At 37.7% G+C, this 72089-nt stretch overlaps 3 protein-coding genes, 1 long non-coding RNA gene, 1 other non-coding gene and 1 pseudogene across 9 annotated transcripts; 3 read left to right on the top strand and 3 right to left on the bottom strand.

The window, feature by feature from the left end:
* Positions 1–13907: 13907 nt before the first annotated feature.
* On the top strand, positions 13908–14014 carry LOC145071870 (small nucleolar RNA R71). Its single transcript, XR_013690832.1, has one exon. It is a non-coding gene; the product is annotated as a small nucleolar RNA R71 (small nucleolar RNA).
* A 7570-nt stretch (positions 14015–21584) lies between these two features.
* LOC145071456 (pectinesterase inhibitor 11 pseudogene) lies at positions 21585–22331 on the top strand (annotated as a pseudogene).
* A 793-nt stretch (positions 22332–23124) lies between these two features.
* Positions 23125–23601, top strand: LOC145066643 (uncharacterized). The gene has a single exon (XM_079013928.1). The coding sequence runs from the start codon at positions 23125–23127 to the stop codon at positions 23599–23601; it is 477 nt and encodes a 158-aa protein (XP_078870054.1).
* A 5615-nt stretch (positions 23602–29216) lies between these two features.
* On the bottom strand, positions 29217–31941 carry LOC145068536 (uncharacterized). Of its 5 annotated transcripts, none has more exons than XR_013688996.1 (4): positions 30491–31941; positions 30065–30418; positions 29772–29960; positions 29217–29573 (listed from the first exon to the last, which is right to left on the bottom strand). It is a non-coding gene; the product is annotated as an uncharacterized LOC145068536 (long non-coding RNA). The 5 variants fall into 5 exon arrangements; XR_013688995.1 differs by having other exon boundaries at positions 30065–30532; positions 31250–31938; XR_013688993.1 differs by having other exon boundaries at positions 30065–30444; positions 31250–31931.
* Positions 31942–33558: 1617 nt separating this feature from the next.
* On the bottom strand, positions 33559–34242 carry LOC145066642 (uncharacterized). Its single transcript, XM_079013927.1, has 2 exons — positions 33828–34242; positions 33559–33710 (listed from the first exon to the last, which is right to left on the bottom strand). Exons 1-2 carry the CDS (start codon positions 34240–34242, stop codon positions 33559–33561), a joined length of 567 nt encoding a protein of 188 aa, XP_078870053.1.
* Positions 34243–63610: 29368 nt separating this feature from the next.
* LOC145070323 (uncharacterized) lies at positions 63611–64209 on the bottom strand. The gene is made up of 2 exons (XM_079017263.1): positions 64051–64209; positions 63611–63980 (listed from the first exon to the last, which is right to left on the bottom strand). The coding sequence occupies exons 1-2, from the start codon at positions 64152–64154 to the stop codon at positions 63737–63739; spliced, it is 348 nt and encodes a 115-aa protein (XP_078873389.1). The 5' UTR covers positions 64155–64209; the 3' UTR covers positions 63611–63736.
* Between the last annotated feature and the right edge of the window lie 7880 nt (positions 64210–72089).

Here is a 72089-nt window from a genome sequence, read left to right as displayed (position 1 = left end):
TGTTCAACAACTTTTGTGACTTGGGAAGCAGTAGTGGATTGGATTCCCCTTGCCCTAACCATGCATGAACATTTTTTATCAAACAAACAACATCGAACCTTTATTTGCTCGATCTGGTAGTCTTATACTGCTTACCTTGTTCCATGCATTGTCTTCCAATTGCAAGCTTGAGCAACTCTTTGTCATAAAAAAATGTCTAGAACCTTAATTTCTTCACTTATATCCACCCTCTGACATGGAATGTTCACATCAGCGTTTATAGGACACGAAGGCAAAGGGGGCATACCATGAAACATGGTATCTGAATAAATAAGCTTAGGTTTGTCATCAAATTCTTTTCCATTAGAATCACTCTCTAAGCCAGATATATCCAACTTTTCACAATCCGCAAACTCGCCATATCCTTTTAGTTCACCATCATGCAAAAACGGAACTTCCTGTTTTCCAGATTCATTACCAACCTTATTCACCACGGCTACTGTTTTTTTGTCATAGTAATGATTTACACCAACATCATTAACATATGTACCAACATCATTATCATCGATATACTTATAATTCTCTGGTGTAACATACATAATCGGTTCTGGCACTACATTTACATTTCCAGCGACACTATGATATTGACTTTTACTTGGACTTTTCAAGTTACATATTGGGTTGCTTCTCCCTTTTCCACTTGATAAATTAGATACAGATGCCTTTCCTCTATCATCCACTTCGTTATGCAAACGCCTTCTTCAACCACCACATACACAGACACAGATTTATCTCCAACGACATTTATTACCTTGATCAGCTTTCTAATATCACGATCATCAACAATACCACAATAATAGAGTTGTTATGGATGTTGATAAGCCAGACTAACTTTTGATTATTCGGGAAGACCCATCTTGCACTTCACCAAATGAACAAATTCGGTGAACGTCGTGGTTTAGTAAAATTCAACATCTAAATAAAACATTCTCGGATTGTATCCCGGTGGCCAAACATATGATAATTGAGAATTAACAAACTCTCATCTTCCATCTGTAATGAGCAATACAAAATACTCGTTATAACTCATTATCTTAATTTTGAGAATAAATAAGCTACAGAGAAGAAAATTTCCCAAATATGAAATATTTCCAAAAATATAAAATACATTATATATATATATATATATATATATATATATATATATATATATATATATATATATATAAAAGCTAGGTTCAAAAAAGTAGTCAAGTTTAACAAAAAAGTAGTCAAATTTAAACAAAATAATTGTTAAAATTATTCTACATATTATAAACACTCTTTTTTATACTCTATGTTACAAAAAAAATTAAAACCGTAGTTTTTTTTGACAAAATAGTAGATTAAAAAAAACAGTATTTTTTCCCCAAAACCGTAGGCTACGGTTCAGGAAACCGTATGTTTTAAAAAACCTACAGTTTTGTATGTTGAAAATGAAAAAAAAAATTATACAAAACACGAATCAGTAGACGAATCTCGAATCCTATGGTTTCGTTGGCTATATTTGGACATTTACTAATTTTAGGCTTAAAATTGCTAATGACTTCCTTAATTTTGCTAGATAAGTAATTGCCCCGAAAATCAAATCTAAAACTTAATCAAGCACCTAATCAAAATCAAGATATCCTACTAGGAGAATCGAAATCGAAAACCTTATCAAACACCTAATCAAAATTAAGAGAACGTACCAGGTGTTATGTTTTTTTTTTACAATTTTAAAACTAATCAATCTATGTTAAACTGTAAAAGCCTCATTAATCAAATAGAAAATTAAAACAGAACGAGATTGAACTAGAAGCATTGCTTTAAGTAGCAACCACAAGATCACTAGAGAAGGGAATAAGGAAAGGGACGAGGCGTTGTTGTTGGAGAAGGGGAGAAGATTGCACTAATGATTGAATGAGATGAGAAGTGAGAAGATCGCGGAAGGAGAGGAGGTGTGATCGAGGGTGGAGCACCAGAGAAAGACAACGCCTGAGAAAGGGAGTATTTCCAGAGGAAAGGAGGCGCATTGGTGGGGTCTTCGAAGAAGGAGATGTCGATGATGTTCCTTACTTTTTGAATATTTTGATGCCCATAATATATTATCAATGTTTTAATGTGATAACCTGAAATTTCTATCTTATACAACCGTTCAATTCAATCAAAGTCAGACTCGTTTCTGCTATCTTTTGGCATTGTTTAGAGTTTGTTTGAAGTCTGTTTGAGTCTTCTAATCCTAGTACCTTCAAGGTTAGGGTTTAGAAATGAGTTCCTTAAGTTCATCACATTTCAAAAGGGCCAAACACTCCTTCATGAGGAGTGTACAGCTGTACACATGGGTGTACGGCCGTACACCCCCCTTCTGGCCGTACACTCTCACATATATATGTGGGACTTAGCCATTTTTATTCACTTTTCACTCCTTCAAGCCAAGAAATCAATTCTCTCTCAACTATCATCAGGTTTTTCACCTAGATCTTCAAAATGTAAGTGTTACTTCCTTTGATTAGTTGATTCATTACACTATCTAGTGAAGATCCACGATTTCATCCTTCAAATTACTTCTTTTGGTTAGATCTTCAAGAAACACCAAGAACACACACTAGTTCTTGGACCTTAAACACCCTTAAAGGCTTCTAATTCGTAAGTACCTCTTCCATCTTCTTGTTAGTCTTGTAAATCACTCCTTTTCTAGCCTTAAAACATCATATTATGCATGAACACAAAGAGTGTATGGCCGTACACCCTTCATATGGTCGTACACCCCTTGTTTAGTGCATATTTGGCGTCCAACTCATGATATACTCCAACAAAAGATCAAGAACACTTATGGGATGCTAGATATAGCCTTAGACCACCCTTTTTGGCATGTTCTTCAAGGAGTGTACGGCCATACACTCTATGGCTATACACACTTGGTCGTACACACAAGTGGTCATACACCACTTGGCCGTACACACACTAGTGTGGCCATAAACCCATTTTATGCAATCATTTGTACTTCTAACACTTCAATCCAAGTGTTTCCTAGTTCCTAGGGTGCTTTCCTTGCATGATTAGTTGTATAAACACTAGTTGTATCCATATATGTATCTTTATATACTCAATAGGATCTGTGTGTGCTCAAGTCTTCACTTGACACTTAGCATCCTATACCGATTTTACATTCGCATCACTCACTACAGGTGAGTTCATACCCCTTAACTTATCTTTTAAATGATTTTAAATGCTTTTATGGAGAGGGGGGAATACAATTTGATAACATAATGGTTGTTATATCAATCATATGTGATTAATAACTATCAACAAGTGGATTTTCTTATACTTCAACTGTTTATCAAACAAACTCTAAAAAACATTTTATAAATTGACATCAAGTCATCTGTTACCATTCAAATGGTTAAAACTCTTTTATATGTTAAACTCTTTTAAACTTATATATTGTCAAAATCATGTCTATATAGATATAGTTATATAAGTAAGGTTGAAAGGACTTACGACTGAAAACTCACTTTATTTCCTGTTCCTTGTTTGGTTGTGGACTTAAGGTATCTGGTTATTTGTCTGAGTGTCGTTTGAATCGGAGTTATGTATTATGTATAAATGTATAGATATAAAAGTGCTTACATCAGTTCAACACCTTTGGGTAGCAAAGGTGTACAAACATACTCAGTCATTCAAACAACAATACTAGTAAACTATAATAGGTATAGTTTAGAGGTTTACTACTCACTATTTCTAGTACAATGAAACATACAAGAGTCAGTTCATTCATGAGTCAATACAAACTTACTATTATGAGAAACAGAAAGAACATACTATGATGAGAAACTAAGAGAACATACACTACACTATACTAAAGAACATACTATGATGAGAAACTAAGAGAACATATACTACACTATACTAGAGAACATACTATACACTAGAACAAAGAGAACATACAATACACTAGAGCATACTATACAAACACTAGAATAATATAACATTAATGTGAGCCTGATGTGTGTAAATTCAACTAGTTTTATCCCTACTTTTTATTAATAATTTGAGCACACAAAGGCAGTGAACCTGTCTTTAAGTGGTATAGATTGATAAGTAAGATATCGAACTCAGGGAACGGAAATTAAACTAATAGCTAATTTTAACTAAAACAAATAATAAAAGTAAATTGTTTTTTTCTCTAGTTTTGCAAGACTAGAAACTTAAACAAACTAAATTTAACTAATTAACTAAAGCAACAACTATTCACCAAATTTGATAAAGATGTTTCTATTTAGGTTCAACCAATTCACTCCTATGGTTATTTAAGTTAAGGTAGATTAATTGCTATTGGTTACCAATGATAGTAGTTAGGTTCATGTTCATTACTCCTAACCCTTAGACAATTAACTAATTTAAGCGTTGATCAAGTGTTTAAACTAATTAATTCCCTAGATTAATTATTTGGATTAAATAAGATTTGTAATGGTCAATTAAGTTATTAATTCAATTAACCTCTTGTTGATGGTTTCTCAAACAAGCTCACACATTAATCTTCCTATTTTCTTATTAATCTTAGTTTCATAATCATTACTTCTAAGCATATATTTTAGCATTCACATAGACATATGAGGTTAACAATTAAGTGATGTTCATGCAACCTAATTGCCTTCCAATTAACAGAAAATAGTAGTGATTAATACATAAGGTTCTTTAACAAACTTAATTTAATAAATCACCAATAGACAATTAAACAAGAATCAATAATTAAACCATAGGAGTTCTTTGGTATTCCCCAAACAGAAACAAAAACGAGTTTAGCTCATAGTTGCAGTAGAAACAAGCATAAAAACAAAGTTTATGAAAGCAAACATGTTTAATTCCTAAGTCTAAGTGGTAGAATTAACCTAATTGCTTGAATTCTTCCAACTCTTGAAGCCTAGGGTTCCTTAGCGCCTTCTGAACCTTTTAGTCGCAACTCTCTCTTCAAAACTCGCCAGGAATGCCTTCTTATGGAATAAGGATTCGTCTTTTATAGATATCCTCAAACAGAGGGTACTCGGCGAGTAGCAGAATAAACTCGCCGAGTAGGTCAATACTTATCCGTCTCTAGATCAGCAGTCGTACATATCTCCTGGCATCTCATCGCGTACTCGCCGAGTAATGCCGACCTACTCGCCGAGTAAGTCTCTCTTTCCATTCTTTAACCTTCACTTGCTTTCCCTTTTCTCCTTTTTGCCTCCAAGCATATCTTTTGGACTGAAAACACAATTCAAAGCATTTTAAGTACCTTTTTTCCATATTATTCTCATAACTAACCAAAAATAACCAAGAATATATGTTAAATAATTAGCTAATTATGCACATATCAAAATACCCCACACTTGACTTTTGCTTGCCCCCAAGCAAAACTAAATTTTAAACACATTAAAATCACATTAATAACTCCAATCCTTCCCAGCCATTATGCCAAGACCGCAACGCATGCATTTGTGTCTAAAATTCCTAACAACCCCCATACTTCAAATACTCACAATCCTCATAAACATTCGCCCACTCACCCCGAACTATGCTCATTTTATGCAACCCTCCGAATCCATCCTCAGAAAATCTCTTTACCCTCAAGGTATTTTTAATTGAGCAACCCAAGCATACATATTCTAAAATTACAACTTTTGATACCACATTGGAGCTCTTTGGAATTCTTCACTTCTTTGACATTAGATCTTTAATTTCTTCGAATTCACCACCTTGTTGTTTGATTTTTGGTATCTTCAACTTTTCTGGATTTCTTGGAATATTTGATCTTCATTTGCTCCAAAATTCTTACAACTTTTTTTTTTTTTTTTTTTTTAATTTTCCTTCTAAAATCCCTACATGCTTAAGCAGGGGCGCTCAATCTCAACCTTTATTGGCTAATGATAAAAACTTTCCTGGATACATTTCAGGTTTAGGCTGCTAAACATATTGCATCCCTCAGGCCGAGCAAGGTCGTGTTTTTGTCTCATGATTTCACTGAAATAAGGAAGCCACAAATGCACTAGAACGTGTATAGGCTCAACTAAACATTTGGGTTCTCATGCAATTATTAACATAATTCTAATATGGAATCCTAATTTTTACCAAAATTTTCTAATTTAAGCCCTAAGCATTAAAAATTAGCCTAAATTAAGATTCTAAGTGTTCTAAGATGTGACTAACCCCCTACCCCACACTTATTTTATGCAATGCCCTCATTGCATATTATAACAACTAAAAAAAATGCAAATAGAGAGAAAGTTGGAACAAACTCCCCTGGGGTAGCAGTCGCTAGGTTGACACCCTCGTCTTCAACTCCTTCTTCTAATGACTTTAACCATGGGAACAGCTCATCCATGGCACGGGTGTCATAAGTCTCGTGTGGTTGATAGCTCGAAAACTCCAAGGAAAAAGGGTTGTTGCACAATTTTCAGTAGTAACTCATAAAGAATGTATGAATGGCGCAGAAAAACTATCCAGAACAAATCAGAAATTCTTCTCGCAGCAGGATACTCGGCGAGTAGGCGATTAAACTCGCCGAGTAGAAGGTGTCGGACAAGCAGATCGTGCAGAAGCAGACGTACTCGCCGAGTAGTATTAGTGCACTCGGCGAGTAGAGCATATAATTCCAAAAATTTTCTAAACGCTGGCTCTCTTTATTCTAGTGTTGACATGCAAATATAAATGCACTCTCCAAGAAACTTTCTAAACAGCAACACTTTAATAAACTCTTGATTCGTACGGACTCGATCCTAGGAACAAAACTCCATAAGCACTCCTAAAGGCCCTCATTCCTCGCTTGACCATTCCTAAATAGCATGCATCCTAGCTTCAACACCTGAAAAGAAAACTAAAAGTAACACTAAAATTCAAACCACTTAACCAAGGTTACATGTCCACAATTGTCCTTAAAACAAACATCATAATCAAACAAAATAAAATCTTCATTCTTCCTCGTCCATCCCTGCTCCTCCAGCTCCACTACCTCCTTCTCCACCCCTTCTTTGCATCCTTTCGTCCCAATTCATGATGTAAGGATAGCCGGGTCCCGATCGCGGGGCAATATGCCTTTGTTGGAAAAGATAGTCGAAGGATTGATTGGTGTAATTAACCCCTCGCCCTATATCATCCAAGTATCGTCGATACTCCACTTGATTCCATCCCTCGTTATCCTCCACCGGAATCACCGGTGGGTCTTCTCGTACCCGCTCGTTTCTCGGCCTAACCCGCCTTCCCGGCTCCTCGGGGACCGCCGGCTCGTCCTCATTCGGAATAGTAAAAGAATCACCAAATTTTTCCACTATCCGAGCCCTCCTATAAAGTGCAGTGTTGAATGGAGGAGGGTGGATAATCGTCAGCATTTGAGCTTGCGGTAATCCCAAGATTCCAAATGATCGTGCAAGCCGAGTAATGAACATACCCCCATTGATTTTCGAGTTGATTTTTTTTCCTTAACTGCTCCCTCCGCAAGAAATTTAGCAATGCAATATGGGAGGTTGCAGAAAACATCGGGGGTGATGATACTCCACATATAAAAGATATCAAGGGTGGGAACTTTATCCCCATCCTTTCTCATGTTGATCGTGCTTGCAACGAATCGGTGAATGAGTCGATGGATTGGAGAACGAATATGCCCTTCTTGAGCAGTGGAAGGTATATAGACCCGGTTAGCAATTGTACTCCACCATGTTGATGCCACCACCCCCTCGGGAAGTTCTTTGTAGGTATTTTCCAAGAAGGCTTCAAAGTAGTCCGTCATCGCCATATCTTGATCGTAGATGCCCAACCGCCAAGAGAACTCAACCATGCTGCATTGTCGCGTCTCTCCTCCCAAAGAAAACGAGATCGTGTTTGGATTGTAATATTCACTCCCACCTCGGAATGAAATAGTAGCAAAGAATTCCCAGCACAACTCCGCATATACTGGCTCTTGTATTTTAAATAATTGCAGCCAACCATCACAAGTGATGTTGGCATAACCCAAGTTACAATCTTTTACCAAATATGGAGTAAGTTCCTCTTCCAAGCCGACATTACCCATCCATCCCCAATCCACTGCAGTGGGCAAGTGAATTTCTTTCTGTCGCAGCGCTTCCAACCTGTTTAGGGCTCGAGTTTTGGAGGATTTAGAGGTAATTTGTTGAAAGGCTAACCATGGCATATCACCATGGCCTCCTCCACGTGATGACTGTCCTCTCCTTGCCATGATATCTGCATAAACATACAAAAACACAGCAACAAATATCACCCAGCAATTAAAACAGGAAAATTTATAGTCTGGTTGTGACCAACTCGCCGAGTACGCGAGCATACTCGCCGAGTACGATGAACACTCGGACAGATCGAAACCGGATCTGTGGAATTAGTGTAATAGTCCAATTTGTTCATAGGGTTTTGTGGTAATTGTGTATCTAACCGTATATCTTGAAGAATTTTTTTACCAAATAACATCTAATTCATGATTAAATCAAAGCCCTAAAAATTGGGGAAAAGTCTCCAAATCCGAAAATATATACCAAATATGGAGAGATATGTGATGAAGATTGGACCTTTCATAAAATTAAAGAGCAAAGATGTTACCTTGGTGGTTGAATTAAGAGAAAGAGAAAGGAAATTGACTAGATCTTGAAGAACTCTTGAGAGATGGCTGAGAGAAGATGCTCGGCGAGTGTGGGGGTTGAAATGTTGAATAAAAGTAGTTTTTACAGATTTGAATTTACTGAGTTTTAACCGTCTACTCGCCGAGTATAATGGATCTACTCGCCGAGTAGACACGCGTGTCATGCATTTTTGGCTGTACACGAACATTTACTTGCCGAGTATATCCGATGTACTCGCCGAGTAGATGTCTCAGGTTGAAAATTTTTAAGTTTTTGCCAATGCTACTTTGTGAATTTCTTTATTTTAGCCTTTCCACCCCACACTTTCAGTAGAGCTTGTCCTCAAGCACTTAGAGAAGTAGAATGAATGAAGAGAAATGAAAAAAAAACAATACGAAAAATAAACAAAGGGAAAGAAAATGCAAACGTGAAACTCGGGTTGCCTCCCGAGAAGCGCTTCTTTTGATGGAGTCATTAGCTGGACTCCGCCCCTTCTATGTTTTTGCAATTCCGCACAGCAGGAGCTCCTCCATTCCTTCATTGCGGGGGACTCCTTCTTCATATTTCTTCACTCGATGGCCATTGACTTTAAATGGCATGCCATCTCTTGAGATCAATTCAATAGCCCCATGAGGAAACACCGTCTTAACCACAAATGGACCATCCCACCTTGATTTGAGTTTGCCCGAGAAAAGTTTTAGACGGGAATTGAAGAGTAGTACTTTTTGGCCTTCATGGATGTCTTTGCTTTTGATTCTTTGGTCATGCCATCTCTTGGTCTTTTCTTTATAGAGCCACGAACTAGAATAGGCCTCATTTCGGAGTTCTTCAAGGGCATTCATTTGCATTAAACGGTTGGTCTTCAATTCTTCCATGTCAAAGTTGCATCTTTTTAGCGCCCAATATGCCTTGTGCTCGATTTCAACCGGTAAATGACATTGCTTTCCATAAACTAACCTATATGGTGTAGTACCAATAGGTGTTTTGAAAGCGGTACGAAACGCCCATAGCGCGTCATCTAATTTATCCGACCATTCCTTGCGATTCCTTCCCACCGACTTCTCCAAGATACGCTTCAAAGCTCGATTGGTAACTTCCGTTTGCCCACTCGTTTGCGGGTGGTATGATGTGGAGAACTTATGGGTCACCCCATATTTCTTGAGCACCTTGTCCAATTGATCATTGGCAAAGTGTGTGCCACGGTCACTAATTAGGGCCTTTGGAACACCAAACCGGGAGAATAGTCTTTTCAAGAACCGTACCACTACCCGTCCGTCATTTGTAGGTAAAGCCTGTGCCTCCGCCCATTTTGACACATAATCCACCGCCACGAGGATGTACTTGTTTCCTTTGGATGTGGGGAATGGCCCCATGAAGTCTATGCCCCACACGTCGAACACCTCGCACACTTGAATGCTATGTTGAGGCATTTCATTACGGGAGGAAATGTTTCCCACCCTTTGGCAAGCATCGCATTCTTTGACATATTGGGCTGCATCTTTGAAGATTGTAGGCCAATAGAACCCAATGTCAAAGATCTTCTTCGCGGTATAGTGTGGTCCATGATGTCCTCCCGTGGGCCCGCTATGGCAGTGCTTTAGTATTTTTCGACTCTCCTTTCCGAACACACATCTTCGTATAATTCCATCCGCGCAGCTTCGGAAGAGGTATGGATCGTCCCAAAAGTAATATTTGATCTCCGAAAAGAATTTCTTCTTTTGCTGACTACTATAATCCTTCGGGACGTACTTGGTAGCTAAATAGTTAGCTATATCCGCGAACCATGGCTCCTCTCCTACGGACACCATAATGTATTCATCCGGAAAGTCGTCTCCATCCTTATCTTCTTGCAATGCCGGGTTCTCGAGCCTAGATAAATGATCGGCCGCTACGTTCTCCATTCCTTTCTTATCTCGTATCTCTATATCGAATTCTTGAAGAAGCAGCACCCATCGTATTAGTCTTGGCTTGGCATCCTGTTTGGAAAACAAATACTTGATAGCCGAGTGGTCAGTAAAAACAGTGGTTTTAGATAAAACCAAATAAGGGCGAAATTTATCAAAAGCGTAAACTACGGCTAACAGTTCTTTTTCAGTAGTGGTATAATTCTCTTGGGCAGGATTCAAGGTCTTGCTTGCATAATAAATGGGTTGAAAATGCTTATCAACCCTTTGTCCAAGGACCGCTCCTAGTGCATAGTCACTAGCATCACACATGATTTCGAAGGGTAAATTCCAATTTGGGGCTATAATGATTGGGGCATTAGTTAATTTTTCTTTTAAAAGGTCGAATGCCTCTAAACACTCTTTAGTGAAATTAAAGGGTGCATCTTTTAATAATAATTGTGTTAGAGGTTTCGTAATTTTGGAAAAATCTTTAATAAAACGCCGGTAAAAACCTGCGTGTCCCAAAAAACTTCTAATGCCCTTTACATTAGTTGGTGGGGGTAATTTAGCAATGGTGTCTATCTTTGCCCGATCCACCTCAATTCCTTTTTTAGAGACTTTATGTCCCAATACTATACCCTCTTTGACCATGAAATGACACTTTTCCCAATTTAGGACCAAGTCGGTTTTCTCACATCTAGCAAGCATCGAGTCAAGATTTGTGAGGCAGTCATTGAAAGAAGATCCGAATACAGAAAAGTCATCCATAAAGACCTCCATGAATTTTTCCACCATATCATGGAATATGGCGGTCATGCACCTTTGAAATGTCGCAGGTGCATTGCATAGTCCAAATGGCATGCGTCTATAGGCGAAGGTCCCACTGGGGCATGTAAAGGTGGTCTTTTCTTGGTCCATTGGGTCTATGGGTATTTGGAAATACCCGGAAAACCCATCTAAGAAGCAATAGTAGCTATGGCCCGATAGTCTTTCTAACATTTGGTCTATGAAAGGAAGGGGAAAATGGTCTTTGCGAGTGGCATCGTTTAGCTTGCGATAATCGATGCACACTCGCCAACCGGTTACCGTTCGCGTTGGAATTAACTCGTTCTTGTCGTTGGTAATGACCGTCATTCCTCCTTTTTTGGGCACCACCTGGACCGGACTCACCCATGGGCTATCGGAGATGGAATAGATGATTCATGCATCCAAAAGCTTGACCACCTCCTTTTTGACGACTTCTTGCATGTTCGGGTTTAATCTTCTTTGATGTTGCACCACCGGCCTGGCTCCTTCTTCTAATTTGATTTTGTGAGAGCAGTAGGATGGACTTATTCCCTTTATGTCGGAGATGCTCCATGCGATGGCTCTTTTCCTCGTCTTTAACACCCGTACAAGCTCTTCCTTTTCCGTCTTGGAGAGATCTGAGGCTATAATCACTAGCTTCTGATTTCCTTCTTCCAGGAAGGCGTATTCCAGATGGTCCGGCAGTGTTTTGAGCTCCAATTTATTCTGCATAGTGGCGGACTCGCGGAGTGCAGGTGTGGTACTCGGCGAGTTCATGGCGGTATTCGCGACTGCTGACATTTCTTCAGGTGAACTCGGCGAGTAGATCGGGTCTACTCGGCGAGTAGGGCTTTCAGCTTGGTTTTTTAGTTCTTCATACTCTGCTTCCTCCAACGGTCTTTCAATCTCTATTAAATCTTTTTCTGGATCAAATACTTCTTCCAAAGCTGCAAACTTGCTGGAATTTTCAGGTATGTCTTCTTCCCATAACTCGTCAAGCATGTCGATTGAGAACGCCGTGTCGTCACTAGTCCTTGAGTACTTCATGGCTTGGTCTACCCCGAATGTTACTGAGTCGTCCCCAACTCGCAATGTGATCTTTGAATCTCTCATATCTACGATGGCGCTAGCGGTGTTGAGGAAGGGTCTTCCAAGGATGATTGGTACTTGCGGATCCGCCTCCATGTCGAGAATGATGAAGTCAGCTGGGAAGACAAATTTGTCTACTTTCACTAATAAATCTTCACATATGCCTCTTGGGAAAGTAACCGTCTTGTTTGCCAAATGAATTGCCATTCGAATTGGCCTTGGCTCCGGAAGGTCCAGCTTTTTGAAGAACGAGTACGGCATAAGGTTCACACTCGCTCCAGAATCAGCTAAAGCATGAATTGCTGCCAAGTTGCCAAATTGGCAAGGTAGAGTTAAGCTCCCCGGATCACCCTTCTTCTTTGGTAATTTGTTTAGCATGGCGGCGGAGCAATTCTCATTCAATACTACTTTCTGCACTTCTTCCATCTTTCTTCTATTAGTAAGGAGTTCCTTAAGGAATTTTGCATACTTGGGCATTTGCATAACGGCTTCAATGAAAGGAATGTTTATTTGAAGAGTTTTAATATGATCAAGGAACTTCTGATATTCCTCTTCCTGCTTCTCCTTCTTGGCTCGGGCTGGGTATGGCATTGGAGGCTGGTATGGTTTCAAGGGTGGTTGATCATTAGTTTTTTTAGATGTACTCGCCGAGTCCATCGGTCCTACTCGGCGAGTAGGGCTCTCAGATTGTGAATGTTGGTTTTCAACTTGTACTTCCGTTTCTTCCTTCTGTGAGTCCTTGTTCGCTTCAGTTCGAATGGGGGCCAAGGGAGTAATAATCTTCCCACTTCTTGTGGTAACAATATTCACTTGTGCGCCTCGTGGGTTGTTCTCAGTTTTGCTAGGAAGCTCTCCCGGTGACCTTTGGTTTAGTTGTTGAGCGAGTTGCCCAAGCTGAGTTTCTATATTATGGATGGATGCTTGCTGGTTCTTGAGCATTGTTCTTGTTTCTTGGATAGCAGCATCGTGGTCACTGTGTCTTTTCTCGGAAGCAGCCACAAATTTAGTTAGCATATCTTCCAAGCTTGGCTTCTTTTCTTGCACCGGCTCCTCCTTTTGGTAAAAGCCTCTTCCTTTTTGTCTATACTTCTCCTCCTTGGCCTTCTTGTACTCTTCGTAAGGCAGCCACTCCTTCTTTTGTTTTCGCCAGTCTTCATCATACCGGTCACCGCTCGAATAGCATACTTGTGCCTTTTTGTTGCCGTGCTCATCTAAATCACAATCCCTAGTGAGGTGAGGTCCATTTCAGTTTTCACAACCCACCCGTATGTCATGGATAGTTTGATCCATTTTGTCCATTCTCCTATCCATGGTTTTTAACATGGCCATGACCGCGGATAAATCTTTAGTAGCAGCGTATGCGGCTCCCCTCGTGAAATCATTCCTAGGGTTGTGGTATTCTCTAGAGTGTTTAGAGAATTCTTCAATTAATTCTTTAATCACCGGGGGTGGCTTCTTTGTAAGTGGGCCTTGTGAGTCTAGCAACTGCCGGGTTGTGACATTAACTCCATCATAAAAGATGGAAACTTCTTGCTGGCTGTTTAGATCATGGTGTGGGCAATTTTGTAGTAAACTTTTGTACCTCTCCCATGCTTCATATAAAGATTCTCCAGCTTGTTGTTCAAAGTTTGCAATGGCCTTCTTGAGTTTGGCTATTTTGGATGGTGGACAAAAGTGATCTATAAATTCTTCCTTCATTTTGGCCCAAGTAGTGACTGACCCGGGAGGAAGTGATTTGAGCCAGTCTTTAGCAACACCCTTGAAGGTTACCGGAAGCATCCGAAGTAGTTGAGTTTCGCGGGTTACATTTGGAATGTTGAAATAGTCAGCAACATCATTTACTTCATCCAAATGTTTGTAGGCATCTTCATGATCTTTCCCATAGAAAGGTATTTCCTTAAGCGCAGCTAGGATATGACCTTTTAGTTCGAAGGTAGCAATTGCGGGAATTGCGGGTTGCACAAGTCCCGGGCCATGGTCGTCGCGCATCCTCTTCTTCCATTCCCCCATGGGAATTTCATCAATGTTAGCCATAGTGAATGCTAACTCTTCCTCCGATTCGGTTTCTTGTTCGTACGTTGCCTCCTCTTCTTCCTCGGTCTCGTATCCAATATCTTCTTGGATTGGCTCCTCAATTGTCAAGGAAGCGCTAGAAGCTCCTGATTTACTGCTCTTCTTTTTCCCAAAAACAGTCTTCAAGTTGGACAATGGTGATTTCTTTGGTGTGCTTGAACTCTCCACGTCCTTCCCTTTGTTTCTTTTCAATTCGGATTCGGGATCTTCAAACGGAGGTACCAGTGGTGTGTTTGCTCCTCTGGTCATGAGAGTCCTGAAATTAATCAAATAAAAAAAAACAAAACGTAAAAAGAACAAAAAGATTGTAAAAAAAAAAAATTGCTGGTTAAACTGCTACTCGCCGAGTAGGTGCGAGTGCACTCGGCGAGTATCAGTGATATTTCAAAAAAAAATTTAAGTTTTAACTTAACTAAAACAGATACTAAAACCTAATTACTGGATACTAAATTGTAATAAATGAACTTTATGCAAGTAAACTCACACAAAGGATCGAAAAAAATTAGGAATTAGCTTAATTATTTAGAACCGTTCCCCGGCAACGGCGCCAAAAACTTGATGTGTGTAAATTCAACTAGTTTTATCCCTACTTTTTATTAATAATTTGAGCACACAAAGGCAGTGAACCTGTCTTTAAGTGGTATAGATTGATAAGTAAGGTATCGAACTCAGGGAACGGAAATTAAACTAATAGCTAATTTTAACTAAAACAAATAATAAAAGTAAATTGTTTTTTTCTCTAGTTTTGCAAGACTAGAAACTTAAACAAACTAAATTTAACTAATTAACTAAAGCAACAACTATTCACCAAATTTGATAAAGATGTTTCTATTTAAGTTCAACCAATTCACTCCTATGGTTATTTAAGTTAAGGTAGATTAATTGCTATTGGTTACCAATGATAGTAGTTAGGTTCATGTTCATTACTCCTAACCCTTAGACAATTAACTAATTTAAGCGTTGATCAAGTGTTTAAACTAATTAATTCCCTAGATTAATTATTTGGATTAAATAAGATTTGTAATGGTCAATTAAGTTATTAATTCAATTAACCTCTTGTTGATGGTTTCTCAAACAAGCTCACACATGAATCTTCCTATTTTCTTATTAATCTTAGTTTCATAATCATTACTTCTAAGCATATATTTTAGCATTCACATAGACATATGAGGTTAACAATTAAGTGATGTTCATGCAACCTAATTGCCTTCCAATTAACAGAAAATAGTAGTGATTAATACATAAGGTTCTTTAACAAACTTAATTTAATAAATCACCAATAGACAATTAAACAAGAATCAATAATTAAACCATAGGAGTTCTTTGGTATTCCCCAAACAGAAACAAAAACGAGTTTAGCTCATAGTTGCAGTAGAAACAAGCATAAAAACAAAGTTTATGAAAGCAAACATGTTTAATTCCTAAGTCTAAGTGGTAGAATTAACCTAATTGCTTGAATTCTTCCAACTCTTGAAGCCTAGGGTTCCTTAGCGCCTTCTGAACCTTTTAGTCGCAGCTCTCTCTTCAAAACTCGCCAGGAATGCCTTCTTATGGAATAAGGATTCGTCTTTTATAGATATCCTCAAACAGAGGGTACTCGGCGAGTAGCAGAATAAACTCGCCGAGTAGGTCAATACTTATCCGTCTCTAGATCAGCAGTCGTACATATCTCCTGGCATCTCATCGCGTACTCGCCGAGTAATGCCGACCTACTCGCCGAGTAAGTCTCTCTTTCCATTCTTTAACCTTCACTTGCTTTCCCTTTTCTCCTTTTTGCCTCCAAGCATATCTTTTGGACTGAAAACACAATTCAAAGCATTTTAAGTACCTTTTTTCCATATTATTCTCATAACTAACCAAAAATAACCAAGAATATATGTTAAATAATTAGCTAATTATGCACATATCAGAGCCACTACTTCGTGGCATGACAATATACTGCTGTGTCACGTTTTGTAACTAGAGTATCCTGGAGGGAGAGCGTGACTTTGTGTATAGATCTATACGGGACTGACCATCCTACACCTTGCTGCTAGCTATAGTGGGACCTGCAGGTCTACGGGTGACGAATGTCATACCATTTCGACGTCTTTGATCATTGTGTTTTACTAGTTAATCAAGTATGGTTACAACCTCATCATATTTTACCTTAATTAAACAAACTGGTTTAAGGTACTTAGTACATTGGTAGTTACTTATATACAATACTACAGTACATCGTTATTCTCCCATTGCATTCACATTGTGATCTTCTCACATAAACGGTAATGTAATCTATATTTTGGTAATGATAGTCATACTTGGGAAAGATACACACTTTTACAACAAACAACATACAGAACATTCGGGCCTTGGTAGAAGGCTACTTTTAATAGAAAATATAGGATTTTCTAGGATATACAAACATTTACTACAAACACTTACAAACATTTACATCAAACATTTACAAACACTTTCATACAAACAATGACACTAAAATACTTATGAACTCACCAGCTTTAATGATGATCTACCCTTTCAAAATAACTTGTATTCTCAGGTCACCAGTAGACAGGTACTGAACACTAGGTTTTGTGAAGACGGAGCTTTCAAGACTCGTCTTTATTTTGATTAATCATTTTTGGTGTCTTATAACTATACACAGAACACACTTGTATTAAATTATATTATTAATGCAATGAATGATGTTGTTGCTTCTTCACTATTATGCATTGTTGTGATACAGTACATGACGTCCTCCGCCCCAGAATATTTCCGTCGTTCCGGTTTTGGGGGTGTGACATTTAAAAACCGGTTTTTTAGTTGAACCGGTATGGTGACTGGTTCCCGGTTCAACTGGTTTAACCGGTTTGACCGCCAACTGAACCGGTTTCTATATTTTTTATGTTTTTTCCTATTTTTCTACACACACACACACACACACACATATATATATATATATATATATATATATATATATATATATATATATATCATGAATATGATGTTTACAAGTTCAAACACTAAAAATACATATAAAAATAAGTTGTAGATAAATCCAAATACATTAAAATAACACATAACCATAAGTTTTAGTGTTTTACATCAATACATATATTTCAAAAAGAAAATAAAATATAATACCGAAACTAACAATGGTTTTAGATGAATAAAAACACATCAAAAAACTTTATAACATTATCATATGTTTTTATTTTAAGAAGACTAAATAGGTATGAAAAAAAATCACCAATGTTTATTATGTAAATGGTTCTTTTTCATGTTTTTTATTCGGTTTTGTAACGCCCTGGTTCTCAGGTATTGCTTAAATAAGATTTATTGGGTCGAGTTGGTTGACCTACTCGTCAAGTAGCAGCGGGATGGGACTGCATGTTAAGTGACCTACTCGACGAGTCCATTTTGTGACTCAGCGAGTAGGAGCTGGCAGAGGAAACCCTAAATCCCGAGGTTTGCACCCCTATTTAAAGGGACCTTAGCCTCCATTGGGTCTCTTTACAGATCTAGAGAGTCCTGAGAGTCCTTATACGTGTGTGAGTGCCTTTGTGTGGTGTTTGAAGCTTAGAAAGATAATCTTGGAGGAAGAAAGCTAGGAGTGCAAAGGAATTGAAGCAAGGAAGGCGTGGGAAGCAGGATTTACCTTAGTTAGCATCCTTTGGAGGTATCAAAGTGCCATCCTTACTTCCCTTTTTCCCTTTTGTTGAGTTTCTAGGGCTTTTTATGGATTTGCAAGTTGAAATGATGAGCTATGGGCTAGATCTGAAGTTGTAACTTCATATCTGGACCCTCCTTGTATTCTAGAAGCATAAAGTTATAGTTTTGGTCATGATTGAGGTCCCTCTTGGGCATGAAGCCCCATTAAGAACTTAGATTTGGCATTTGGAGCCTTTAAGGCCATGCATGCATGTAAAGTTTGCAACTTTACGTGATAAGCATGCCCTAGAAACTTGTATCTGTGATTTGGAGCTGCTACATGGCTCAAAACAAGTCTGTATGGAAATAGGACTGAATGGACTCAGCGAGTCGCAAGGTTGACTCGGCGAGTCACATGAAGATGGCCATGAACTCGACGAGTTGGATGAACAACTCGGCGATGCCGATGAAGATTACCATAAGACTCGACGAGTTGAAGAACAACTCGGCGAGTCATATGAGTTTTGTCTTGGATTTGTATGCGTGGGTATCCGTCGAGCTGCAAGGAGGGAACTCGACTGGTGGCCTTAAAGATTGAACGAGAATCGAAGGAACTCGACAAGTCACCGCGATGACTCGGCGAGTTGGATCGTACTTCAAGGAACTCGACGAGTAGCCGAGGGTACTCGACGAGTTGGGGTCAACATGGACTGTTGACATTGACTGAGGATTTTGACTTTGACCAGGGGTTGACTGGTGGGTTATGGAGTACCTTATAAGGCTAAGGACTTATGAGTATATTGTCTATGATCATAGGTGGTGGAGCCTATGTCGGGTGATCCGAGGGTTGGAGTGTATCTTCCGAGTCGACATTTGCAAGGTGAGTTATCCTCACTATATCGATAGGGTCTATGGCACCAAGGCCGACCCTTGGATTGTTATTGTTATGGTATGTTACATGTGGTTATGATTTGTTAGATCGGAGTCAGGGTAGACAATATGTTATGCTCTCATGATCCATAGGGATTGGTATGTTAGTGACCTGCTAGGTCGATACTCTAGTTACAGGAGAATTCTATGATTTATGATCAGTGAGATAGATGTGTTTGATGTTGTATATGCCAGTATATGATAGTTATGCGCACATGGTTATTTGCTTGTTGGTTGGGTTGAGACGGTCCTACTTTGTGTTGAAGGCCAACATACCCTATGAGCGGTCCGAGGAGACTATAGGCCCACGTGGCGGACCAGTCATGCCGAAGGCTCGGGATAGATCCAGACAAACTGTAGGCCCAGTAGGGCGGTCCAGTCAGGCCGATGGCCCAGTATGCATGATTGATTGATTGATTATTACTGATATGGTATTGTCAGTGTGGTATTGGTATTTTGGGGGTAGCTCACTAAGTCATCGGGCTTACAGTTTTCAATTTATTGTTTCAGGTACTTCAGGAGATCATGGAAAGGCGAAGGCGTGACCGTACCGCTCCTCATCCTTATGTTATGATTTTGGGACATTCCGATGGATTTGGATTTGAAAACATTTTTGTAAACAAACGTTGTTTGATTTTATTTATGATTGAAAAAGTTTAAATTTGGCGTAAAATTTATGGATGTTACAGGTTTAACTGGTTCAACCGGTTTATTTTGACCGGTTCAACCGGGTTTTTCTAAAAACCGGCCGGTTCAATCTGCTTTAGAAATCAATGTAAAATCGGTGATAGTTGAACCGCTCTCTCTCGTGTTCCCGGTCCAACCGGTTCGACCGGCCGGTTCAAACCGGTTTTTAAAACATTGTATATTATTCAAATGATTAATAAGTAACAAAATATTATTTATTTAAACATTACAAATTAAAATCAAAACACTTCAAATATTTATATTTTTTAAATCACCAACACAAACATTTCAAATTGTGTAAACATCACCTGGTAAGGGTAGTGCTTCCTCATATATGAAGGTATCAAGTTATAATCTTGCATGATTAAATCAAAATGGTCAATAGGGTAATACAACGACGCTTATAAAAACAAAAAAGACGTCTCTATGTCTTCAGTATACATAACTTAATCGATCCAATTCAAACCGGGTGATCCAATTACGAACCGGCCGACTTGATTGTATATCCAAATTGGACTTGTTTCAAATTTTCAAAAACCACTTTGATGGGATCGATTTTTGGATCACCTTGAAAATCCAATGGATAACCAAATTGAACCTATCCAATGTTCATCCAACTAGATATCCAATATTAATTCAATAAATCTAATTATATTATATATCCGTATAATATTAGAAAATTACAAACACATCCAATTTTCTTAACGATTTTGTATGTTTAAACCTTGATCGTTGAAATTGAAGACTTGAAATGTCATTTGTTAGTTTTATTTAGTGTAATTGTTTGCAATTTTAGTTTTAATTATTATAATTATATTTGGTTATTATTTGATAGAAAATGGATTAGAGATGGTTGAATAACGAATAATCAATCAACTGGGTAAAACCGATCCAATCTTATATCTAATCAGATCAGTCGATTGAGTTGCATTTATCGAAGTGGATTAGATCGGTTGACAAAATCCAACCTTCAAAGGATTATTAGATTGGATGGTTTCAATTACAATCGATTGGATTTAAACCAATGAACACCACTGTATTCAATATATAAGATGACATGGTTTATGCTTTAGGTCGGATTTGACTTTTCATAATCTTATAGTAAAAAGCCGAACAAGTTGTAAAGATTTGGGTTTTCAACAAAAAACCAGGTTTGATATTTCGCTTTTTAAGTTTTTCATTCATTTTGAGGTTATTAATATACGGTATTTATATTTATAAATGATTAGTTTGCAATGAGAATGTTAAAATTTAAAATTAAATTAACTGCAAGGAAAGGACTTCAAATTAATATGTTGACTTCTACTCGTTGATACATTTTTATTCTATAATTTTTCTTATGTTATATAAACTAGGTGTAAGACCCGTATATTATACGGGTTGATTTAAAAAATGATTAAACTTAAAGTATAAAAATGAAATATTTTTTAATGTACAAATTTAAAATAAGAAAGAAAGAAACGTATTTATTACAATTTAATATATATATATATATATATATATATATATATATATATATATATATATATATATATATATATATATATATATATATGATATTTAATACTTTACATTTATAAGTATATGACTTTAATTAAAAATTAAAACAAACCAAAAATTGACAAGTGGATAATATTTATTTCAAAATTACCATAAAATGACAAGTGTCAAAACTCATAAGAGATTGACAAGTGGCAAAAAAACCTTCATTTATTAAGGAGGATATATTTAATAGATATATAATTTAATAAAAAAAAAGTTATATTAAATATTTAATGATAATAAGTTTTTTATGTGAAGACAGATAGATAGTATTAAAATGTTTTTATCTAATTAATCTTGAAAAATATATTTATTCAAATCCCCTGGTAAAACTCCCTATAAATTAAGCAACAAATCTCTAAGAAGTCAACATCACCCGAACAATCAGCAATGGAACACGCCAACTTCTTCTCGCTTTTCTTTCTTACTTTCATGGCCACGGCAATGGCAATGTCAATGGCCGCGGATCCACAGTCATCCACCACCACCACCAGTACCACCACCCAAGCCTACAACAATTTTGTCAAAACCTCATGCAACGCCACTACTTACCCATCCGTCTGCTTGACCTCCCTCCTCCCTTATGCCAACTCCGTCAAATCAAACCCCGTTAGACTGGTGAAACAAGCCCTCACCGCCACCGTCAAATCCGCATCTGCCACCCGCTCCGTCGTCTCCAAATTAGCCAAGAGCAAGAACATCAGCAAGGGCGACGCCGCCATCCTCAAAGACTGCATCGAAGAGCTCAAGGACTCCATTGATGAAATTACCGACTCCCTGAAAGCAATTTCTAGCCTTGGTTCCTCCTCCTCTGTTAACAAGAGATTCGCGATTTCCAATGCACAGACCTGGACCAGTGCCGCAATCACCGACGTGTACACCTGCATTGATGAATTTTCCGACCAAAAAGTCAGTCCAGCGGTGAAGAAGAAGATCAGGAGCAGTATTGTGAGTATTGCAAGGCGGAGTAGCAATGCTTTGTATCTTATCAATCATCTCAACATTTGAATTTTAAAATCTTACAAGCGTTACGTTTTCTCGTTGTAAGAAATGTTTGTTTAGTATAATTATTATCTCATTAATAAACTATTATGAATTGCTAAAATATTTTGTGATATTAATGGAACCCCAGAAGATTGTTCCGACTCAATTGAATTTCGGCGGTGAAAATGAAGACCAGGCCGCTCTCCCAAACCTTTCGTTACCCATAATGCCTAATCAAAAACCCAATACTCAAATACCCTCCGACTCGGGATCAGGAGCACACCCGATCATTCAAGAAATTGAAATTACGACCACAATTCGGAACATAGTCGGTTTCGGAATTAAAGCCAAGGATCCTCTGTTGGCTGAAATTCTTGGCGTATCTAGAGAGCCTACCGGTTTGCAATGAATTTTTTATCCTTAAACATTAGAGGAATCGGAGAAGATTATAAGGTGAACTGGGTGAGAAAACTCACATCAAAACACAAGATGCAATTCAGGAAACACAGTTACTAGATGCGGAAAACATCCATGTAGAAGCATGTTGGGGTTCTACAGATGTGGGAGTAGAAAGAATGAACGCAACTGGAAGATCTGGAGGTTTGTTAAACCTGTGGGATAACAGATTATTCTCTTCTTCGTCTCGGAACTTTTTAATCAACATTAGAACATGGAATGGGATACAAGAGAAGGTGGTTTTCGCAAATATTTACGGTCCACAATCTGTGACAGAAAAGGCAGCCCTGTGGGAGAAACTAAAAGGCATAAAACAGGAGAAAGGTAGTTTGTGGATTATTCTAGGTGATTTCAATGTTGTCCGGGGTCTAGAAGAATGATTTAACTTTATATTTTGTGCCCGCTTAGCTAGAGATTTTAAATGCTTTATTCATGAGGCGGGTTTTATTGATGTGAAGATGGGAGGCCATAAATTCACATATTTTCGAAATGCTGAAGTAAAGATGAGCAAATTGGATAGGTTTCTGGTATGCCAAAATTTTCTAGACCTCATTCCCAACGTTACTGTCACGGCACTACCTAAAGAAATATCAGACCATTGCCCTATATTACTTACATCCTCATGGTGTGATTTTGGACCACCACCATTCAAATTCTTCAATTCATGGATGTTAAGGGAGGATTTTGAATCTATTTTCATTGCTTCATGGAATAGCTTCCGGGGATTTGGTACCCCAGACTTGTACCTGCTGGCAAAACTAAAATGGGTGAAAGACGGACTTAAAAAATGGAGAGCCACCACATTCCCAAAGGAAGAGGTAGGCCTTATGAATCTAAAAGATGTTGTCCACAAACTTGATATTGAAGCCGAATCCAGGATGCTATCTGATGAAGAAATTGAAATAAGATGCAGGGGGCTACAAAGAGATCATTGAAAAAGAGAAAATGTATGTATTAGATCTAAAACAAAAGTCAAGAATTAAGTGGGCGGTTGAAGGAGACGAAAATACTCGATTCTTCAATGGCTATGTCAATAAGAACAACCGGAAAAACAGAATCAACGGTCTTCTGATAAATGGTGAGTGGTGCACTGATCCTTTGAAAATCAAGACGGAGGCATACAATTTTTTTAAAGCAAAATTCCAGGAGGCCTACCCCGTGAGGCCTAAATTAATCAGCCCATTGTTCAAAAAGATTCCAGCATTTGAACTCCAAAATGTTGAATCTCCTATTACACTCGAAGAGATCAAACACGCCGTGTGGGCTTGTGGAAATGAAAAAGCATGTGGACCGGATGGTTTCTCATTTCAATTCATCAAAAAATATTGGGAGGTTCTTTTGGGCGATATAGCAGCGGTGGTCAAATACTTTGAAAGACACGGCACTTTGGATTCCTCATGTAATTCCTCATTTATCTCCCTAATCCCCAAAGTCAAAGACCCGCTTCTTCTCAGCGATTACAAACCGATAAGCCTAATCGGTTGTATGTACAAAATTATTGCAAAAATATTGGCGGTAAGAATCAAAAAAGTGATGGGTCATTGCATCGACGAGGTACAATCGGCATATGTTGAGGGCGGGAATATATTAGACGGACCGTTGGTGGTAAACGAAGTATGCGCATGGGCAAAGAAATCAAAATAAAAAATTCTCTTATTTAAAATAGATTTCGAAAAGGCGTTTGACACAATAAATTGGGACTTTTTAGACTCAAATTTACAACAAATGGGATTTGGGGAAAAATGGAGGATGTGGATCTGGGGATGCCTTAATTCAGCGAAAGCTTCAATCCTAGTTAATGGAAACCCAACAGATGAGTTTAATACCTCAAAAGGGGTCCGTCAAGGGGACCCGTTGTCACCGTTTCTATTTATTGCGGCAATGGAAGGTCTAAGTGTGCAATAAAAGCAGTTTGCATTAATGGGGCGTTCAAAGGCGTTCAGATGCCACACGATGGTCCGTTGATCACTCATTTATTGTATGCCGACAACGCGTTGCTCATCGGAGAGTAGTCCGAACAAAATATCAAGAACTTGGCTAGGGTATTACATTGCTTTCACGTATCGTCGGGCTTAAAGGTAAACTATAACAAATCAAAAGTTTATGGTATTGGTACACATACAACTGAAGTTGCGTGTTGGGCGAGGCCTCTCGGATGCGAACCATCCGCCCTACCGTTCAATTACCTAGGCGTACCTGTGGGAGCCAACATGAAATTGAAGAAGCATTGGAAACCGATGGTGGATAGATTTCGGGGAAAATTGTCAATTTGGAAAGCAAAATCACTTTCATTCGGGGGACGATTAACGCTCATTAAATCGGTAATGGGGAACCTCTCAACATACTTTCTATCACTATTTGTAGCACCTGAAGGAGTAATCAATACAGTAGAGAAAATTAGACGCCAATTCTTATGGGGGGGGGGGGGTTGGAGGAGCAAACAAAATTTCATTGGGTTCCATGGGAGAAGGTAATAGCGGATAAGAAGCTAGGTGGTTTGGGGGTGGGTTCCTTAAAAGCACTAAATACTTCCATTATTGTAAAATGGTTGTGGAGATTAAGAGTGGAACAAAGGGCATTATGGGAAAAAGTTATTAAAGGTATACATAATATTCAAAACAAACCGGATGAATATTATTCAAAAAAAACATTGACAAGAACTTGGAAAAACATTACTGGTGCAAAGAAAGACCTAGAGAAAAAAGGAGTTTCAATTTATCAGGTGATTAAAAAGAATGTGCAGCCACATGGTGTAACTTGGTCGTGTGGCCTCACGACTGATGGTGAGTTTAAAGTCAAAGCATTGAGAGTTAGATTGCAAACTCAGGAACCGGTAGGCATTGGAAAATTCTTATGGGTTAAACATGTGCCTTTAAAAGTAATGAGCTTCATATGGAGGGCTAGATTAGGGCGAATACCACCTGCAGTGGAACTTATCAAAAGATGGGTGATGGTGGACTCAAAATTTGTCAACAGTGCAGGAACGCAGAAGAGACGGTGGATCACATTTTAGTACAATGTCCTTTTGCAAAGTCAATCATGGAGTGGATTTTTAGTTGGTGTAATATCCCTTTGATCAGCTTGAATTCGGTGGTTGGTATTTTGGATTATGCCTCAAACTGGGGAAATTGTCCAAAAAGTAGGGTGAGAGTTGTTGGTATATGTTACGAAATGATGTGGAGTGTGTGGAAAGCAAGGAACAATTGACAGTTCAACAAAAACAAAATGGCAGCTACAAAAGTTGCAGATATTATCAAATCTATCACTTACGTCTGGTTCAAACACAAAAGTGGTAATGAGAGTCTTAAATGGACGGATTGGAGTATACAACCACTATTTAACCGGAGGTTTTTCCTTAAAATTGTTTGCTTACTTTATTTTCTCTTATTTCCATATTGTATCTGTTTTGGGTCTTTTCCTAGCTTCTTGCTAGGGGCTCCTTTTTATATCTATTCATTTGCCGGTTCAAATTTTTTTTTAAGTAATTACACACTATGTGTTCTCAAATTAATTTGTTTATTCTTATTTATGACACATTTCATAATTTTAAATAAAAGACTTTTTATAAAACTATGTACTGAAATTGCTAATATTTCCCATAAAAAAACGTATGAGTTACTGGAAAAGGGCCAAACATAAATGTGCCGACTATACACAATAAATACATACACATCCCTATTCTAATAAATGAATAGTTTTAATCTTCTTTTGCCAAGTGTCACTCTAATATAACTCCTCATTAATATTATGACATGTGTCATAGAGATATATTAGACATCTCATTTCAAAATTCAAATTTACATTTTCTAATTATATGTTAAATTTCAAGTTATAATAACTTTAAAATTTTGATATATCTCTTAATTAATAATTTTTTTAAATGAGTTATTTAAAATAATTAATTAATAATTATAAATTTTTATTATAAAAGTTTAACTAGTTTTATAACCGTGGTTCTCACGGGTTATAAACTAGTAATATTAATATAACGCTAACATATACCAAAGTCAATCTATTCTTGTATGTAGATGTATTATGGCATATATGTGTACGCAGCATACATATATCGTGATGATGCAATATTTTTTTATTTATATGTAATTATGTCATTATTCTATTATAGCAATATATACCAGTAGAGGTAGCAATAAACTGAATATTAACTGATGAATCACCTTATTTTGAATTACTCATAGTGAAATTTCTAAAAAAATCAAGGGTTATTAACCAAAGTAAGTATATTATAATAAGATTGTTACTAAAAGAAAGTGACCAAGTTTTTTGTGTTTTATATGATGTGTATTTTTTTTATTATTAATTTGTATAAAAAAAATCAAAAAAACTTTCTATTTATTTGAAATGGTTAGTTTGAAGTCTCTAATATCATTTTTTTCAATCAAACGTTACATTTTAAATTAGATTACCTATCTACTTCTCATTAACTACGTTTCTTTACAATTTTGTTAGGTTTGAGTAAAATACAAAACATTTGCTTGAAAATTAAAAAAAAAATTCATCTGATTTCGGGTTTGTTTTGAAATCTACTCTAATAAATAAAAATATTTTTTTTGTTAGATGTTATACTCTCATTCATTTTGTCACATATTATTTTATAGTTATTTTAAATTAAATTTTGTCTACATGTTATTTTATGGTTTTTTTTTCATTTTATTAAATTTCACATAATATTTAAATGTAATAATTGTAATATATATATATATATATATATATATATATATATATATATATATATATATATACACACACACACACACACTAGCCGTTTACCTGCGTCAAGCGTCGAGTGCGAATATTTTTTTCAGAAATTAGTCTAGAGACGATTAGTTCATTTGCACAAATAATTTACAACATATAAAGAATTATCAATAAAAGTAATGCTGGCATAAACGAAATCAGTAAAATGTAAAAATAAAAAGTTGGGATTCTTTAAAAATGCATATAGACACATGATCGATTCTACATTATTAATCGTGCAACATTTCTTTATACACCACATTTGATGTATAAACTTCACTGTCTTTGAATTGTTTGTAAGACTTCAATAATGCTTCTGTATTGACACGTGATATCAGTTTGGATAATGTCACATAAAGTTGGTCATGCGAGAAAACCGATTTTGGAAGCTAAATACTTACATTCAGAATCGTGTGTCGCCAAGGGCGGATGCAAGATTTCACAGTAGGTGTTGCACGGGAAAGTCAAGGTTTGGACAATAGTAGAAAAAAATAAAAATTTTGAAATATTTCGAAAATTTTTCCAGTGTGGTCGGAAAAGCCAAGGGTTGCTGGTGCCACCCTAGACCCCCCTAAATCCACCCCTATGTGTCGCTGAACTTTGTTGATTATCATCACGAAACATAATCAAATTGAAAATTATTTTCTTTTCAGCTTGAATAGGAACATATGATCTTCAAACTTATAAATGAATCATTGGCAAAAATATCTTCTTTTCAGCATGTTGACAAGCAGCTATTTCGATATCAATGACTTTGTGCTTAAAACTTTTACATATCAATTAGGTACCATTACACAATCTATTTGAGAATTAAAAAAAATCTACTTAAGTAAAATTCTAATTTTCCAAAATCATATTCTACCTATTTAATATTTATGATACAAAAATTATAAAATTAAGTCTAATTATGATGAGATGTTTTAAATATTGCAAATTATTTAAAAATTTGTATTAGAAATTTGAGATTACATTAAGAATCTCATTATACCGATTAAGCATGTATATGTTCATCCAGTTTTCATAAATTAATTTGTTTCTTTTTTAGATATCATTTTTCTCCCGTTTTATTTTCATTTTCGAAGATCTTCATTTCCGTGTAAAAGCAACTCTCCCAATTTAGGACCTCCTTCAGTGATCATACAGCGAACAGGATTCCATTGAAAATTCGTAACATGCATATATTTTAGATAGATACATATATATAGATATAGAAAATTAAACTAAAAATTCGAAGACTAAACTCAAATCTTTCTATTTTTGTGTTGGTTGGATCCACAATTAATCCTATGGATCCTTAGAATTGGGATATTATTTTAGATCCTGTATTTTCCCTGGATCGAGACAGACACATTAATAGAACACATGAACAAACTTTTTTTTTTACATCTTCCCACTTTTAAATAATTTCGCAAATTAGTAACAAGTTTGCAAATCAAAGGTATTTTACAAATTGTTCGTCAAAATAATTTGTTACAAAAATAGTTTTAATACAATACATCGTACAAAATAATAATTGTTTATAGTAAATATTAATAATAGTCTATTATGTTTTGGTTTCATTTTAGTCCGATCAGATCCAACCCAATACACATTAGTTTGAAAATATTATTAGAATATGTCAGAATTTTGGAGGAGAGTAACCAAAAATGTTTTGGCTATAAATGATCAAAATACATGACAATGATTACAAATTATAGCATTAACATGATGATTATAGGAGCAACCATTGTTCTTTGAAAATGAATAATCAAAAAAACCAAGAACAAAATAATGCAGCACCAATACACACCAGAAATTTGTCATAATACTCGCAAGAATAATTATCATATTAAGACTTAACAGATACATAACTATGTAACATTGAAAAAGGAGTAAAGCATAGGGAGTAGAGCAACATATATCATGACTCATAGGTTGCAACACCTCATAGCATAAATTCAATACATACCCAAATGAAGTAAACTATAAGAAGTGATGACAATCATTAAGATACTGTTTTATGAGCAATCCTTTAATCAGGGTAATAAAAAATGATTGATCCGACCAACATACACGTCCCAAGGTTGACCAGTTTCACTAAATGCATTAGGGAAATACCACCAACCAATATTGAAAATCCTTTCATGTTCTTTCCAAATACATAGAATGTTACCTACAGAAAGAAAAAGTAAATTAGGATAAATATATGAAAAAGTTAGTAGTCACAAGCAAAAAAATAATTTTTTATGCCTAAACATGTGCATAGTAATAACCGACACATTACTTAAATACATATATAATATAAATAAAAATATATAAATTACTTAAATAAAGTGATATAGATATAACATAAAGAAAAAATAATGAATACCGTATCATGCTTTTTTAAAACTAACTCCCTCTCCCCACCCTTTCTCCTATGATAACTGAGGTAGCAACTTCTTGAAAACCATTAAACCAAAGTTAATGCATTTCCATTACCATATAGCTGTAAAAACCTCAACTACTGCTCCATCACTTTTTTTTTTCGACTTAGCCCAAGAAAGATGAGGCGTATTTACTGCAAGCATAACAATTTTAGTGAGGTGCAACTACAATAGCAATAAAAAGAATTTCTTAGTGATCCAACAATTTAAAAGAAATAAAAATTATAACATGATATACCTGAAGACCTTAAAAGACAGTTCATAACTCTTTTCTAAGAAAAGTTAGTTCTTCGAAAAGTAACAGCACCTGCATATAACAAACATCTCCAAATGTCAGTGAAGTTTGAAACAAACTTTTAACGTGAAATTGTGCACATATATTTGAAACACTCTTTCTTATATTCTATGAAACAAAGTTTAATGAAAGGGAAAAAAAATGAACTCCCCAAACCTCCATTAGTGGTTTATGGCAAGCAATTGCATAGATAAACATGAACGACATCCTCAAAATTAAGATATTCAAATGGCATGGTCTAACCCATCAACAGTAGCCAAATGAAGAGAAACATATTACCAGAGGAACCAACAAAACCTGAAGCAAAAAAAAGATTCAAAGACCTGAAACACAAAAAAAACCAATACAAATTAGCAAAAGATGTCATACACATGAACCATACTGGGGTATATTTTTTTTCTTTGTGTTTGGCTGCAAAGAAAACACACAAAAATCTTAGAGAGCTTAAACAGGCATTGAATAGAATCCTAATAGGTCCCCATTCCAAAAAGTCATCTAAAAGTGTCCAATGATACTTGTTCGTGGTGAAACTCATTTCCCTCCAAATCCAAACAACTGGACTGTAAAACACACACATAGTTAAACAAATCCTATACACATAGTTTGAAATAAACATATGCCTACAAATCAAACCCAAATGTTCCAACTACTGTTGAGACCTCATGAATCAAAATTTTCAAAGAAAGCCTAAAGTTGCAATTTGAATCAAAAGAACTGGAATCGTTCAAATCTATACCCAATCAAAATAAAACCCGAAATCTAAAAAACTAAAAAGAAACTTGAAATAGACAACAAATCAGTCATATATAAAGATGAATTCAAGCTGTTAGGTTCATACAATAAAGATGAATACAAATTGGTGAACAAATCTTTTATTTTTTTTCCTTTGGAAGTTAGATTAAAAAAAGGGATTTGGGATTGATTCTGTAAAAGAACGATTAGGGATTCATTGGGGGTGATTTTAACCTCACGATGTCGAGGGCTACAGAGAGTGAGAGGTTGACTGAGCTTTTAAGGAAGGGGATGGGCAACAATGATGGATCAGTGTATATACAACTCGAGGTTTGGGGTCCAGAAAACCTCTAATTATTATCAATCGATTAAAATGAAACTCGTTAGAATACTTACCTCCTACTTTGAGACTGATTTCTTTTAATCCTTCTGGATCCATTGTTCGTGACATAGATTCCTCTTGCTTCTTGATAAATTGCTGAATACACATCAATCAGAAGTCTTTGTTTAGAGATAAACGCAGAGAAGGTCGAAGGTTGCCACAACCAAAACCCTAAATCAACGATTAAGAGATAAAATAAGAGAAATTTGATGGTTAAACTTTAACGTTCAGATGGGAGAGTATCAGGAAGAAGTGATCGGGTGGTGGTTGTTCGATGGTGGTGAATGTAGTGGTGTCTTCCATGGATGTTGTTGACGACATCGTAGGAGTGGAGGCGATGGTAGTGACCGGTGTTGGTAGTGTCGGCCCTCAACAACTGTTAAACCAAAAACACCAAATTTGTTGAGTGACATGGTTTTTGTTTTCTGGATTAAGAGAGAGTGAGATGGTGGGTTTTCTACGGTTGTCGTGACCGGTGTAGGTGGTCAAATAAAAGGCGAAGAAGATCAACACAGATAGAGGTGAGATAGGAGTGAAATAGAGAAGAGTAGATGCGGGGGGGGGGGGGGGGGGTTATAAATGGTGAAGAACATTAACAAAGTTATAAATGGTGAAGAACATTAACAAAGAATACCATTGCGGAAGAAAGGTCGGGTTAGATTGTTAGACTGGATAAGAATGTACCGAGTAAATAGCCATCGTTTAAAACTTATGTTGACCGCATGGCATAAAGTTATTGAATATGTACCTCTTAAAATTTATCCTTTAACTAAATTTGCATTATATATATATATATATATATATATATATATATATATATATATATATATATATATATATATATATATATATATATAGTACACAGGTCTATGTTAACCGCATAGCATAAAGTTATTGAATATGTACCTCTTAAAATTCATCATTTAACTAAATTTGCATATTATATATATATATATATATATATATATATATATATATATATATATATATAACCGTTTAGTACACAGGTCTCACAATTATTTATGGATTATGTATCTTTCTTTTTTCGTCCGAATGTAATCCGAAAAGTTCTGGAATCCAGAATGACCTTGAATATTTTTTCTTCATCAAAATAAGTAGTATTTTAATGTGACAAAAAATTTGGTCATTTTTATTACGGACATTGTTACTAATGGTTAGTTTAGTTAAAAACCCAAAAATAAAATTTGTTTATGATTTTTGATTTCGTTTTTATAATGCCATAACTAGTCAAACCATTTTTATACCTCTATATGTCATGCAAGGTTTTAGACCGGAGGGTATGTGTGGAAAGTTTTCCTCATTTTTTTGTGGGTCACATTTCACTTTTCTTTCCATCACCTAAACCCAAGGAATGGGTGGGAAGTTTCCCTCACTATTTTGTTTTTTTTAAATAAAATTAATTCTTTTTTATGATTTATAAATTTTAAATTAATAATAAACATAAAATTAAATTAAAAATAAACATTAATTAAAATAAAAATTACATTAAACCTAATATTTAAATAAGTAGAAAATTAAAAAAAAAACGCAAACAAAAAATCAAACAAACCACAACATAGAATCCTAATTTTAAAAAAATCAAAATACGTCACTCGGAATCATCGTCCTTGTCATCAACATCATCGTCTTCATCATTCTCCCGAACGTCACTCTCATCATCGAAATCTTCGCTCTCGACGAACATATCAGAATCCTCGTCTGATTCGTCAAACAAATCATCGTGAGAAAACTCTATCGGCGGCTGAATATGAGCCCTATAAATGTGCTCCACCAAATTAGCAGGAAGTGCGTGATGAATATCGTGATTGTGTACTTCTCTTCTATTCGCCCTATACTTTTGTGTACCAATGGCTACTCCTTCGACATTAGGCAAAACTTCATTTTCGTTGTACCGACATATTGTTCTTTCTTCGTCTTCAAGAATCATATTATGCAACATGATACATGCATACATTACGTGTTGTAACCTTTTCACTTCATATGACCTTGCCTCGACTGCTAGTATTTGCCAACGTCTCTTAAGTACACCAAATGTTCGCTCCTTATCCTTCCTAGCTGACTCTTGCGCCTCTTTAAACTTTTTCCTTTTCGGGTCGTTAGGACATGTAAACAATTTCACAAAAACAGACAAGGGAGGATATATACCGTCGGTAAGATAGTATTCACGCTTATATGCTACCTCATTTGCTTGAAAAGGTACATCGTGCGACTTTCCAAGGTAGATATCGTTGAATACCGACGACTAGTCTAGCACATTGATGTCATTGTTTACACCAGATGGACCAAAGAATGCATGCCATATCTAAAGATCATGTGATATGATAGCCTCTAGAACGATCTTCGGATCTTTGTGGTCGCCTCTCATATACTGACCACGCCATGTGTTAGGGCATAATGACCAACCACAATGCATGCAATCGATACTACCAAGCATTCCAGGGAATCCATGATTGCCTTCATGCACCATATACAATTGGTGGATATCGTTCATAGTTGGTTTGCATAAATGTCGTTGCCCATAAACCAAATAGATCGCTTTGCAGAACTTTTACACACACTCTCGCACGGTACGCTCTGACATCCTAAAATACTCGTCCCATCTGTCTGCGCTCATGTCGTATGCTAACTGACTAATTGCAGCCGTGCATTTTTGAATTGGAGAGAAACCTTTTATCCGTCTAGCATCCATTTTCCATTGGAAATATGGAAAGCGGCCTTCCAAATCGCCAACAATACGTATGAATAGTTCATCCCTCATCCGGAACAGACGTCGAAACTTTACAGCGTAGATGGCGTCATCTGCAAAGTAATCTTCTATAAAACGATCGTATCCGGCTTCGCGATTTCTACGTAACCGCGGCTTTCTTGGTTTAGATCGTGCACGTGATGTTTCGCCTAGTCGGTTTTGAAAGTATGCAACCGTTTTCGCCATGACGGAACCGATAAACTTAGCATCCTCTAGAGTCGTCGAATCAGATGATGACATTTTGATTAATATTTTTTGGAGAGAAGAAGAAGGTATGGGTTAAAAAAATGGTTGGATATGATAGCGTCCGACCCCCACCCTCCTCCCCACACCAGCGGTGCGGTGTTCCGCACTGCGGGACTCTTCCCGCAGCCTTCCCCGCATATGATAGCGTCCAACCTTATATGTATGGAAGGTCACACTAATCATTGAAATCAAAATCAGGTGTTTATGGTCTAATTTGACCTAATGAAAACTTTATTTCACGACCAAATGGGTATATATAAATCCGGTGATTAATTATTTTATTAACCAATATTAACATAAAGAATACTTAGTTATGTATTTATGTACGTTGAACTATATCAAGCAGATCTATTATACATTAAAGGATGTCATGTAAAAATATAATTTATTTAAATCCTTTGTATCACATCATTTGATTTAATGAATTACATTCTTATAGGTTTAATATGGTGTCAGCAACTTATTACATCTCATGACTCGACAGAGGATTGAATATTTTCTTGCACAATATTTGAGGTGAAAAATGAATCTGAGATGCCTGAACCTCCAAACTCTGGCTTGATTGTGGGAAGTTTTCCGGCCATAGATATGCTAATGGAGGGAGATGGTTATAGGGAAGTTAGGGAAAGGTTGAGCAGCACGGAGAGGAGGCCGTGTGAGATTCTAGAGATTGGTCAAGAGAAATCATAAATAGAGACTTCAAAGAGTTAAGATTGAAAGTTGAATATATCAGACAACTATTTGATTGTCCTCCATCCACGGATATAATGTATATGTGTGGATATTGTTGTAACGAGAGAAAGAGTTTCTAAAATTTCATATCTTCTTATTCAAAACATCTTCAATTCAGTTATATACAAGAGGAAACAAGAAGTAACTAAAATAACTAACTAGTAATGTGAAATTACTAAACTACCCCTGATGCCAACAAACTATAGCAAACTGAAATAATGGTTAAATTATAATTTAGCTAACACCCCCTCAAGCTAGAGGGCATTAAAAAGCACCAAGCTTGGAAACTGCATCATCCAGGAAGATGTTCCGTGAAGATGTTGGCTTTTTTATTAATATTAGATACATGTGAGATTAATAAGACCAGCTTGTACTTGTTCTCGCACAAAATGGCGATCTAGTTCTATGTGCTTCGTCATTGTAATGTACCAAAAATAAGACCCAAAAATTTCATTTTAAAATTAATAAAACGGTAATACGAAACAATGGCATACAACCAAGATGGATCAAAGTGTATCACTACATCATAAAATATCAAATTAATTCAAAAAATGCAGAATGAGATGGTGTGTGCTCTGCACTAATCACATACTCTTCCATTTTGAACCAAAAGTATCTGAAACATAAACTGAAAACCGTAAGCACAAAGCTTGGTGAGTTCCCCAAAATACCACATACCATACAAATAAACACATAGTGGACCCCGCTCGTCATCGGGCCCCGCCCGGCATCGAGACCCGCTCGGTATACCGATCCGTCAGTCATCAGGCCCCGCCCGGTAAATATATAATCATACAAACACATGCGATAATCACAAAGACAATAGCATACAATACAGTCATCGAGCCCCGCCCAGCATCGGGCCTTTCCCGGTAAGCATTCCATCACATAGCACATGCAAGAGTCATGCAGATACCTAGCATCCTAACATAATAAACCATGGGCCGGTATTGGTGCCTTCGACCCGCTAAACACAGTGAGGAAACTCACCTCAAGCTACTGAGTCTCTCAGATAAATCTTTGTCTGCTAGTCCGATAAATCCCCGCGCTATCAACATAAAATAACATCCAATTAATAATAGGATTCTGACCCATAAATAAGAGTCAAAACTAGGGTAAAAGACCATTTTACCCTTTACCTTTACCTAACTTGGCCCAAGTCCAAGGCCCAAACGAACTACTCAAAAAGGCCTAATTTCAAAAAATGGTCACCTAAAGCCCAATTATGGCCCAATCTTCCAAATTGGGCCCAAATCCCTTCGTGGGCCTTCAACCAAACAAACCCAATATAATAGCACCAACCCAAAAATAGAAATTTGATTCCCACTCCCTCTTACTAAGACTATAGAATGTTCTTGTGAATTATGACCAATATTGGGTATATAAGTAGTCATTTCAAATCCAGAGGTTAATCGTACTCTAGCAACTTTTACGACAAAGTTTAGTTTTTTGGGGTGACAAGACCCTAATCTCCTAAGGTCCAAACATGGGCCCAAAACCGAGAAGCCCAAAATCCAAAGCCCGCCAGCTGAGTGCGCGGAGGGTACTCAGCTTGTACGCTTAGCGTACACCTTCTGGGGCTAGTACGCGCAACGTACCAGCTTGGTATGCCCAGTGTACTATCCAGTTGACCACCCCCACTTTATTAAGCACTTAATATATTGAGACTTCAAGCCAAACTCTCATATCTGATTCTATAAGACCACTTATCACGTAAAGTTGGCAACTTTACACACATGCATGGCTTAATGGGGCTCAAGAGCTCAAAAAGAGCTTAACAAAGGTGTTAACACATGCATGGTCCAAGATACACCATAAAGCTTGCATTTTTATGAACAAGGGGACCAAAAGAAGCCTAGATCTAACACCAATACTTCTGGAGTGAGTCAAGAAGCTCATCAATCACTCCAAGGACTCAAAAAGCATAAAATAACAACATAACTAGATCTAGCATCATGGATCATCAAGATGTGAGCTTTTTACCTGAAAAAGCTTGCAAATGATGAGCTAACCCTGGATCTTTAAGCTCAAGACTCCTCTCTAAGTTGTCATCTTCTTCTTCTCCTTCACAAACCACCAACAAACACTCTTTAAGGCTCAAAACTCAGAAAGACACATTAGGGTTTCGATTTCTATACAAAGGAAGGTGGAGGCTGGCTAAACATGGCCAAATAAGGCTATCATAAGGTTTAAATAGGGTGCAAACAATAAAAAATAGGGTTTCATTTAAGCTCGCGTACGCCATACGTACTCCACATACGCCCAACGTATGTGGATTGAATCTGCGATCACAACATCAGGCTAGTATGCTAAGTGTACCACCTAGTACGCCATGCGTACTAGCTTAAGGACCAAAATGCAAAGTTTTTAGATGAAAGGGTTAAATGCAAAACTTACCAACTCGAGTGTTATAGTCATCTCAAGGAAAACATGATTAGAAGCAATATAAATGGATTGCATATTGTCACATTTCAAAGGAACAAGAGTAATATTAGGCACATTCAGTTCTCCAAACAATCTACTCAACCATGCTAACTCAATACAAAACTTTCTTATTGATCGATATTCAACCTCTGTAGAAGAAAGAGAGACAGAAACTTCCTTCTTTGACTTTAGGAGTTCCATTAAAACTAATATAATATCCATTAACTAATCTTCTTGTAAGTAGACAAGATGCCCAATCTGAATCACAATATGCATGAATCAAGTTTAAATGGTGATGTATTATTAAAATATAAAGGTTGATGAGTATTTCCTTTTAGATAGTGTAAAACATGTAATGATGCCTTGTAATGAGCATTAAATGGAGTCTTGTTGAATTGACTTAAGTATTGAACTGAGAATGAAAGATTAGGCCTAGTGTGAAGCAGAAAATTAAGCTTGCCAATGAGTTTTCTATACACAGTTGCATCAGGTAAAGGATCCTCCATGTCTTGAAGAAGTTTTAGTTGAGAAGGAAAAGGAGCGGTTGTAATTGATGATGAATTATGAACATCATAAGATTGTAACAATTCTTTGATGTATTTACTTTGATGAACTACCATTCCTCTTAGAATCCTATTAAACACAATACCCAAAATGAAATTAAGTAATCCCAAGTCTTTGATTTGAAATTTATCATGTAAAAAATTCTTCAAGTTGGTAACTTCATCAACATTATTTCCAATGACTAACACATCATCCACATAGAGGGATACAATGGTTATGAAGGTGCTAGTCTTTTTTAGAAATAAGGAATGGTCATTATGGGAATGAGAGTATCCTTGATGATGTAAATCAATGGATAACTTGGAGTACCATTGTCTAGATGCCTCTTTTAAGATATAAAGATACTTGTTGAGCTTACAAACAAAGCTTGAGATGATGTTGGATGACCTGGTGGAAGTCTCATGTACATCTTCATGTATTCTACATGTAAGAATGTGTTATTGACATTGAATTGATGTATATCCCAGTGATTTTCAACTGCAATTGCAATGATACTTTGAATGGTGGTAAATTTAATTGTTGGTGAGAATGTCTCGTGGTATTCAATACCTTTTTTCTGAGTACATCCCTTGGTCACAAGATAGGCTTTATATCGTTCTATTGAAGCATCAACTTTATATTTTAATTTATATACCCAACAAAATGAAATAGTTCTTTTTACTTTTGATAACTTTAAAAGATCCCACATGTGATTTGCATTTAAAGCATTTAATTTATATCCAATGGCAAGATCCCACTCTGGAATTCATGTAGCCTGATAATAGAAGACAGGTTCAATAGTAGAGTGAAACACATTAAATATTGAAGACGCTTAAGCATATAAACTATCCCAAGATTGATCTATAAACACTTTACTAATACACACGTTGGTTATATAATTACATAAATAAAAATTCTCTATTGTTTCAACATTGTTTCACTAATATCTTTGTAAACAAGTTGATGGAACATGATTGTGTGTAGATCTTCTCAAATGCACTGGAGGTTGAGAAGATGAAGATATTGAAGAAGTGTTTTGATAGTTAGGGTATTGTTGTCATTATGTTGTATAGCAACTTCTGGGATAGTAATTTTGGTATAAATTGAAAAAAAGGGGGAACGGTATCATAATGATATTGTCATCTCAAAAGGGGGATACGGTGAAATCAGTAGATGCTGCGGACTTAACTGGATTAAGCCTTGGTATGGAAACTTACTAAGTGATAACTTTCAAATTCAGAGAAAACCCTGGAATTAATAAAAATGAGCAATCCTGAGCCAAATCACGTTTTCCAAAAACAAACAAAGCTTTCAGAAAGCAAAAATAAAAAATGGATAGGTGTAAAGACTCGATGGAAGCAATTCTAACGACAATTTAACTTTAACCATTTGAAAAATCCCATATTGTTGGTTGATAGAGAATCAAAGTGGATTTTCCAATAAATTACGAAATGTTATAGCCTTTCCTTTCCGTAGGATTTTTCTTACTATACCGGATGTTCCATGTAACATCCCGGAATAGCAAGGGTAAAGTTGAAGGGCTAAAAGAGTAAAATGGGAAGGAGCGACTCGGCGAGTCCACGAGTGGACTCAACAAGTAGGGTCGCGACTCTAGTCGCGTGTTAAATGACCAACTCGGCGAGTAGCATGGGTGGACTCGGAGAGTTGGTGCTGAGTGGAGAAAACCCTAAATCCGGAGGTTGAGCCCTATATAAAGAACACTATGTCTCCTCCCCAGCCTCCTTATCACCCCTTGAGTTCCAGAAGCCCTGATTTCGTGAGAAAACACCATTGTTGAGTGAATTAGAGCTTGGAGAAGGGTATTTGGTGCTTTAAGCTTGAAGATTGGAGGCTTGTATCAGGAAGCTTGGGGGAAACAGCAATCTACAGTTGGTTGGGCTCATTCCAAGGGTAAGGAACCATTTCCTTAAGCTATTTTATTCATGGGTTCATGTGTGGTGGTTGGTATGGCATCTAAAGTGAGATAGAAGCTTGGATCTGAGGATGCTACTTCAGATCTGAGCTTGTGATGGTCCTATATGTCATAAAGTCCCTGTTGATGAGTGTTTGAAGGAGCTATTTTGTCCCAAACCCTAGCCCTAGAGTGCAAAGTGCCTAGATCTCCTTGGATTCACGTAAAGTTTGCCACTTTACATGATGGATGGCCTTAGGAATGGTAGATCTATGGTTTGGATCATCTGCATGGCTTGGAAAGCCTCTGTATGGATTCAGACCCGGTGGTACTCGGCGAGTCACATGGGTGGACTCGGCGAGTTGCTTGAAGATAGGCTGAGACTCGACGAGTTGGAAGAACAACTCGGCGAGTAGCTTGAAGATAGCCTTAGACTCGACGAGTCTGTTCTTGGACTCGGCGAGTCTTGTCGAAGAGTCCCAATCTTTTCTGGTTGAGCCATGAATCGGTGAGTCAAGGGGATGACTCGGTGAGTTGTGTGTGAGTGGACTCATAGTTGTTGAACTCGGCGAGTCTCGGGGTGGCTCGACGAGTTGAGTCGCGGTTTGGGGAAATTCTGAGCATGGGGACTCGGCGAGTCATCGGGTTGACTCGGCGAGTAGAGTCAGTCAGGGGTTGACTTTGACCAAGGGTTGACCAGTGGTTTCCAGGGGCATTTTGGTAATTGTTGGATATTGTTTTGAGTTCAGTGCTTTGGTGGTTGTCCAGTGGTAGAGATCGTATCAGTGATCGGAGCGGCTTGGGTTATCTGTTCAGTCGGCAGTTTCGAGGTGAGTTATCCTCACTATATCAACAGGGTCTAAGGCACCAAGGCCGGCCCTTATCGGATTGAGATCCGGGTATTTGTTGTTATGTTATTGCTTTGATATGTTTGCATCCTGGTAGCTAGGATGGTATATGTTAGAGACCTGGTTGAGATAGGTATCCCGAGATGTAGGGTGATGCTATGCTAGTGACCGGTTAGGTCGGTATCCTGGTTAGGATGATGATATATTGGTTGAAATTTTTGGTCGTTACATTCCAACATTATAAACTAAAATGTTACTCTTGCCCCCGTCAGGATAAATATAGCCCCTTTCCCCTATTTCCGCTTACATATATAGGATATTTAAAGAAGTGAATGTACTTCTTAGTAGCGGGGTCCGGGGAAAAAATAGGAAACGTGATTTCACTATAATTCTAACCAGGAACAGGGCATACGACAAGAATATTTTTTTGATTGGGGCGATAGCTCTGAAAAGACAGATTGTCCATCTTTTTCTTTTATCTTGGGGGATATACGATCGAGAGGGGCTAGTTCTTAGCTCCAGAATATTTAGACAATAAAAAGAAAAAGAAGGAAAAAATTGAGATAGTTATGAATTCCATTGAATTTCCCTTATTTGATCAAACAACCCAAAATTCAGTTATTTCAACTACACTAAATGGTCTTTCAAATTGGTCAAGACTCTCTAGTTTATGGTCGCTTCTCTATGGTATCAGTTGTTTCTTCAATGAATTTCGGTGACAATAGTCTTTCAGTTTTTGTGATAAAACAATTTGCATCCATAAAATATTCAAATTTAAATATTTAACAATGATATTTTTATTGTTCGATCTATTTAGCTTATTTGCTTTAAGTCATTCACATTTCTATTCGAAAAGAAATAGTGATCCTTATTTCTTATGATAATCAAATGTTGGCTTTACTGTAAAAGTAAAACTTAACTTAAATAATTATGTCGAAGTAGGAAACTTTTTCAATTATCAAGATTTGTAATGATTCCTTATGGGTTGAATCTTTGAGAAGTTGGAATAGTCTATCTTATAGAATCACTTGAACAATGTCAAATAGAATTTACAATTTTTAGCCATACAACATTGCCTTAGGTTAAACTAAAAAAATACTATTTAGAAAACTAGTCAATGGTGGCACTCTATGGATTCACATGTATAAGTGGCAGGTAAAGTTGCAAAAATAAGAGCTTGAATATCACTTGTAAATAATCTAAGGAACATGACAGGGATAGGAACCATTGAAAGTACTAAAGAAACAAGAACAACAACTACTAATTTGTCGGCTAATGTATTTATGAAAAGTCACAAACTAAGTGATGAGTTAAGAAACTCTTTGATCGTTTAGATCTTTAAACAGGTTAATCACAAAGGCATAAACAGAAATATCAAACACAAGAGTGAATCAAAATATGTCGAATGTTTCAATAGATTCAAGCCTCAGCAGAGCTCGACAAAGAACTTCCGCTGTAGAGGCTACTAGGGTTACAAACGATAAAACAGTAAAATTTCTATGAATGATCCACTCCAAATCTTACGTACTAAGATGCATGCAAGCATCTATAAATACTAAACCCTAGAAATAACTCACGGATGGACATGCCCAATCCGGATACAAAAATTGGACTAAAGAACGAGCCCAAGATGCAACACATAATGGGCCCTACAATCTCCCCCTTTGCGTCAATTGGAGCGAGATATCACTTCGACTTGCTGGGTCCAGCTGCAGGAACTTTCTTGGTGGTTTCGAATAGACGTGGAATGAGGGCAAGGATGGTCTGTCTGAACCGAATATACCACTGGATCATGTCATCAAAATACTTCTTGTCATCAGTAGAGTTCTGCTTGCATCGATTGATGATTCCCAAAACATGTTCCAAGCATGTAGTGGTATACAGATGTTTATCCGCCAAGGCGAACAGGCATTTTTGGCCTTCGTTCCTTGTGAACATGACAGAGTTCCGCTTCGGGTCGATTCTTCCCATATGCATCATATTTAAATCACTTGCAGAACCAACAGGAGAGATGGTAGGCTTTTTCTTGAAAATACTTGTGATCTCCTGATCCATCTTGGCGACCTCCATGATGTAGCAGACCAACATCCTTTTGAAGTGATCAATGATTGGCCCGTATTCAGCTTCGTTGGTGAGGAGAATGTTGTGCAGAATGATCCAATCATGTGGATTCAGGTTGGGAAGATCAGCAAGCGAAATAGCATGTTCTGTTTTAGCAGACCCCCTCAACACTTTGAACCGAACGTTTGTGAAGTTCCCATCCTTAAAAGGTTTGAGGACCCCGAACGTTTATAATCTTCTGAGCACTCCATGTCTGATACTGAGGCTGAGCAGACCTCAGATAGAATTCAACGAGCTCCCTATCAACCTTTAGGTGAGGATGAGGGACATCAGCAACATGGGAGAAAGCGTGAAATATGAAGGCCTTTCGGGTCAGTGACATATCAAACTGAGAGTCGACAGAATTGATCCGGTCTAAGGAAATCACCGGTTCGAGCCACAGGATGCTAGGAGTATCAATTGCTTCTTTGACAAGCTTCTCGAGAGTCCACGGAGGAAATAGAGTTTTTCTACTCTCAAGAAGATCATGAGCCTCCTTCATTTTTCTTTCGTTCGCCTCGGCTTCTCTGGCAACACGAGCACTCATGTATGCATCCTTTTCCCGGCCTTGTTTCTTCAAGAGATCAGCGATGGTCTCTTTATCATCATCACCATCACTGTCTTCAACAATCTTCTTCCCTTTATCTTTAGCACCCGAACCTGAAGGTTGACCCGTTGGAGGAGGTTCGGTTGCTTTAGTTGATGTAGAGGCAGGAGGCGGTTGAGACACATCTTCTCCCCCTTATTTTGGATGGGCCACAAACTCAGGAAGCCCTTCAATTTTACTGAGTAAGTCAAGGGTGGGAGCAAGCTTCTCAGCTAGAGTGCGCCTCACAAAATAGTTCAAGATGGGATCATGCGCTTCAATAATGTTGGTGAGGGTCGCGTGGACATCCGAAACACACGTGGAGATAACCGCACGCTCAGATCGGAGAGTCGCAACATCCTTTTCTGATTGGAAAAGTTGAAGACTCTTGACCTTGAGAGCAGTGGTCTTGCAAGCAAGAGCATCCATCACGGAGTTCTCTGAAGCGAGATCTTCTTGCAGCTTTGTCAAGCGCTCCTCAACAGTCGCCTGGAAGGTTTTATTGTCATCGTCGAGAGACTGACGAAGACTGGCAAAGGATTGCAATTCAGATGTGAAAGAAGTAGCCAGCTTCTCGACAAGAGAGTCAAGCTTCGCTGCATTGGAATCAGCGGCTCCCTGTAAAGACTTTAAAAAAGTGTTAGCATCGACAAATAGTTTTTCGACTTTTTCGGTCGCAGCTGCACACGCCTTGGTAGAGGCGTCGATAGCAGCAGTGGCAGAGTTGATAGAGGCTTCATGAGCCTTGGTAAACGAATCAACTAGCCCCTGAATGGCAGCCTCGGAGATAGTGGATCGAGAGGAAGAGGAGGAAGCGATGAGACTGTCTATTTTCTCATGAAGTTCCTTGAGATGCTTCTTGGTGACTGGAGCATCATCGTCATCATCACTTTGAACTTGATACGGACTATAGTAGACCGAGTCAAACGTCATGTATTCTCCCCCAATAAAAGTCTCATCATCTGCTGAGGGGTTAGGAGATGAAGGCGAACGTGAAGGTTCGGCTGTGGGAGTAGGTTCGGGTGTGGAAGTATGTTCAGTAGCGGGGTGTGTGTTTGGGTGCTGAAGTATGATCCCCCGTATTAGATACGTTGGTTCGAACTCCAGTGGTGGTTGTTGTTGTAGCTTCAGTGAAAATAGGAGGTGGTACAGGGATAGAGGTGGGTGGTATTTGAGTAGTGGAGGTTATGGGGGGAATGGAAATAGAGATAGAGATTGGAGGAGGAGATACTGGTGTAGTTGAAACAGGTACCTCATGTGAAGGAGAACGAGGAGGAGTGTCACCTCGAATCGACTCCTCAGAGTCTGAGCTCTCATCCTCTGATTCACAAGAAGAAGAGGCAAGAATGAGTTTACGCCTGGGCTGAGTTTTCCTCTTCTTAGGTAGAGGTGATTGAGCTGCCTTCGAAGGTTTTCGCGTCTTTGGAGAAGGACCTTTCGCTCCTTTGACAACTTTCTTGTCTTTCCCCTTGTCTGGTTTCTTTCCCCTGGGAGCAGGTCTGTCAGTGTCGTGGATTGATTGAATCATTTCTGGAGTGAGCTCTATGAGGCCTGAACGAAGAAACTCCTTGTAAGTCTTGATGATGCGACTGTCCCTTGGAACACACGCATACATTGACTCAGGGATTGAGCCAATGAACTGAAATTTTGAGGAATCAAACACTATGATCTTCGTTGTGTGGAAAATACCGATCGAGGAGAGTGGAGAATCAGAAACGACGGGGACATGATACTTGTCCATTGCCCACTTTGTGACCAGAGTCCAGAATTTGGCATAAGAAATCTCAGAATGGCGAGAAGTAGACGCAAGGCTTTGAATCAGCTGCTGCCATAAAACTGATCCATAGTCGAGATTGACTCCGTGGTACATCCCATAGAGAATTGTCATAAACAGTCTGCTAGCCCCATCAGAACCTGCACTTCGTTCTGATAATCCTTTGAACAGCACAGTGAAGAAGCCATTCCACTGAGGAGGAAGACATGATTTCTTGAACTTTGTAACAGTGGTTAGAATTTCGGTATATCCCATGTTGTAAAACATGGAGAACAGTTGTCCCACAGGAATTGACTCAAGGTTAACCCTTGACTCATCAGGCTCGAACCCTAGAAACGAACATAATCGCTATTTGGAGATGGAGGTTTTGGTATCAAGAATATCGAAGAAGATGCGATCGACAGACTTGTCATAGTGGGCAGTCGAGAAGATCTGCGACAAGCACTCCATTGGAACGATTTCAGACTTGGTTAATGCTTGAACCAGTGGAGAGTGCTTAAGACACTCCACGATTGGGAACATGAAAGCGTCGTAGACATGTGGGGTGAGATCAATGATCAGGCTTTGTTGAGGTCGGATAGGCAGAATGTGGGAGGTAGCGTGAACTGAAGAAGAGTCCGCCATTGATGAACAGTGGGAGAAAATAATCGTTTCTTGCTCTCTGAATATTTGGTGCAGTAAAGAGGTAAAAGACTTTAGGGTTTACCCTTTATACCGTGGGTAGAAGAGAGAGAAGAATCCGCTCCCAAATCTTCTTGAAAATCGAAGCGTTTCCTGAGGTGATTGATGCGTGACAGTTTAGCAACCCCTATGATTACGCATGAAAGACAAAAACTCTTCCGTTTCGCACGCGTTCCCATCAAATACCCTTTTGAATTCCTGAACCGATAAGCTTCCGGCTGAGTCAGCAGATTATCCTTAGTTGTCGCCACTAAATAAAAGCGAACACGTGTAGCATTAACCACCACATCCCGTTTAGAAGATAACTTTAAATCCCGGAGCCAAAAAAATTGCTTGTAATGAAGGAAACAGAATTTTGGAAAATCAAAAAGATTTTCGTGTATAGAGTGTCAAAGATAAAGAAATAAATCAGCATATATGTGGGAATTTGTGATGTCAATAGAGACACAAAACAGTGGATCCCGGGCACGAATCTCTTCCTTCAAAGTCAAGAGAGACCTTAAAGTGTTTGTGTGGTTTCCTGTTGAATTACGATCAATCACTAGTTAAGAAGTGTTGAAAGGCATCTTTTAATAAGGCTTATTTGGGAGGCTTTCGCTTCAGTTCAGAATTCCTGATCTTGACATAAGACAAAAATCGACTGAAGAACTTGTGAGACCAATGTGGTCTATTGAACAAGTAGGTCTGGATAATATTTAAGTGACATGTTGAAAATACTTGGGGTGAAATCTCAAAAAAAAATTAAAATTGGATTCTAAGGGAAGAAATGTTATGATTTGTAACAATTTCATAAGAATCATAAAAAAAGAAAAATTAGAGATTTCATGGTACAAGCACTTGGGTGAATTCGTTAATTCATGAGTGAAAACTAGAGCAAATTTAATTGTTCACCGTCAATGCATAGTAGGTATTGAATTGTGGGTTTCACTTAACACGTAGTGACACGAAGCTAAGATCATAAACACAGAGATTGTGTAACCATAAACCTCAGTGGTAATTTTTGAGAGTCTCAAGGGTTACTTGTATGAAGCGAATATGATGGAGAAAAACATTTGAGGTGGTAAAGAGAAACCAAAGTACCTTTGCTATAAAAATAGTGACCAAGCAGAAAAAATCTTAACTCATATGAGAAAAGAGTAAGGTAGCTCATGATTAGAATAAATGTAGTAGCCTAATTGGGAAGACGAGGTGTGTATGTACCAAGTCAGTAAGGCTTTATTCAGAATCAGTTGAGGCTTTGGACAACATGCAGCAGCATGCTTCTAGGGACGCTTAGCTATAAAAAAATGTGAGAATGATACCTGCCCTATCGATAATCCATAAACGGTGAATACAAACTGAAGTAGAGACAAAAAGAAAAAGAAAATATTTTTGGAGTTTTTGATAACTTGGCAAAGAAAAAAGATAAAAAGAAAACAAACCAAAAAAAAAAATTCGAAACCGAACCCGAAATAGACTGAACGCTCGGTTCATTTCAGTTCAAAAAAAATTTTGGAATAAAAAAAATTTTGGAAAACAATTGTACAAAAGTTTACAACCAAAGAAACTACCTTTTTGAGATAAGCGAAAACAAGTGCAATGGGACCGAACCCGTGCGGTCGGTTCATTTCGGTACTCATGTGAACCGAACCCGAAATAGACCGAACGTTCGGTTCATTTTGCTTCCAACTTTTAGTTTTGTGAAGGAGTTTTTGGTACTGACTCCGATTCCATCATACCTAGTCCTTGTAGAATTTTATTAAAACTTGCTTCAGGAAGGGCTTTGGTGAAGATGTCAGCCAGCTGATCAGTGGTTCGAACAAAGTGAATTTCTACGTTTCCGTCTTCCACATGATCCTTAATAAAGTGATACCTTAATGCAATATGTTTGGTCTTGGAATGTTGCACTGCGTTATGACAGATCCAAATTGCACTTTTTGAGTCGCAATATAGTGGGATCTTTTTCATATTGAGTCCATAGTCCCGGAGTTAGCTTTGGATCCAAATCACTTGAGATGTGCAGGAAGCGGCTGCAATGTACTCTGCTTCGGCTGTAAACAAAGAAACACATGTTTGTTTCTTAGATTTCCAACTCACCAACTTCCCGTCGAGGAATTGATAGCCTCCTGTAGTGCTTTTCCTGTCTAAACCACATCCTCCAAGGTCTGCATCTGAGTAGGCTTGAACAAAGAAACCGGAGTTTGAGGGATACCAAAGACCGAGAGAGGTGGTTCGCTTCAAATACCGGAGGATATTCTTCACTACAAGCATATGTGGCTCACGAGGATTTGCTTGAAACCTGTCACAATAGCACACAGAAAACATTATATCAGGCCTGCTAGCTGTGAGGTACATCAGGGAACCAATCATTTGGCGATATAGCGTTATGTCAACTGCCGGTTTTTCCAATGATGGCGTGAGCTTGGTCCCGAACGCCATAGGGACTTTGACTTTTGAATCTCCCATTATGCCGAACTTGGCAAGAAGAGTCTTGGTATATGCTTCCTGGTTGATAAAGATGCCTTCGGGTCCCTGTCTAATATTTAAACCAAGGAAAAAGTTAATCGGACCCATTGAGCTCATTTCAAATTTTGTCTCCATCAACTTTCGGAATTCAGCTGTTAAGCTAGGATTCGTTGAGCCAAAGATGATATCATCTACATAGATCTGAACTATCATAAGGTGGTTACCTTCCTTTTTACGAAAGAAGGTTGGGTCAACCGAACCTTGTTTGAATTTAGACATCTTTAAAAACTTAGTTAGTGTTTCATACCATGCCCTAGGTGCTTGTTTCAAACCGTAAACTGCCTTATCTAAGATGTAGCAGTGATTTGGATACTTTTCATTCACGAAACCAGGAGGTTGCTCTACGTACACCATTTCTTCAAGTTCCCCATTCAGAAAAGCGCACTTCACATCCATCTGGTAGACTTCGAAGTTCTTGTGTGCAGCATAGGCAAGAAATATTCGAATAGATTCTAGCCTTGCTACTGGAGCAAATGTCTCTTCTTAATCGATTCCTTCTTCCTGGCAGTATCCTTTTACCACTAGCCGAGCCTTATTCCGGATTACATTCCCTTCCTTGTCCATTTTGTTCCTGAAAACCCATTTGAGACCGACAACCGAAGCATCTTTTGGTGTTGGAATGAGTCTCCAGACTTTATTTCTTTCAAACTTGTTGAGTTCATCTTGCATTGCCTGAACCCAATCAGAATGATCAAGGGAAATATTGACGGTCTTCGGCTCAATTTTGGACACGAAAGAATTAAACATGCAGAACTCTACTTTGGAGAACAAAGCAGCCTGTTTCGCCTTCAGTTGTGAACGAGTTAGAACCTTCTCTGATGCGTCACCCACTACTTGAGATAAAGGATGATCTTTGGTCCATTTGGTGAGAGGAGGAAAGTTTGGATCATAGGATGGATTCAATTCAACATTTACCATTTCTTCTAACTCTGATTGAATGTCATCGTCATAGAGCATATCGGAATTCTCCCCCTCGACAGATGATGAGCCAAGAAATCTTTCTTCAACGGGGCTTTCGGGTTGATCCAGACTTTCGGTTGTTACTGGACTTTCGGGTGCATAGGGGCTTTCAGGTGCAACAGGACTTTCGGTTGCAGAGGGGTTTTCGGGTGCAACAGGACTTTCGGGTGCAAAGGGGCTTTTGGGTGCGTCAAAAATTGGATTCTCCCTCTGAATATGTGAGTCCTGCTTATTTGAAGAGGATAGATTCTCCCCCTCGACCGAAGTACCGCTCTGGGGAGGTTCTTTTCGAACTGGTTCTTTCGCTCCCATTCATTTGGCTACATCTTCGACGATCGTCTTAAGGTGATCAATCTTGTTGTCTGCTGTCGTGGCTTCAAAGTGAGATGCTTTCTCAGGTTCATCAAATAGATCCATGAATTGGTCAAAGAGATTGGCGATAGAGGCTGTAACTTGACCTGTTTGAGAAAAAATCTCTCCTATTGCTTCTTCAGTGGACTTCAACTTCTTGACATAATTGTCATCGAACGTCACATATAGGTTTCTTCAATTCTTTTAGAACGCTTATTCAAAACCCTGTAAGCCTTTGAAGTAAGAGAATATCCCAGAAAAATACCTTCATCAGCTTTGACATCAAACTTGTTGCGATGTTCTTTGGAGTTGAAGATGAAGCACCTGGAACCGAACACGTGGAAGAATTTGACATTCGGCTTCCTGATGTTGATTATCTCATAAGGAGTAAGAGAGAAACGCTTGTTGAGATAAGACCTGTTCTGAGTAAAACACGCTGCAACAATGACATCAACCCAGAAATATAAAGGAAGGGAAGCAAAACTTAGCATGGTTCGTGCCGCCTCACACAAGGATCGGTTTCGCCTTTCGACAATTTCATTCTGTTGAGGTGTATAAGGGGCTGAGAAGTTGTGACCGGTCCCTTTTTCTGCCAAGAAGTCTTCGAATTCTATGTTCTTGAATTCCAGTCCATTGTCGCTCCTAATGCTTCGAACGACTTTCCTCAGTTGAACTTCGACCTGCTTGATAAATATTTTCAGTTTGGGAGTCGCCTCAGATTTGTGCTTTAGAAAGAATACCCAAGTAAAACATGAGAAGTCATCAACAATAACAAGGAAATATTTGTTACCGCCAATGCTCTCGATTGATGATGGACCACATAAGTCGATGTGAAGCAACTCAAGTGGTTCAATAACTTTCGTGTTTATGATCGTTGGGTGACTTTGGCGACTTTGTTTCCCCATTTCGCATGCAGCGCACAAGTGTTCACGATCGAACTTGAGCAATGGAAGACCCCGAACATGACCGCCAGTGACAAGCTTGTTGATGTCTTTGAAGTTGAGATGTGAAAGCCTTCGGTGCCACAACCAACTTTCGTCTGAGTGAGCTTTGGATAAAAGACATATAGCTGGATTCCCTTTGATTGGTCTGAGATTCAGAGGAAACATTTCACCTTTTCGATCTGATTTGAGAATGACTTTGTTGGATTTCTTCTCTATAATTTCTGAACCTTCGTCATCGAACGAGACTTTGAGACCGGTTCCTCCCACCAGTTGAGACACACTGATGAGGTTATGCTGCAACCCCTCTACAAATGCCACATTTTTGATTATAAAATCTCCATTTGTTATCATCTCATAACCCTTTATCGTTCCATAAGAGTCGTTACCGAACTTGACATTGCCACCATTTTGAAGAGACCGAAACTCCCTTAGCTCTTCCTTCCTTCCTGTCATGTGACGCGTGCAACCATTGTCTATGTACCATTCTTCATCAAACTGCTCATCACTTATAACCTACAAAAATTAAGCAGATTTAGGAACCCAAAGTTTCTTGGGTCCACGTGAGCCTTTTACAGAAACATGAATAGTAAGAGAAACATCAACGAGATATGTTCGTTTAATTAAGGTTGTTTCATCTTTTCTTTTAATAGTAAACACTTTGGTTTTATTAGAATTAGATGCAGGTGTATTGGATTTAGGTTCTGGTGTTTGGACTTTAGTCTGCTTTCGGTCTTGATCAGCTGAGGAAATTTTCCTTTTTCCTTTAAAATCCTTTGATGATCTTGAATTTGGTGTGGGATCAGAATTAGGCTTAGAAGAAGATTGAGAACAAGAAGAATGAGAAGAAAAGAAATTAGAGAAAATTCCTGACTTGAGATTCAGAATGACCCTTTCGGTTGAGGTCATTTGAGGGACCGAACCTAGACGTTCGGTTGCTGATTGATGATGAACCGAAGCTTGATTTTTGGGTGTTGTAGGTTGGTGGTCCGAAACTGGGTCTTTTATTGTAAAAGCTTGACGGGCTGAAATCAGGTCTTTGCATGTTGTTGTTCGGTGGACCGAAACTGGCTCTTCGATTGTTGTTGCTTTCGGGACCGAACCTATCCTTTCGGTTTTGTTCTTCCTGTGGCCCGAAAGTCTTCCTCTGGTTATTTTGAATCGGTGATTCGAAGTTCCTTTTACTCCTGTTTTCTTCTCCTTTTGACTTAGAATGTTTGTCAAAGAGAGTGTAGTGAGGATTTTGAGAGCGCCAAAACTGCTTTCGCTCTGAGAGATTTTTCTTGTATCTTAAGTTTCTCTACTGCTTTTGATTTTTCACCTGCTTCGGTTGTCTGTGGATATTTGCCTTTTGTTTTGGCTTCTTAGCAACATGTTTACTTTTCATGGAAGAGGTTTCGCTAGTTGAGGTGACTTCTTCCACTGAAATCTCTTTTGTGCCACCGGAACTTGGTACATCAAAATTGGTAGGCTTATTCAAAGGTTCGGGCACATATCTTCCTTTGGTCTTCCATGATGTTCACTCCGACAGACCGACCGTTTCGTCTGCGTTGTCTATCGGTGCAGACCAGAAAAACTCATCACAACCATCTGCATTATCTTCGTTCACTATGGCAGTGAGTTCGGCTGTCTGATGTTCGGTTACTCCTGTGACCTTGTACACCTGATTGGGAGTTGTTCTAACCTTCTGAAACACGACGACCTTTTCTTTAAGGATTGGGGACTTAGTTTTGGACAAACGAGCGAATTCCATGGAATTTTCAGAAATCAGGTTTTTGTGGTTTTCAGATTCGCTCCTGACGAACTCGGAACAATCAACTACGTCCTCTACATAAATTTTACTCATATCATCGTCCTCATTAAGTTCAGATGCATTTTCAACATCAATTTTATTCTCTGAACTCAAATTGGTATTCAATGAGTCAAATTTTTGTATGGTTTCGACCCTGAGTTTCATCTTATCATTTTCATCCAAAAGATTTTTAAGCATGTCTTTATGGTCTTTGGACTTTATAAAGGATTCAATTTTGTCCAGACCATACATGTAAGTAGGATTAACATCATCAGAAGATACAACACTTTCACAGTTGTATGCTTCGACATCAATTTCATCCTCCTTAAACTCAAGGAAGGGTAAAATCATGCGATGTATCTTCTGTCCTATTTCACAGTTTAAATGCAGTTGAGTAATGTTAGCATAAAGCCTTTTGGCAATCAAACAAAAAACATTCCTTTGTTTTAATAATTTGAGATTGTCTCTTTGCAAATAAATGTTTTCATCCCTAGACTTAATCAGCTCCAACTCTTTCTGCTCTATCCACATCCTTCGCTCCTCACTCTTGGATGACACCCTGCTTATTTGGTCAGTTAGATTAGAGTTCGTGACCCGTGTTTGCGTTAAACAACTATCTAGATTTGAAATTCTTGAATTCAAGTTATTTAATTCCTTTTCATATGATTTTTTTGGAATTTTAAATGAAATGAAAATAGATTGTACCTTCTTGATCAGTTCATCAAGTTCACTGATCTGCACACTGAGAGGTTTCGGTGTAAAGCATAAGTCCTCTCGCTCCTTAGCCTCTTCGTTTCCACCATCAGTGTTGAATCCCCTCATCTGAGCTACATCGGTCACCATCAGACATCTTCCATTAGTTTCACCACTCTTTGCAACATAAGCCTTTCCATGAGAAGGCTTTCTCACTTCATCGTCTTCTGAGTCAGTCGACCACACCTGCACGCCACCGACCTCATCATCATCTACCGAACCCTACACAATAAGAGCATTCATAGAGGGATTAGCAGCAGCTTTCTTCCTCTTAATCTCCTCCAGTCTTTTTAGGAGACTAGCTTCTTCATCCTTCTCTTCATCTTTCTCTGCCATCTTTTTCAGCACGCAATCTTTTACGTAGTGATTTTTCCCACCACGGTAAAAGCAACTGACACCAAAGTCAGCTTCACCCTTCGCTTCCTTCTTCGATTCTTCAACCTTCGGCTCCTCTTTCACCTTTTCAGAGCTGTAGCTTCCCTGCCAATTATGATTTTTGTTGGTAGGGAACCTTTTCTTAATGAACCTTCTGGGATTTGACACCATTATAGCATAGTCTTCAGCTGTCAAATCGTGATCTCCCAGATTTAGATCCTCTTCGTCTTCTACTGTACTCTTACCTTTGGACAGAAGCGCCAAAGATCCCAGATTTGAAACCACGCTTTTCTCTTACAGCACTGTCTTTTCCTGGGATTTCAGAATCCCCACTAGTTTCGCCAGCGAGTACGATTTGAACTGCTCGTGTGCTTTAACCGTTGACACAACAGCTCTCCATTCGGATCTTAGTCCATTCAGGAAAGTGACCTTCTGTTCGATGAGCTTCCTTTCAATATCATGTTTGATCATCTTACTGAGAAGATGATTGAAGCGATCAAATGTCTGTGTAACAACCTCTTCTAGCTTCTGCTTGAACTCTCCAAATTCAGAGAGAAGTAAAGTCTGAATTGAGTGCTCCAGATCTTCATCTGTGGAATACAGCTCTCGTAGCCGATCCCAGATTTCCTTTGCTGTACTGCAAGAACTCACCAATCTAAACGTGTCGGATTGAAGAGCGAACCGAATTAGTCTCAATGCCTTAATGTTGCATTGAAACTTCTCCTTTTCGTCCTGAGCAACGTGTTTCACGTCTTTCAACAAATCATTGTACTCCTTTTGAGTTTTAATGATTCTAGATGTTCCTGAATGAGCAAATGGGCCAAATATAATAGCTTCCCATATCAGATACCCATTATCTTCAGATCCAATGACGTAGTCTTCAAAGTGGCGTGTCCACACTTCGGAATCTTGAGTGTAGAGAATTGGAATCTTGGTTGTAGATCCTATACTGTTTGAGATGTTAATAGGATTAGATTGAGAATTGTCCATGCTTGATCGTTTAACCTGTTATAAGATCAGACTTTATAATACGTAATATTAGGGCAAGATGAATAATTAATGAGATACGTCAATTATGGAGTGACAGCTCAAATTTATATCAATGAATGCGGAATAAACCCTAATCACTTCTTTCACAGAAGAGATGTGTATGAATTACACAGTCTCCTGCTCTGATACCAATTGATGAGTTAAGAAACTCTTTGATCGTTTAGATCTTTAAATAGGTTAATCACAAAGGCATAAACAGAAATATCAAACACAAGAGTGAATCAAAATATGTCGAATGATTCAATAGATTCAAGCCTCAGCAGAGCTCGACAAAGAACTTCCGCTGTAGAGGCTACTAGGGTTACAAACGATAAAACAGTAAAATTTCTATGAATGATCCACTCCAAATCTTACGTACTAAGATGCATGCAAGCATCTATAAATACTAAACCCTAGAAATAACTCACGGATGGACAGGCCCAATCCGGATACAAAAATTGGACTAAAGAACGAGCCCAAGACGCAACACATAATGGACCCTACACTAAGTGATATGGGCTTTGTGAAATATTCTAAGATGTTAATGGGTAAAAGAATTAGATTTGATTGAATAAATTTACCGAAATAACCTAATCTTTTTTTGCTAAGACCCACATAGAATTTTGTCACTGATGTAACTAAAGCCAAACCAACAGTAGTATTTATATCATTTGTGTGCGCGGCTAACTCCCCATGAGGTAATTGTATGATATTTCAAGGAAAAATGGCGTCAGGCCAATTTGAAACAAAAATAAATAGAAACATAGTTCCAATAAAAGGAACCTACTGACCATATTCCTCTCCGATTTTGTGTTTTACTCACATCTCGAATGATAAATGTCAGAAAATTACTATATCCTATATTTAAAGGAAAGAAATGGATCTGGATATAATGAGCACGCATTTAAATCTTACACAATTAATGAAAAAAAAAATATTAATTCCAGAACCTGCTCGCCTATCTCTAAAAAATGACGGATAGTTTTTTATGTATTAAGTCATATGTATTTCATTGGTTCATAAAAGTAAGCACCAAAGTAATCAAAGATACAAAAAAACAAAAAAAAAATGTTGCTAAAAATACATATTTAAAAAATGGTACTTAAGCATTTCGGAGTCAAATCATTCAAAATATATTTGTTGATATCTAAATCTAAATCTATAGTGGGAATCAAATCTATATCTTTATCTTGGAAGGCTAGGTCTTATAGTCAATGTCCATTTGTCCAAAAAAAAAAAAACTCGCACCCGCTATTTTTTATTTCCCAAGGCATATTTTTTTTATCACGAAATGATGACTTGAGCTCATATGTGCATTTTGGACGCTGCTATTAAAATAGCCTTTCAGACTATATTTTATGTTACTTCACCCGTTTCATAAAAATTCGACTTGGTTTAACAACAACTTACTTAACCTCGGGTTAAACAAAATATCAAAATACATATAAAACGAGGAAGTGCTTAGCCTATGGGATTGAAATCCCTATGTATATCACCAGGTTTCGCAACCTGACCCTCTCAGTTTGTATGCATCACACGTATCAAGACTTAAGCCACTAGAACTTGATTAGAATGTTGAGCGATTAAGAGAAATCCTGCAATGGTGTTCATGATCATTATGTCTTTACATTGTAACTGTAACATCCCGTTTAAAATAGAATAATTAAATAATAAACCCGGAACCCCGATAAGTAATTATTATTATTATTATTTTTATTATTATAGTCCATAATCAAATAATAATTAGTGGGGTGTTGGTTTCGGGAAGCCAAATGATAAGATTTGAATCTCCGGGGGTTAAAATGTAATTTCAGGGTTTATTTTGCACAAGCTTTTAGAATCCAGTGGGTGCTTGGTATCATTTGGATTTCATATGAAAGGAATTTGGATGGTTGGGGTTAAAAAGGTAAATTATGTACCTAAGTTGAAAAGAATTTGTCATTGAGGGGCTATATGGTAACTTCTGGGACTAGAATTGTTATGAATCTTGGATGATTGGGGTTGATTTGTAAATTATAGCCTTATAATGAAAAGAAATTGGGAAAGAAGGGCCAAAGGTGTACATTGATGAAAGGTCGGATACGACCGGGTATTAAACCCGTCACCATGCACTGGCCGCTAACCCTAACCTTAATATTCAGCCACCTCTGTCATTTTTCTCGTCGTTCCTTGCGCCTCCGAGCTCTGCTGGTTGTTGTGACACCACTGTTGAAGGCCAAGGCTACCATGGAACGCCATGGCAGTGGACGACCAGAAGAACGAGTTGATGGTCTTCGTCGCAGTTGTTCCGGTAGGGTTCTCCACCTTATCTCTCTCTCTCTCTCTCTCTCTCTCTCTCTCTCTCTCTTCTCCATCTCTTCCGGCTAGTGTTTCGTTGTTGTCGTCGCTCCAAGTGATTGTCATGGGTGCTGCCAACTACTCCATCCGCCATATGCCACCATGAAACGGTGGTTATGTTCGTGGCCGCGAGGTGGGATGTTGTTTCCGATCTGATTGCCACCCGTCACCTTGATGGTGGCTGAGATGGGTTTGTGTTCTGCAAGAGCTCAAGTATTCGTGTGGGTGGTCGTTTATTGGCCGGAAACTGAAGAAAAGAACCACCATGGCCGCCAGCCATGGTGGCCGCCAGCCATGGTGGCCGCCACCTGCTGCCATTTTCCGTCACCACCAGCCACCGTGGAAGGTGGTTGTCTGCATGCTTTTCTATGTACTTAGGTGTGTGTGTATTGCTATTGTATTGCATTAAGTGTGTGTGGGTTGTGTAATCTGGAATCGAAAGTGAGCCACCACCACCACCGTGAAGTGGTGACTAGCACCTCCGACCATCACCTGTCGCCACATAACGGTTGTATGTGTGTGTTTATCTTAGTATGTGTGTGTGTGTTTAATAGGGTTTTTGTGTTGTATGTTGTAATTGGGAAAGGAATAATCAAAAGGAAACTCATAACCACCACCGTAAGGTGGTGGCTGTCGTCACCAGCCGTCGTGTTGGGTGGCAGTGTGCTTGTTGTGTTTGGATTCGTTTGGGATGCTTGGAAATTTTCTAGCCAAAAATCATAACCACCACGAGGTGGTGGCCGCCACCGTGAGCCGTCGTTGACCACAACTACCAGAGGTGGTAGTGGGTGGTGCCTGACTAATGAAACCCTAGTGGGCTTAATGAAACCTAATGGACCCAATGAAGCCGTAATTGACCTAAAAGCCCAACCATTTGACTAATGGGCTAGTATGTGGTTTGGAAGCTCTAATTAGGGTTTGGAAAACCCTAATGTCATGAAACCCTAATGTTGGGGATTTATCGGGACACGCACGAGAATTGTTTAATAAACTTAAATCATTAATTAATAATCATTTGCAAATTAAGCTAAGGCAATATTGGAATTAATGGATTAAGTCCTTAATGGGTTAAGTAGGAACACTTAACCCTAATCGTCATTTCATGTGAAAACCCTAATTTCACTTGGGCCTTGAGTTGGGCCTTCCTATTGGGCTTTGGTGATTGGACTATTGATGGGCTATCCAAGAACAAGTAAATGGACCAAAATAATTGGATGAGCTATAGGATAAGGCCCATATAAAGGACTTGGGACCAATTTGAAAAATTGAGCCATAGGTGGGCCATAACTGGGCCTTGATGATTATGTGATATTGGGTCATGGGAATACCAAGAGTTTGGACTTGAATAAATGGATGGGCCTTAAGGAAAGACCATGTAGAGGTCTAGGACCAATTTGGAAAATGGGGCCATACGTTGGGCTTTGGCCCATTACTTTACTATTGAGCCTTTGGAGTGTGAGTTGGACCTTGGGCTTGGAACCCAATTATTAATTGGGTATTGTTTGATGTTGACAGTTCGGGAATCTGTCAACCATCAGTTGCAGTTTTATTCGTGGGACTTTAGCAGTTCCAGGTGAGTTTTCCTCATTATACTCAAGGGTCGAAGGCACCAAGGTCGGCCCTTTTGGATTGTTATCCTCATATGTTATGCTAGTATGATCTTTTAGATCAGTATCCTGGTAGATAGGATGGTATTATACTATTGTGATCTATTAGATCAGTATCCTGGTAGATAGTATGTTATTATGTTGTTATGATCTGTTAGATCGGTTTATCTGTCTATAGACTGTTATATGTGCACATGTTTGATTAGTAGTTAAGGCTTATCTGCTTTGTGCGAGAGCCAATAGACCTGTGCATTCCAACCCGATGGTTGTGGGCCGTGAGTATTGCATCCCGAGGATGATTGGACTTGTAGTATGTGGGCATTCCAACCCGATGGTTGTGGGCCAAGGGTATTCCATCCCGAGGATGAGTGGACCCGTTGTATATATATATATATATATATATATATATATATATATATATATATATATATATATATATATTATAGGCATTCCAACCTGGGGTATTCCATTCGGATGGATGACTGGACCCGGAGGTTGATTAGGCCTGGGGTATTCCAACCCGATGGTTGATTGGACCTGACATATTTGTCAGTGTATACGGTGAGACTAGGCTACTTCGTGTGTCAGTCAACAGGCATGGGGTATTCCATCCCGATGGATGATTGGACCCATAGTATGCTATTTGTGATTATGTGTGTATTGTTGTGTGTATGGGTATTTTGGGGGAAACTCACTAAGCTTTGTGCTTACGGTTTCAGTTTATTGTTTCAGGTGCTTCAGATGTCTCGGCAAGGCGAAGGCGTGACCGTACACATCCTTGCGTTTTGAACTTATGGTTTCTGGGATACTCTGATATAAAACTAATTTGAAAACATTTTTTAATAACTAATGGTTTGTGGATATTTGAAAATGTTTTAAATCGGCTTGATTTTTATGGGTGTTACAGTAACTTATCTATATGTATTGTCTATGACACTCTTGGGATTTTATTTGAGACAGTCTTGTACTCAAAAGATTTTTATATATTGGGATTTTACGTAAGTAAAGTATCATGATTTTTAAAGCGTAAAGAAAGTTTTTTTTTGGTTTTTAAAAATAGAGGATGTCACAAGTTTTGTAGGAGTTATGTTAATAATATGAATAGACATCTTAACACATTCACCCCAGTATATGTGTCTCACACCTGATTGAAAGAACCAAGCTCTTGCAATGTCTAAAATATGTTTTTGTTTGCATTCAACAAGCCCATTTTGTTGTGGTGTATGAGAAGTAGACTTCTGATGAACAATGCCATTTTCTTGATAATAAACTTGTCCACTACAGCTAGAACTAAGTTATTTGGCATTATCGGTTCTTATGCACTTGATGGTTGTGTGAAATTGAGTCTTACTGAAAGTAACAAATGATTGAATTAGAGTGAAAGCATAACTTTTATGACTAAATAAGTGTATCCAAGTATGTATTCTGAAGCCATCAACTATGATACACAAATAGTTATATCCATCATGATTTTCGTGCTTATAAGGGCCCCACACATCAACATGAATAAGATCAAAAGGAGCATGAGTTTGAGAAATGCTATGAGGAAAAGCTAATCTAGATTGTTTAGCTTGAGCACATATAATACAACTTTCAACACCAACATGATTATAGTTGGATGGAAGAGAAAATTTTGTTTTCAATTTGTCTAATGAAACATGACCAAATCTCTTATGCCATAGCATAACATGACTCTTTAAAACAAGTACATGAGACAATAAAGAAGAAACTAAAAATAATGACAGACTCTATGACTATTTGTGTTTGATATGAACATAATCTAACACATAGAGGTCATTTGTTCTTTTGCCAAGGACACCAAGAGCAATCTTATTCTTCGATAATGGGTCCCGCATAAGACAAGTCTCATCAATGAATAAGACAAAAATTTAAAGTTGGGATATGGGGTTTTGAAATGGATATATGGTTATATCTAAATGATGGGACATAAAGCACATCTTGTAACATAATATAGTCATGGATTTGAACATCACCATAGTGAGAAACAAGCAAATTATATCCATTGGGAAGACCAATTTTGTGAGGCTGTGAAAATTTAGTCATAGACCATAAGAGATTGATATTAAAGCACATATGATCTGTTGCTCCAGTGTCTATGATAAAAGATTGATGTGGTTTGAGAAATATAGATGACTTATAGACATTAGATGCAAATTGTTCATAAAAGAATGATTTACCATCTGGATGCATATCACCATCATGGATTGAAACATTATTGCTTGAAGGAGATTAAATGTTGGCCAAATTAAATAGTTATAGAAGATGTTGAAATTGTTCTTGTGTGATTCCAGATGAATAATCAGATATTGCAAGTTGAACATTAGATTTAGGTTCTTCTTTCTTTGATTTGGTAAACTTGAAAGATGATGGAAACCTAATCAAATGATGGCATTAATTTTCGGAATATCCTGATTTCTTACAGTGAGAACAAACCAAAGACTTCTTTGATAAACCAATTGGTGGATTGTTTGCAACATGCATTGCCACTGCATCATGAGCAATTACATGCGGTAGATTGACCTCCGTCTAACGTCCTTCTTGAATAATCATTGAATAAACTATGGCTACACTTGGAAGATGCTTCATCATCAAGATATGTGCTCTAAGTGCTTTGTAGGTATCATTTAGTCCCACAAGTAACTTAATTATCCTTTGATCTTCAAGATACTTGTGTATGTCTACATCATCATTACATGTACAAGCAGGAATGTCTTGGACAATATGAAGTTCGTCCCAAACTTTCATCAATTTGGTAATATAGCTTGAAAGTTCGGCAGATCCTTGGGATAAGGAAAACAATTGTTGTTGAATTTGATATATGAGTGCACCATCAGTTTGCTCGTATCGATGATTAATTTCCTTCCAAATTTCACTAGTTGTGTGAAGGAATAATACACTCTCAGCAATATTTTGATGAAGAGAATTGCGTAACTAGCTAATAACCATGGAATTAACTCGATACCAGCTTGAATATGTGGGAGAATCAATCGAAGGCTGAGGAATTGTTCCACCAATGAAAGTAATTTTGTTCTTCGCAGACAAAGCAATAGGCATAGATCTCTTCCATGCAAAGAATCCATTTCCATAGAAAACATTTGAAACCAGAACATTACCTGGATTATCTGCAGATCCAAGATAGTAAGGACTAGAGATATCCACAAAATTGGTAAGATTTGTTGAATTTGTAGAAGTAGACATTGAATCAGTTAGAAAGTGATTGATTTGAGAGATCAAGACAAATCAAATCAAATAAGGAACAAGGAGGAAATGAATTTGATCGAATCAAAGATCAAACTATATGAATCAGAAAAAAAAAAAAATTGAAACCGAGAAAGAACAAATCAACCTCAATGATCAAGAATTGAGAAATCGGATGTGGAATTTTGGATGCTTGCTCTGATACCATGTTGTAATAAGAGAAAGAGTTTCCAAATTTTCATATCTTGTTAGGGTTATTGTCACTCTAACCCAACAATGTTTCGTATTTTTGTTTAAATGGTCCCTTGTGATTTTTTTTTGCCTTTGAAGGATACAAACTTGTGTTTTACCAGTTAATTTCATACCTTTACCGATTTTTGAAGGTTGCATTGGTAAGCCAAAAGTTATTACGCCCATTTAAGCCAAAAGTTATTACGCCTATTTAGTCAACTGCCAACTTAAAGTTGATTATATTAATCTACCCCCTCCTCCATCAATAGAAGAAGCTTCGCCTTCTTTAACAGTTGATATTTGGAATTTCTTAAACCAAATCTACACGGAATTAAAGTTACATTGAAGTGTTCTTCAAGATGAGTTCTTATTCAACAATAGCTCGGACCCACCCCTGAATTTAATGACCCCCATCTCCTACATCTTTTCTCTTGTCTGCAAATCACTGGCAATATAACGAACAATCCCGTCCCCTTCCCACCGATTCAAATGCCCCCCGTAACAAAACATAGATTCAGAACCGCAAAACTATTAATTAGCCCTGAACTTCACACTTTAGGACTTCAATTTCATCTCTTGAGTCATCAATTTCATAATCATAACTAACAATCAATTACGGCGATGGAACGGAATTCTTCAAACATTTAACGGGAAGATGATTTACGGAACGAAAATGAGGAGAAGAGAAACATGGAGGAGATGAAGTTGGATTCTATTGAGAGGTTATTCGAGAGCTAGAAGGTTTCGCCATGGCAGAACCAGCTTACATTTTGTGCTTTCGTCTTAAGTTTTATTTTGGGGATTATACTCAGGTGCATCGTTATGTAGCTTAATCTCATAGTTGGAACTATAAACTTCTGACCATAGAACACGTCGTTTCACAACAGATCAAGGAGTAAGAGTACCAGAGCACCGTCAAATAATAATGGGACATCAACACCACCAGTACGCCACCAGACGATACTCTGAAACCAACCGACCTAATTTGAGTTTCACACCGCAGGCGTTGCATAACGTCTTCGAACCACACATAGTTGTTCTCCATTGTAACGCCTTCTGACGCCGGTTTCCGACATCGTGTCACAAGATGAAGAAGCAGTCGAAACATAATTCTCTCTCTCTTCGTTTTGGATGTAGCTACCGGGGATGTAGAGCACCGAAAAGTAATGGAGCTATGTCTGCAAAAGGAGGTGATTAGGAAGGGGTTAGGGTTTGTTGACAATTTCAGTTGACCAAATCCACGTGGCATATAAAAATTGATGATTAGGAAAGGGTTCACCGGGTGACCCCTTTATATTTTTGATAATGACATTTTATAACGGAAAAACATAAGTATGTACCCCTAAAAGGCAAAAAAAAAATCACAATGGACCATTTAATCCAATATACGAAACATTCTTGGGCTACAATGACAATAACTCATCTTGTTATTCAAAACATCTTCTGTTCAGTTATATACAAGAGGAAACAAGAAGTATCTAAAATAACTAACTAGTAATGTAAATAAGCGTACGGTTAAATTATAGTTTAGCTAGCAGATATTGCGCAATATTATTAAGATGGAACTAGATCAACGTGTATGTGTATGCTAGTACGTTGCAATTTTATTTTATTTTAATTTGGAAATGTATAAACATTATAGAAATCAATGTCTATGGTAACTTTGATAAAAACAATCAATATGAATTTTATTATAATCTTGAGTAACGCTCAATACAACGAGGCTTAACCATTGAGTTAAAGTCTATGGTTGGTTTTCTAAAAGAACCATATATTAATGAGTTTCACTCATTCTGTTGGTGTTGATGGCTCATTGATGGCCTTCCCTTTCTGCCTTAGCTGGGCGATGCTCTCTTTCATTGCTTCCTTCCTCTTCTTGCTAGCTATTACCTTAGCCAATACACCACTTACATTCGGGTCCTTCTTCTCTGTTGGAGTAGGTGGTGGGGGCCGCCTTGCTGCTGCATCTGCACTCCTATCACCCACGATGCTCAACCCAAACACTGCACCAATCAAGCACAACGCAACATCCCTGCAAATGCAATTTGAGTAATCTAGCTTACAAAAAGTCATTAATATTTATGGGAGTAAAAAACACATACCTGCGAGGAATATGGCAAAGAGATGGACGGAAGGATGTGTTTTTTGACGGAGGAGTCGTGGTGGTTGAGATGGGTACAACCGCATGGGTTAGTGAATGAGCCATGATATGGATATGATTGCGATTCAAATGAAAGAATTGACCTTTTTTCAAGTCCGATGGGAGTTATGTTTAAAGCCTCATTGGTTGGTTTATGGATAAGATGTATATTACATGTGGACCTCATTCCCTTCATTATCCATATGCTACAAAGTAGAAACCCAAAAGGAATTAGTATTGGAATTCGACCAGCATATTCTGTTGACTGTTGTTTATTAACGTTCATGTTTTCTTCACCCAATTTTTTCTTATACAAAAATTAAGTGATCACAAAAACATAATAATAAAGATCTTTTAGCATCGATTTTCTTGTCTATTCTAACAACACAACAAAAGTATCAGTAAAAAAATGTATCTTTACTTATTTTTAGATCTCTTTCCTAGTTCTCATGAAACATGGCCCCATCAAGACAAGTATTTGTTTTGGAAAATTATAATCAAACCCTTCTTTCCAACACAAAAACTTGTTGGCTGCCTTATGGGTCAATTCAGTCTAAAAAGAAAAAGTCTGTTATCATTAAGTTTGTTTTAGATTTTATGTTCATAATTTTAATTTTTCATGATAAGAGAACAATCTGTTTTCTATCTTTTTTGTAACCACTTTAATTCTACGGAAATAACCAGAAAAGTCTCATTATTTTAGAAAAATTAACGAAAAGTCCCAAATTTATTTGTTTGAATAGAAAAACCCGAGAAACCGGTTAATGTTTTCACTTTAGCCATTTTTGACATGTTGAACAGGTCATGAGACCACATCGTTAATTTTCTCAAAATAATGAGACTTTTCTATTGATTTTCTCAAAATTTGTATATTATGTATAAACGTATTTTTATGTAATTATATGTATTTTTAAGTATTTTTGACTATTTTTATATATGTTGTACGTATTATGTATTTTTTAGTTTTTTTATATAGTTTTTTTACGTTTTTAAGTATTTTAAATATATAAACGTATTCTTTTACGTATTTATATGAACGTTTAAGTATATTACGTACTTTTATGTATTTTAGCAAATTTTTCACATGTTCACGTATCGGGCAATATAAGGCTTCCAAACTCGAATAAACAGGTAATATTTGGACTATGAAATCTTGTACAAAAGAACACAGGAAATCTTATATGTGACTATCCTAGTGATACAGATGACCCAAGAAGCACATTTGGTTATGTATTTATGATGGATGAAGATGAAGATTGCAATGTAACACCTAGTTTTTAGGATGTTTCTAATATCGGGATAGCGGGTCGTAATGGATCAAGTAAGGGTCTTTGACTTCAAGGGAATATAGTTTAGACCATATCAGATGTTGATAATGTTGGATTAAGTGATTAAAACCCTCAAAGTGTGCTTTGAAGCAAAAGGGTAAAATGACAAAAGTAATATTTCGAGCTTCTTGCATGGATTATGATTTTAGTTTGACATGTATTAAGTCAAAAGTAGTTAGATAGGGTTGTGGTTCTGGTCAATACCTTTCTGTGCATATAAAAATTGTCGAAAATGGAGTTGAAACGAAGAAGTTATGATTGTTTGAAGTTTGAGTGGAATTGGATGAAAATTTGTCGTCACGAGGTTGGGAGGAGATCCCCATTACGTGATGGGTCATCACACGGTGACGTGCAGGTTGCCATAAGGTAACCGCTAGGTAGCCCAGGCCCATGAATTTTTAGGGTTTTCTATGTATTTAAAGGGTGGTTTCGTGTTTTTAGGGTATTTTTTATCCTCCATCATATCTAAAGCCTTTTGAGAGAAACCCTAGTCTTCATTTCACCACTTTGATCCTCCTATCTCATCTTTCATCCATTTGTAAGCTTTTGGTGCATTGAAGAAGAAGAAGGTGTTTTGGTGCATAGATCCAGCAAGCAAGTTCTTTCACCACCTTGGAGCACATATTTTGGATATGTGTAAGTCCCCAAGTTCCAATATTTATGAGCTATGCTTCTAAATTTAGGATTTTTGAGCATTTTCTCCATGTTTGGGAGAGTTTGAGTGGATGGAATCCATAAATTTGGAAACTTTATGGATCCTTGAGGTCCCTTTGAGGTTCAGTGTTCTAAATCTGAGATTTGGTTGGGTTTTGGCTCATGCATGAGATTTTTGACCTCATTTCCACCATTGTTGTGACCTAGCTTGGTAAAGACATGCATTAGACATGCATGACTATAAAGTAGCAATTTTAATGACTCATTTGGTTTAAGAAAGCCTTTTGTATGAGATGAGTGTGTGGCTTAATGGATTAAGGGCTTAATCCATTAAGTTGTCGAGGATCAGTTCCCACAACGTGGCTATATGCTCACCACATCATAGCGTATGAGGTTCTCGTGATTGTTTTGTCTAGAGATTTCCACGTTGTCGCAAATGATGGGCCACGACGTGGTAGCCATCAAAGTTGTTGTGTTTGCAGGATGTTGGTATGTTGTAGTGATATATTTGATTGGTAGATCTGTTATAATTACATGTCTTTTTGGCTATTGTATGTTTGTTTGTTTATATGCATATGTCGACATATTGCGGTTGGTTGGGTTGAGGCAGTCCTGCTTTATGTCGTATGCCAAGATACTCGGACAGTCTAGTGTATTGTAGGCCTTGCAAGGCGGTCCAGTCAGATTGTAGGCCTAAGGGGATCAGTTCATCTACTGTAGGCCTTGCGAGGTGGTTCAGTAGACTTTAGGCTCGGTAGAGCGATCCAAGCATCTTATAGGCCTTGCAAGGCGCTCCAGGTAGACTTTAGGCTCATGTGTGCATGCATTGTATGTGTGTTGTTTTATGGGGTATTTTGGGGGAACTCACTAAGTTTTGGCTTATAGTTATGGATTCAAATGTTTTTCAGGTACTTATCGCATTGCAAAGGCAGGATTGTGCACACAGACACATCAACGGTTTTATGATTCGAGATTTTACATTGTTTTCCTTATAACTCTGATTTTAAATTATGATTTATGAACAAATGGTTTGACTATTAATGTAACTTTATAAAAATGGTTGTTTGTTCTATTTCAAAAATGAAAAATTTTACTACGGTTTTGGGATGTTGCATGCAACTTATTGGTTATCTGAAGAAGCAGCCAATTAGTACACTTGCCACAACAAAACAAATACTAGTAGCAAAAACCCTAGAAACAAAAGTTAGATCATTCAATTCATTACAAGTACATAATATGTTATTATCACTTATAGAAATTTAAACATTCAATTTGCCTCAACTATTGAGCTATGCCTATAAACATTATATATATCCTGCTGAAAATCAACAGACCTAGAACTCAAAAGAGCCATTTTATGGCCTCCAGGGAGTATTCCTTCTATATATAAGACGTTGCATATGGTCTTAATTTAGGTAAATCTATTTTCATCATCAAAAGATTTATCTTGTTCAAGAGTGTTTCATAGTTGTTGAACATGATCAATTATTTCTTGAGGGTAAGATTGTGCTTGAAGAAGCTCCAAACAAGTAAATAGTGCAGCAAATTGCAATATTTAGTCTTCATCTGTAATATGCCAAAACAATAGGTTAATAAAAAGACTAAAATATCCCTTGATATGAATACAAATAAAAAACACAAAAAAGATCTTACTCTCTTTAACAATGTTATAAGCCAGCATAAAACCTCATCAACAAACGCTAAGCATACTCCTCCCTAATCGCCAATCAAATTCAAGATACATAAAAAGATGTAAAAGATAATAAATAAAATAAAATAAAATACATAAATATGTCAAAAATATAGCAAAATACATAAAAGTACGTAAAAACACTTAAAAACTCACATAACTCATATAAATACATAAAAAATACATTTATACATTTAAAATACATAAAAACTATATAAAAACACTTAAAAACTTAATATATATATATATATAAATACGTATATATAGGCGTAAAAATACCTAAAAATACATATAAATACATAAAAATATGTGTATACATTATATATAAATTTAAGTGAAATGTATTAAAAAAAATATCGTTATTTTAAGAAAATTATTGATTTGGTCTCATGACTTGTTGCACTTGTTGCACGGGTCAAAATAAGCTAAAGTGAAAAAATTAATCGGCTTCTTGGGCTTTTCTATTAAAAGATAAATTTGGGACTTAATCATTAATTTTTCCCTAAATAATGAGACCATTTTTGAAGATTTCTCTTAATTGCACAAACAAAATTCAAAAATTACTAATAATAATCAATAATAGCTTTTGTATTTATTATTCATAACGAATTATGATAACTAATTCTCAACAATAGTTTTTGTTTATTTGTATTATCATTTGTAATAACCTCACAATTAATTCTAAATATGATTTTATTGACTTATTCATGATTATTTTAATGATTTGATCATTTTTTTCTGGAACTACCAATCTAGTTTACTTTTAAACTACTTCTAACTCCATGTATGTCCCAAATACTCAAAAAAAGGCAACACCTTATTTAAATGTTATATCCAAAATTCAACATTTATTATTGTTATTACCATTCATGAACTTTATGAACTGTGATGTACGATACCTATTACATATCACAATCTCTTTTCAACGGTTCCGAAATCGATCTTTCATTTTCACGAAACCTCATTGTTGTGTTATGTGTGATTTGACGTTGTAGTGAATAGTACCAATGCATGTATGATTTAATAGTTGTACCTATTCATCAATCAAATTTCAATAGGTTTGTCTTGACGACGTAGCATGACCTTTGCCACGACGTGGGGTTCAAAACCCTAGATCTCGGGATTTATGCCTCATTTAAAGGCACTAACTCCTAGGGTTGTCTCATTTGGCAGCCTTCACCCTCTGAGATCGTATTTCACCTAAACACTAGCCTCTTTGTTTGTGTTTTAAAGTGTGTCAGCCCATTTGTGAAGGTTGATGGAAGAAGGAGCCTCTCTTGTCGCTTGTGTGCTTGGTTCCGGCTTAGATCCATCTTTTTCATCACATTTCTGATCATTTGGAGGTATAAAGTTGCTATCTTGCTCATCACTTCACTAGATATATATTTATGTCATTTTATGAGCTTTTGGTCCTTTTGGTGAAGTTTGAATGGTTGGTTACCTTAAACTTTGCAACTTTATGGGTCTTGGAAGTCCCAAATGCCTTATGTAACATATTGTTTCAGAATTTTCCGTGATTAGGGTTCGTGAGCCACGAACCGGGCATGGGAAGATCTCGGGTTGCAGCGAGTTGCCAAACCGTAGGGCATCTCATCACCTTTCCGTAGACATGAGGATCTATGGAATCTGAGGTATATCAAAGATGTTATAATAGTTTGGAAGTTATGGCAAGTTTGATTCTTATTTGAGAAATGAGTGTCATCGGGTACACTGGGCGTAAATATGGTTACGCTTAGCGTACCTATGAGTGTGGAATGGACGCATGGACCACCTAGTACATTGGGCATACCAGAAGGTACGCTGGGCGTACTAGGCGTTGGGGGAAACCCTAATTTGAGTAGTGTCCCTATTTAAAGAATGAGACGACCTCATTTCTGGCCACCTTCCTCAGTCAACAAACCCTCTCAAACCCTAATATCCATTCTTGAGCTTGTGGGTGGCCATGTTGAGCTTATATTTGTTATTGTGGGCTCTTTGAGTTAAGAAGGAGCATGGAAGAGAAGAGAGTTGAATTCCAGGCCTTGTATCTGAGCTTTCTTGGGGCTAGAGCATCATTTGAAGGTACAAAGCTCAAAGCTTTCCCATTCTTTTTATCTATGCTTAGTATGGTCCATTTTTAGATTTTTATGTCCCAAGATTGGAAATTTGTGAGTTGGTGAACTCCATAGCTTAATAACATGTCCTTGTAAGTGTTTTTAGTGCCGAGGAACCATAAAAATGAGATCTTGATCATGAGAATCAACCCATGCATGAGTTACGTGCATTTTGGGTTAAGAAAGTAAGAGTTTCATGTGTTGTGACCTTATCAGCCATTCAAGGGCCTAAAGTCATTAACTTTATGGAGTAAGAGATGTTAGGAAGTCCAGATCCAAGAGATGAGTTAAGGTCTTAACGGGTTAAGACCCAGAAACTTGATTGAGCCAAACTGAGAGTACGCGCGGCGTAATTCCAATACGCCCCGCGTACTAGGTTGAGGTCCCTGATCAGTTTCGAGCGCGCTTGAGTACGCTGAGCGTACCAAGCAGGTACGCCCCGCGTAATCTCTCTGTATGCATTTGGGCTAGACTTCATTGTTGGGCCTTAAGTGTTGGACCTGAATCTTTGGGCCTATGTATTTGAGACTTTGAACAGAGAAATAATATAATTATGCCTTGGGCCCTTGGTTTGGGCTTGTCATGTAGGTTGAGGTTTGGGCCTCGGGGAAGCCCATTTATTATTGGGCCTTGGTGGGCCCAATGGGCTTAGGTCATTAATGGGCTGGTAGGTGGTCTATCTTTAGACCCAATAAGTGAGAGGTTGGACTTATCTGCTAATTGAGATAATTGTAGGTTTCGCACAGAGTTAGAGGTCGGTGCGTAGCAGCAGTGTTTTAGGAGTTGTTCTTCATCCGAGGTGAGTCTTCTCACTATACTTTACCTAAAGTGGTAATTAGAGTTCTGTGACAGAGTGTTTTGTATGCTATTTATATGATGTGATATACTGCATTATTTCTATGTGATTTATGCTATGTATGTTTCAGAGTTTACAGAGTTAGGACCGGAAGGTCCACAAGAGTTATGGGACTGGAGGGTCCCACTGAGACACATTGACCATAGGGTCAAACAGAGTTATAGCCTCGAGTGGCTAATATGTGTTGTATTTGGTATTTTGGGGTACTCACTAAGCTTCGTGCTTACCGTGTTATGTATTATGTGTTTCAGGTTTTCTTTTCAGGATTGCGGGATGACACCGGCTTGATTGTATACACCAGAGAAAGAGTTATGAGGATCCTGGATTATTAATGGAGTTGTTCTTTGTAATTGAATAAAAGAGATTTTTATACGATATGTTATGAAAAGTATGCATTTTAAAAATGAAAAATTGTTTTAAATTTTCACGTCGTTACAAGTTGGTATCAGAGCCTTGGTTTGAGGGATTCGGATGCACCTTCGGGTATATCTGGACTCAAACTAAGGAAATGAGGAAAAATTTTCAAAATAAATGATTTTTCTAAAACAAGCAAGAGTTTCTAAGAGAAAACGGGAAGGAGCAGTGTATACAATCAGCCAGAGCCTGAACGGTGATTTCCTAAAATACCCTTACTTTTGTGTTATGAAATATGTTATAAGATATTATGCATGCTAGAGATACGCTAGGTATTTCATATTTTTGGACTAGAGTGGCATGATTTGTGATGTCGTAGCCTAGGAGTTGCTGTTATCCGTGATGCATTTTTGAGTATGTGCTGAGTAAGAGTATTCAGCAGGAATCCTATGTAGAGAGAGATTTGAGTAGAGGAGTAGTCTAGGAGAGATACCAAGATGAGCTTTGGGGGAGCCTACTGAGAGGGTAGTTAGATGCCCGTGTGGGGTAGAGTCGCTTGAGTTCGGTGGCACCTGCTTAGTGTGAATAGAGCCAATAGAGCTGTATCCTAGAGTGGTTTTACGTGCTGGTAGAGATTATTCAATGCCCGAATGTTGCTTGCTTTGTGCTTCATAGAACTCTCGATGATGGGAGTTAGCTACTAAGTGGATATGATGATATTCAGGAGGTAGATGGTTGGCATCATTAGGAGTTCTTCAACAGCTGATGACAGAGAAGTGTGAGAACCTAGGAAGAGCCTAGGGGGTGACCATGGTCAGATAAGTGCGCTGACAGAGTGGAGCATTTCGCTGGGGAGCGAGCACGCGTGACGGAAGTGATGATCGAAAAGGTTGAGCAGCTACCTAGAAACTCTGGGATGGTCCGTGTAGAAAGTATGGGTAGATGTGGCAAGTAGTATGGGCCCGTACTACCGAAAGAAGAGGACCCATACTCGATACAGGGGATATTACAGAGGATCTATGTAGC

This window comes from Lactuca serriola, chromosome 8 (assembly GCF_051521515.1).
Source record: "Lactuca serriola cultivar US96UC23 chromosome 8, Lser_US96UC23_V15, whole genome shotgun sequence".
NCBI lineage: Eukaryota > Viridiplantae > Streptophyta > Magnoliopsida > Asterales > Asteraceae > Lactuca > Lactuca serriola.
This window is presented reverse-complemented; position numbering and strand designations above follow the sequence as displayed.

What these genes read in the sequence shown, in the direction of transcription:
- LOC145066643 (XM_079013928.1), top strand. Translation starts at nt 23,125, where the DNA reads ATGGGAGGCCATAAATTCACATATTTTCGAAATGCTGAAGTAAAGATG.
- LOC145066642 (XM_079013927.1), bottom strand. Translation starts at nt 34,242, where the DNA reads ATGTCATCATCTGATTCGACGACTCTAGAGGATGCTAAGTTTATCGGT. An exon ending in GTATTTTAGGATGTCAGAGC is followed by an intron (nt 33,711 to 33,827) that starts GTACCGTGCGAG and finishes TGGTGCATGAAG; the next exon opens with GCAATCATGGATTCCCTGGA.
- LOC145070323 (XM_079017263.1), bottom strand. Translation starts at nt 64,154, where the DNA reads ATGGCTCATTCACTAACCCATGCGGTTGTACCCATCTCAACCACCACG. An exon ending in CTTTGCCATATTCCTCGCAG is followed by an intron (nt 63,981 to 64,050) that starts GTATGTGTTTTT and finishes TTGCATTTGCAG; the next exon opens with GGATGTTGCGTTGTGCTTGA.